Genomic DNA, 71344 nt, shown 5'->3' with positions numbered 1-71344 from the left:
GAACAGTGTTTTTTTTATTTACCAGGAGTTAGCAGTATAAAAGTTAGTAACTCAAGAAAGAGGGAAAAGATACCTGGGTAACAACTTAATTTGTATTTTGATGGAATTTATGAAGATAGAATATCAGGAAATCGTGTCAAGAAAGTATGTCCATCAGAATTACTCTTGGAAAGTTAAAGAAATTCAGATACTCGGGGCACCTTGGTGGCGCAGTCGTTAAGTGTCTGCCTTTGGCTCAGGGCATGATCCCAGCGTTATGGGATCGAGCCCCACATCAGGCTCCTCCGCTATGAGCCTGCTTCTTCCTCTCCCACTCCCCCTGCTTGTGTTCCCTCTCTCGCTGGCTATCTCTCTCTCCGTCAAATAAATAAATAAAATCTAAAAAAAAAAAAAAAAAAAAGAAATTCAGATACTCATTTCTCTGCTTCATCAGACTCTTCAGTGGTAGGTTCTGGGCAAGGTTGTTACCAACACGCAGCTGTACCCTATGCCAGTCAATCTTTATCTGGCTTAAATGAAGTCTTCATCTCATTTGTGCATGATACAACACTTGGGAGAATAGCTAATACAGCAATTGAAGGAATCAATTGGATAGATGAAATTAAATGGGGTACATGTAAAACTCTGAACTTAGAGTTTTTAAATGTGGGACGGGGAATATCTGGCCCAAGGGTAGTACATATATGTTTTTAAAATACTGATATTTTGCTTCCTGTAATCTATTAGCTAAGAAAAAGCTAAGAAAATCTTGTGCTATACAGAAATAATAGTGTCCAAGCCTTGAAAGGTAGTAATCCTACTTGAAATGATAGACTATGCAGTAGAGTTAGAGGAACTGAGAATAGTTTTCTTTGGTAAAGAGGAAAATTAGGAAATGTATGTTAACTGGCTTCGATTATTTTGAGAACTGTCATAACAGGTATTAGTCCTATTCTGTATTCCCAAAGGACAGAACTAGGGCTAATGGTTAGAAGTTACATGTGATCAGATTTCAGTTTAGTGTAAAGAAAATTTTGATCATTGGAGCCATTCAAAATGCAAAATAAATTGAACCAATCCTATAAGGATTTATTAAGAGGTTCTGTGTTAACAGTACAATGATAAAGACCATAGGGACCTACCCTCAGGAAACATAAAATCAAAGAGGAAAAGGGGGAGGTGGATATAAATATATAGACAGATAAAAAGTAATAACAAATTCCCAAAAGTGTAACACAAACAGATTGGAGCCCAGAAGAGGCAGCTACCGGCTCTCAGGCTGGTATTGAGTTGGGTGACACTGAAAGTAATCAAATAGGGAAATCATAGATGCCTGCTCTCCATGAAAGGTTAGATGACTTCCAGGGTTCCTTGTAATGCCTAGGTTTTGTGATTACACTACAGGACACAGCAAAACAAACATACTGTTTGAAATATATTTTCTGTTTGAATATACTTTCAAAGATTTTCTACACCCCTAGATCAAAATTCTAATGAAAAAAAATCTGAAATTTTGAAATAGTCCCTGCTTCCAATTGGAGCTACCACCACATGCTTCCCTGCATCATTTGGCGAATCACCTTGAAATGGACGATGCATTCCGACTACTCAGCCCATACCCCACCCCTGGTTCCAACCTGCCATCATACTGGTTCTCAGAAGTTAGGGAAGCAAAGCCCCTGTTCAGCCAGCACCTCGGACAGCGCCCAAGCCCAGGAAGACTTGGGGCCTCCGCAGCTCTGTCAGGGATCCTGCCTCCTGGGAGCCCACAGAAAGGCTATGAAAATATTCCATTTTTCCTGTTTCTGCTCCCTCCCCGCCCCTTTCCAACTGTCCCTCAATCTTCAGTCTTGGGTCTGTAAACTCAGTTTCACCATCTCTGTTCTCTCTTCAGAATTCTGGGAGTACAGATGGCTAAGACTTTGGGGTCCCCAACTCATATCCCTCACAGTTTTAGTGGCACATCTTTGGGACAGCCCTGAGTCAGGAATTGTTTCAAGAGTTCCACAAGGGGAAGTTGCCTCCTTTGGTAAAAGGCTGCAGCATCTAATTCTGTCCACCCTCTCTTAAATGTTACAGACAAATGGGAAGCCATTTCAAAAGGGTGGAAATGGGGTAGGTGAGGGGATTAAGTTTGATTCCCTCCAGAACCGCCCTGAAGGATCAAGGTCTGTCTCAGTCTTCCTTAGAGTTCATGCTAGCTGGGGTCTGATGAAGCGGTCCCCTTACCTGAAGAGGGAATCTGTAGCATGCAGAAGCAATAGATGACCAAGACGGAAGGGCATTGAGGAGCAAGGTGTTTCATCTTCAAAGTCCAGTTTGTCTTTGCTGACCACAGATGTAGTCTGCTAGCACAGGGGTTGAGCATTTCCTGAAGTTCCACAGGCAGAGGCAACACTCTGCCCTGCTTCTGATCAAGCCCAGTGGAGAAGGTACCTTTATTTGCAACACTCCGGAGCCCATTGGCTGAGCACCAATCAGTTCTGCGCAGAAGGACCCCAGCTTTCTCATAAATGTCACGCTGGGCCCTTATTTGTAGAATAATATCCTCCTGGTGTAGGCATTGTAGAGAGTCATCTTTTTCAATCCAGCAGTAAAAATAAAAAGTGGAGAGTCATAATTGTTATTCTATAGTGGTTTGAGAAACATTTCTGACTCCAGAAAGGCTTTTTCTCTTTTTTTAATCAAAGAACTGGACATAAATCTATATACTCTTGCATGACGAAGTCTTATTTCCTAAGAAGCTGTTTACTCTCCACCATTAACAAAGGATGTTTTATAGCCTTTGGTGCATGTGAGAACAAAATTTGGAGTCCTGGATATAAAATTACAAGAAACTCAAAAGTTCAAGTAGATTTTTTAAAATCATGGTTGGAAATTAGACTCCTTAAGGTTTTTCCAGACTCATTTCCATGAACAAGTTAAATATTTCAAGTTAAATCAGTATGAAAGAAAATATGACAGTGTTTAATAATAATAATATAATAATAATAATACTATTTCATCTACAGAGTTCCTATTTAGGATTTCACATGAGTTATTTCATGTACTTCTCACAGAAAATCCATGAGGAATATATTATTATCCTAATTTTATGAATTAGGAAAATTGAGGATGAGAGAGAATAAGGAACTTGCCAAGGTCACCAAGCCATAAAGGTTGCAGAGCAGGGATTTGAACTTAAGGGTATCTGAGTCTAGTTGTGCCTGTAAGTCTGAGATTTTAGTCAAGGTATTAATTTTTTTGTAAAAAGATCCTCTTTGATAGGGAATCCATTCAATTTGTAGATCGCTTTGCGTAGCATGGACATTTTAACAATACGGTATTATCCTTGGTGAAATAAGTCAGACAAAGACAAATACCATATAATTTCACTTATATGTGAAATCTATAAAACAAAACAAACAAACAAGTAAACAACAACAACAACAAAACCCAGAAACAGAGACTTATAAATAAAGAGAACAAACTGGTAGTTGCCAGAAGGAAGGAGGGTGAAGGAATGGGAGAAACAGGTAAAGGGAATTAAGAGGTATAAACTTCCTGGGGGCGCCTGGGTGGCACAGCGGTTAAGCGTCTGCCTTCGGCTCAGGGCGTGATCCTGGCGTTATGGGATCGAGCCCCACATCAGGCTCCTCCGCTATGAGCCTGCTTCTTCCTCTCCCACTCCCTCTGCTTGTGTTCCCTCTCTTGTTGGCTGTCTCTATCTCTGTCAAATAAATAAAATCTTTAAAAAAAAAAAAAAGAGGTACAAACTTCCAGTTACAAAATAAATAAGTCATAGGATGAAAAGAATAGCATAAGGAATATAGGGAACAATACTGTAGTAATGTCGTATGGTGATAGATGGTACCATGGTGAACATTATGTAAGGTATAAAGTTGTTAAATCACTATCTTATATGCCTGAAACTAATATAATATTGTGTGTCAACTCTACTTCAATAATAAACAATTTTTAAAGAGCCTCCTTGAGATTGGATATGGAGTAGAAAGGAGAAAGAATGGTTTTCTGTCTTGCAGAAAGGGTAAACTACATAAGGCATATATCAAACAAATACCCTTTTATCATCATGCATATCTTTAATTTTTGCTCTTTTATGGATTAGGAGGTAACTAACAATTGTTAAATGTGTACGATGTGCTTAAAACATGTTAATCCTTTACCTAAGCCATCTTATATCATTTTGTTCAATGAATGAAAGTTTTAAGAATAATTTTGGGTGGGAGTTGCTCAGAATGGACTGTTTATTTATGACTTAAAACGTGGTATTTTGCCAAAAATTTTCTAATTCATAAGAGAGTGGGAATTATAAATTACTCTATAGCCATAATATTTTGCCTACTTCCTTGAGATTGCAAGAAATAGAGATTTCTATTTATTACAGTATTTACCACTTTAGTTCAAGGAGAATAACCGAAGGTCTTCAAACACTAGGAAGAGATGATATCTTTGTATTGAAATGCACCCACTGTCCAACTGCAAGTGTTTATTAAATGAGTAGGAAAAAATGAATGATTGTTTTTTGAACATAAACCACCTAGATATGGTATTAAACACAATTACTTATGGACATTTTAAGACACAACACACGCATAATAGCAAAGGTTTGTGGCAGTTCTACTATCAATAAGTATTTTTTAAACATTCGGTCTGTCTCCACCATGAACTAGGTGCTCTATGCACAAATATACATTTTTCAAATAAACCTATGTGATAACTCTGATTTATATCAAATTGATTTTGTTTCTTTTGCACATTTTGCACACATGATTGCTCAGATATTCAGAATGGAAAATAAAAATATTATTTTTTAAATCATTTTTTTAAGATTTATTTCTAAGTAATCTCTATCTCCAAAGTGAGGCTTGAACTCACAACCCCAAGATCAAGAGCCACATGCCTCAGTGACTGAGCTGGCCAGTCACCCCTAAAAATATTATTTTTAATGCTAATTCAGAAATAGGTTATGTTGCTATCCCAGAAATGGAATTTGCTGAAGCCCTGCTCCCCAGTGTGACTGTATTTGGAGATTTGGCCTTTAAGGAGATAATTAAGGTTAAATGAAGCATAAGGACGGGGGCCCTAATCTGTGAAGACTGGTGTCTTTATAAGAAGAGGAAGAGAGACACCAGAGCTGTCTCTCTGAGCACACACAAAGAAAGGGCTAGTAGAGGACACAGCAAGAAGGCATTGTCTGCAAGCTGAGGGGTGAGGTCTCATCAGAAACAATCTTGTTGGCACCTTCATCTGGGACCTCCAGACTCCAAACTGTGAGAAAATAAATTTTTGTTTAAGCCACCCAGACTGTAGTCTTCAGTTATGACAGCCCGAGCTGACTAATACAAACACACAGGGGTTTGTAGCCAATTCAATACAAAAAAAAAAGTAAAATAATGAAATGAAAGGTAAAATAAAAGTTAGAAACTTTCATGGTTTTAAATAAGATTATCTACCCAGAAAATCCAAAGGAATCAAGTGGCAAATTCTTAGAATGAATGAGTTTATCAAAATTTACTATAAATTTAAATGAAAACTATTTTCAGGAATAATTGTCTCGAACATGAGCAAAAATAAATTTTAAAATGTATTAGAAAATGTAAATAACTTAAAAAACCATGTAATTCTGAGAACTAAACCAAAGAATAATCATGTAATATATTAAAAAAGACAACTATACTGGGCGCCTGGGTGGCTCAGTTGGTTAAGCATCTGCCTTCGGCTCAGGACTTGATCCTGGAGTCCCAGGACTGAGTCCCACATTGGGCTCCCTGCTCAGCAGGGAGTCTGCTTCTCCATCTGCCCTTCATCCTGCTTGTGCTCTCTTTCGCTCTCTCTTAAATAAATGGATAAAATCTTTCTAAAAATTTAAAAAATAAAAAAGACAACTATAAAATTTTACCGAAGGACACAGGAAATAAGTGAAAAGGCATATCATGATCATTGTCAAGAGTCAATGTTGTTAAAAGTTCAACTGATGGCAAATTAATGTATAAAGTTAATGTAAGCCTTATTAAAATTCCAAAATGACTTTTTCATGGTTTAAAACTGACTCTGAAATTATTTTGAGAGAGAAAATATTGAAGAATATTCAAGACATTTTTGAAAAAAAGAAAGATACTTTTGCCACTGTCAAAACTACTATAAGTAGTAGTAATTGTTACATTGTAGTGGTCATTTTGTTACTGATCTCGTAACAGGCAAATAAATAGATCAATGGAATGGAATAGAATCTTGAAGCAGATCGTCTAAATACAGAGTGGGGGTGGTATCTCCCAGATCAGTGCAAGATGATGAACTACTCTAAATGATGTTTAGAACATTTGGCTATCCAGTTGACAAAAATATTCACTATTTCACACCATAAATTCAAATAAATTTCAGAGAATTAATGAATTAAACCTACCACACCCACACATACACATAGATACTTACATAAAATTCTGTATTACAAAGAAATAGAGTATATGCATGGTTAGAAAATTGCTCTTGAGCAAAATTCAGAATAGGGAAGCTACTAAAGAAAAGATTGATACATTTTACCAAATTTAAAAAATGTCTATCAAAAAGATAACCCATATTAGCAGAGAAAAGACAGAGTAGGGGAAATATACAACTATAGAGATACTTATAATACAGTAAAGGAGGGGAGACAGAGAGAAGGAAGGATGCAGGCAGGCACAACCTAAATGTCTGGCATAGAGAAAATATTAAACTGTAGAATATCCATAATATGAAAATTCATGTAACTCTTAAAAAGAAGAAGATGGATCTTTATGCATTGACAAGTCAAACTCTTTATAACATAGTGAGTAAAGAAAAAAGTATATACTATACACTATACAGTCTAGTATCAGTTTGCTTCTGCTCATAATACAACCAGTCCCCACAATTAGTTGTTTAAAGCAACCATTTATTTAGCTCAAAATTATGCAGGTCAGTAATTTGGGCTGGACTCAACTGGGTAATTCTTACGGTTTGGGCGGGGCTCAGCTAATCTCAGGTGGGCTCACTTAGATATTTACATTCATCTGGTAAATAGACTGGGGTGTCTGCGACCTCTTTCTATGTGGTCTTCTGGTCTCCAGATGGCTAGTCCAGGTTTGTTTCCATGCTGGTTTCAGAGTTCCAAGGCAGTGAGAGTAGAAACTATGAGGCCTATAGGTTTGGAACTAACACAACATCACTTCTGCATTATATTGGTCAAAGCAAGTCACAAAGCTAGCTGGATTCAAGGGGTGGGGGAAAAAAAACTCCATCTCTTAATGAACGGGGCTGAAAAGTATACAGCCAATTTTGCAATCTACAGATCTCCACTTCCGTACAAGTTTTTTCAAAATATCCCATGCAATTCCATGAGTGCATATGTAGGTAGCACAGAGAAAAAGGGTTAGGATGTCACACAGATGCACAAATAGCAGCGGTTCTGGAGAAATGGGACTGTGAGGGGGTCATAAAAACCTTTTATATTGGGGTACCTGGGTGGTTCAGTAGGTTAAGCAATTGCCTTCAGCTCAGGTCATGATCCCAGGGTTCTGGGATCGAGCCCCACATTGAGCTCTGCATCAGGCTCCTTGCTCATCAGGGAAGCTGCTGCTTCCTCTCCTTCTGCCTGCTACTCCACCTGCTTGTGCTCTCTCTCTCTGTCAAATAAATAAATAAATAAATAATCTTTAAAAAAAGCCTTTTACATTATCTGTACTTTTGAATTATTGCATTGGCTATCTGTGAATTACCTGTATAAGTAAAACTAAATTTTAAAAATGTAATAAACTCCAAACACTATTATGAATATATGGGTTTATATTTAAATATTTGAACTTACATATATGAAAGAGCAACTTCTTTTTTTATTTCATTACATTTATTTCTCCAAAGTGTTTCCTTTGTTAGGCATTATTGAAAAGGCTGTGACCAGTGGATTTGTCAGTGCCAAGCCAATTTAATATCTTTTTTAAAAATACATGAGCTCACCATGTGAAGCTCCCACACCATTTGAAACAGAACTGAATGCTGAGAATTACACTGAGGATTCCTCTTCCTTCCCACATCAAATTAGCTCCTGATTTGTAAATGGTTATTACAAAAAAAACAGAAACAAAAAACTCAGCAGGCTTTTAAAGAACTGAACTTCAATCTATAGGATATTTTAAAAACATCATTTCAAAATTGATTATAAGTTTCTGTGTTCAAAGCATAACTTTCTGAGTTCTGCAGTGGCATCCAACGTCCTTCAAGAACCCTCTGATTCTAGAGCAAGCGAAGATGCATGTATGCGGATTAATGTCTGAGGGCTTCTATCCCTAGCAGGGTTTCACAGAGAGTGGTGACAGGTTCAAGAGGCTGGCTGTTAAATCCCCAAAAAGCTGTTTGGTGACAGAAAAAGCCAGCCTCCCACATCTGCTAGCACTGTCCCCACCAGCTTCTGAGCCTATATCCTGTGCTTTTCTCCTGGCCTTTGCATCTGCTCTTATGGTGGGCTACTTAGTGAGGGCAGCGGATGGGAGAGCCGAGTAACCCCAGGAGAACTGCGATATGCTAATAGACCAGCTCTGTGAAAGAAAGAACCGTGGCTCTTCTTACTGTATATTTTCCTCTGCCCAGAGTAATATATCAACAGTTGGGCTAGTTACTTGTCTGTTGGCCTTCAGCTCCATAAACACCTTTCCTTATTTCCCCTCTGATCATGAAGAATTAGAAACCTACAAAATAAACTCTCTTCCCAGCCTCTTTCCTTTAATTTCTGTCAATGGGAGAAGAGGATGGGAGGAGTTTGGAAGACGGAAGGGAGAGCCATTTTCTTTCTGGTTTGAGTGATGCCTCCAGCAGAGGCAGCTCTCCCGGGCTCCACAGTCGCTCCACAAGCAGCAGCACTTACACATGACTTCACACTCCCCAGGTCCTGCAGTGTAACGAGAGTGTGTGCTCCTGGCTTCCTGCAGAGAAGCAGAGGTGGTAATTGAAACAGCAGTTCTAGTAGAGATCCCATTTGTCCTAGTGGCCAAGAAACATGGGCTCTGTGAACACCATTTTCCCTTATATTCCTCCACCCCTAGGGATAGATGGGGCCTCTCTGCAGTTGCTAATCTCTGGGTAATGTCACCACTTTTCAATTCCAGCCTCCTTTTGAGATTATTTATTTACACTTTTTTGAGCTATATCACATGTATTAGAACTGTATAATCAGATAAACTTTAATGTAAGTATGTGATCCCATCATCACAATAAAAATAACACGTTATTTCTCATGCTCCAAAAATTCCTCATGCTCCTTTGTAATCTCTCCCTCTTCTTCCCCCAGATGACAGATCTGCTGTCATCATAGCTTGCCTTTTCTAGAATTTTATATAAATGGATTCATACAGTATGTACTTCTTTCTTTAATTTAATTTCTTTTAATCAGCATAATTAAACTGAGCCATGTTGCATATTTAATCGTTCATTCCTTTTTTATTGCTGTATAGTATTCTGTTGTGTATATGTATCACAATTTGTGTTTTCGTTCACCAATTTATTTTATTTTATTTTTTTTAGAGAGAGCAAGCATGTACCTGCAGAGGTGGGGACAGAGGGAGAGCGAGAGAGAAAATCTTAAGCAGGCTCCACACCCATCACGAGCCCCACATAAGGCTCGATCTCATGACCCTGAGATCATGACCTGAGCAAAAATCAAGAGTCAGACACTGAACAGACTGAGCCACCCAAATGCCCCTTCATTCACCTTTTGATGGACTTTTGTTTCCAGTTTTGAGCTATTACAAATAAAGCTGCTGTGATCATTTGTGTACAAGTCTGTGGATGAATACCTGATTTCATTTCTCTTAGGGAAATACCTAAGCTTGGAATGATTGGATTATAGGGTAGTTGTAAGTCTCGCTCTTTAAAAACAGTAAAGTTAGAAAGAAAGAAGGAAAAAACAAAAGAAAGAAAAAAGAAAGAGCAAAATAGTTTTCCATAGTTGTATTATTTTACATTCCTACCGGCAGCACATGAGCATTCCAGGTGCTCCACATCATTGTCAACACTTGCTATGGTTAATGTTTTTAACTTTAGCCATTCTACTCTTTCCAGCACTTTTGTAAGCAATTCTCTAAATTACAATACCTGGAGTGATTTCTTCTTTTTTCTAGTTAGATGCTGATTCAATACAAAAATTAAGTGACTCAACACTCAATATGTATTAGATGAATGAATGAATGAATGAATGAATGAATGAATAACTTATTGAAAGGAAAGCTCTCAGGGCTATGAAAGGATGAAAAATCAAGAATCATGTCTAAGCAGGCAGAGACTAGGATGAAATGGGAATATAAAGACTCTCTTTGAAGTGGAGGCACAGGAGGGAAGCAAGAAAGAATCTCTAGCAAACACAAAGGGGAAGGTTCAGGGGTATTGGATGGGAAACATTTAACAGAGAAGAGTAATTGCTAGTGTTTAGAAATAGAGACTAAATAAAGGAAGAGTATAGATGAGAATCAGTAATTTAGCAAGCAAGAAAGAGTAAATAGGAATGGCAATCAATAGAAAAGAGAATGGCTTATGTTGAGTGGAGTTCTATATAAGGACAAATTTGAATAAGAAGGAGGGGCTTCATGGGGGCCAATTAAAATGACTGAACACAAGAAAACATAAACAAGCAGCCCACATGCCCCAGGGCAGCCTCAGGAGATCGGAACAGTGGATCTGACCATGAGTGACTGGGGTGGGTGGGTGGGATAAATCAATTTGCTGTGGGCAGGCACAAGGGTCCATCTAGCCTGATGATTCAGGAGCTGGAGGAGAAGGGAGGATTACCAGAGTGGGAAAGAAGGGATGACTCTTGCTTAGAACGTTGAGCAACCTGAAACTGCCTCTTCCTCTCAAGCTCACCATTTATTAGTTGATTCCACTGCCTAGTCTGTCCACAGCACGTGGAACAATGATAGTCATTCACTCACTCACTCACTCATTTCTTTATACACTTACTGAGCTCCAACTATATGCCAGGCACCAGGGATAGGAAGATGAGTAAGAAAGAATCTCTGAGCCCAAGGTCATGCTGTAGTGGGAAAGGCAAACACATCAATAATTCCTTAAGAGCACGAGAGAAGTGCATCCACTGCAGTGGAAGCAGGGAAGACTACAGTGGAGCTGGCTTCGACAGGGGTTTTGAAGGCCAAGTGAGTCTGCCAAGCAGAGCAGGCAGAAGAGGGGGAGTAGCCATATGAAAGGTACATAGGTGGGAAAACATCAGACAAAAGTAAGGTTTGGTGTTTCCAGAGGCTGGGACAGAAGTATGGTTGATAGGTAGAGTAGGAGGAGAGATAGTTGTGGCATCTTTTGGAAGGTTCTTATGACAATGACAAAGATGTTAAGGGAAACAGAGGAAGGGTGAAATAGAAACAGGTTGTCAGGTTGCAGGCTTGTAAAGAGAGTAGGAAATGAATGGTGTCATTTTTATAAGCTTACTCTCCTCATCTGCAAATGGAGTACCTACTGCCAGCTGGGTACCGCTGATGTTAGAACTTGGCCTCACTTCTGCCATCAGAAGGGAAGGGAGAGGGAGAGAATCACACTGGTTAGAGACGTGGAATGCTGTACTGGAGAGCCGATATGCCATTTCAGGAGTGGGATGTATTGTGTATGTATCAGGAAATCATCACGGATTAAAGGTAGGGGGTGTTGGGATCTGACCCAGCTTTGGCTACAGAAAGAAGCTCACATGAGAAAGCTTACGTGGAAATCTACTAGGAAGCATCTGCAGGGGAAAAATAATGAGGACCAGACCCAAGGTAGTGTCGGCAGGAACAGAAAGGAAAGGGCGGACTCAGACATTTTAACCGGAGAATTGGCAAGAATTGGGGATGATTATCTGGAGGCTAAAGGAAAAGAAAGAAAAGAACTTCCAAAAGATGCCACAACTATCTCTCCTCCAAGGGGTCAGGCCTGTGACGCAAGAGCGGAGAGTGTCCGTCTTCCCAGAGACTGGGAATGGACAGAAAACAGTGGGTTGATGTGTGGGATATGTGCCTGTGGAGGACGCAAATGGAGGTGTCCAGGACGTAGCTGGAGATGAGTGGCTCATGCTTAAGAAGGAAACTGAAGTCACATGTGTAGATTTATCATCAGGAGCACGTGTGTGGTGGCTAATGTCACTAGAGAAAATGAGATCACTTCGGGAGAATGAAGAGAGTGAAGGAACATGAGACCCTGGTGAATATCAGTACTTGAGCAGAAGCCAAGAAGCAATTGTCAGGGAAAGCACCTTGCAGGAGAGAAGTGGATTTAGGGGTTAGGGTGTCACTGGTGAGCAGCACTGGTAGGGGCTGGGTTGAGGGTGTGCAGACGAGGCAGATACAGATCAGGCTTTCAGGAAGGACAGAAGGTGAAGGGCTTGGGAACGCGGGAGGCTTTATAATAAATTCAGGGTGAGAGAGATGTGAACATGTAGATAGGCAGAGGAGAGGAAGTGGGGGAGACAGGGAAGAGAAAGGAAACTGAGGAGCCATAGTCATGGAGTAATCGAGAGGGATATAATCACATGCCAAGAGGAGGGATGGGTCTTCTACCCATGAAACAGGAGGGAGGGAGGTAAAGACACACAGATCTGGAGGTGGTAGGAAGTAATTTAAGCAGGTCACATGATGAGGAACCTTTTCTTCTATGTAAAGAAAAGGCTAAGTTACTTAACTGGAGGCTGGCGGGAAGAAGCTGGGAGCTAGAAAGGGTAAGCCGCACACGCTTCGTATCTAATTTGTTAAATTCTCTTTCTACCTTTTCCTGCTCTATGTTTTAAGGTTTTTAAAAAGATTTTGTTTATTTATTTGAGAGAGAGACAGTGCCAGCATGAGTGGGGGGAGGAGCAGAAGGAGAAGCTGACACCCCCTGAGCAGGGAGCCCGATGGATGCCGGACTCTATCCCAGGAGCCTGGGATCATGACCGGATCCGAAGGCAGATGCTTAACTGACTGAACCACCCAGGCGCCCCTATATTTTAAGTTTTTAAATATATTAATAAAGGAGGTCTGCATTATTTCTCACAGTGCTAAGTAAAGGAAATCAAAGTCCTGAAATAACAGACCCTTCTAATTGCGGGTAAGAGAAATCTGTTAGTTAAGAAAATAGATCTTCTGACTGAAACAAACAAAACAAAACGAAAACACAAAGACATATTCTTTGATGTCTTTAACTACACTCGTCAACGTTATTTCTAACTCAGGAGTAATAAAACATCTGAATTTCGGGATTGTTGCTATGGCTTGTGGAGGTAACTGTAGCTTCCAGGAAGGTGGTAATCCTCATCGGTCTTATTTAAAAATGTGTGGCTTATTTAAAAACATGTTTTTCTGAAAGGCATACATATTTGTGAGTCTCCTAAGTCAGAAGAGGGTTATGGACACTTCTCTCATCTGTCATTGATGCAAAGGTAAGAAAATAATAATAATAACTCTAAGATTCTTTTATCTTGTTTAAACAGAGTTTGAAAGAATAATTCATGTAAATTAACAGTAAAAAATGCTTGAGAAGTCATGTGGTAAATGAAAAAAAAGCCTAAGGGCACACTTAAGGTTAGTATGGTCAATGGGGATGCCCTGTGTAACTGTGGGCTGTTCTTCGCAGTTTTACATAGCCTGAGGGACAGGAGAGGAAGGTTCTAGAAGCTCAAGGAGCCGTGGAGGGGGCTCTGGAACTGAAGCCAGAGGACAGGAAAGACCTCTTTCTAACCAGAACTTTGGCTCTGAGGGTCCTTTCCCAGACCCTGACTGAGGAGAACCAGCTCCTAGGGGAGCTCCATGCTCCTCTGGCTATCTTTGGAAGCCATTAGCAAGGCGGTCTGGTGCACAGAACTGCACTGCTATCTTTGTTTGCAGAGACAAGCTGCCTGTCCATCTCAGTAGGATGTCCCTTTGAATCACATTCCCAATAGTTACAACAGAGTCACAGAGACCTGGCCATTCTCTGACCAGAACCCTCTCAGGGCCAAATATGTTCATAATTCTGTGAGATGCTGGATGGGTTTGGGAAAGTCCTCTGAGGTTGAAGGTGGAGAGAAGTTAAATACCTTCTGTGGAAATAGAGATCCGATCATTAGCTTTGTGGAGACTGTGTGCTATCATGGTGGATAACTACTGAGGGGACATGGGTCCTTCCGAATATGTGAGGGAAGGTATGGATTTTCAACTCTGAAAAATGCACAGGCACATCTGGATGTCTAAGTTTTCATACTGTTTTGGGGGGTTCAGGTGCATGATTCTTTTCCACAATCCTTTTTCATGAACCCCCACCACAACCACCCATCCATGAGCAGTAGAGGGTTTCCTCTGAATATAGTCTCCAGACCACATGCTTCAGAAACGCCTGGGATACACAGGTTTCTGGGTCCCATTCTAGACTCTGAACCTGAATCCTTAGGTGTGGGGCCAGGAATCTGCATCGTAATCAAACTTTCCAAGGGATTTTGCACCAATCTGAGTTTGAGAACTCCTACCTATGGGTTCAGACTCTAGGTTGAGAATCTCAGTTCAGCAGAACGAGGCATTTTCTCGTTTGCTCAACAGCTCATTCTCAGCCCATTTTGGGCTCTTTCTGCATTCTCTCTAGCCAGCATGATCCTGGACTCTCCCCTCTCCATCACCTTAGAGATGCTCAGGACATGCAAAGGTATTTGTATATTGGTTCTTGAAAAACAAGATAAATCTTATTACAAAGATAAATCTTATGCCCCCAAATAAATGAGTAATAGAGAACTCCCCGGAAGCCACATGGACTGTCTTGGGTGATCCGTGCCACAGCCCGGCCCCGTCACAGCTGCTGCCATCCATATGATCTATGCACAGCCATCTGTACATGTAAAAATATCATTTGTGCACTTGCCTAAGCAGCCCTGGTGAATGGAAAGTTTCAAGAAGACTTTGATGACTACAATTTGTCATTTAGAGAAGCAGTATGCAAACAACACCCGAATATTGCTGGCTGCTCTGCTCGGTGGGCATTCTGGCCTTTCCATTTTATGACCCAGTATGAATAATTCTCACTATGCTTCATCTCCCTATTAGTCAGATGTCACAAGCTCATTTTTTTTTCATCCCAGAGCCATATATTAATACCGTGTAGCGATATTCTTCCTCAGGATTCTGTCTTTATTATCCATCCTGACACCATAGCAGCATGCTTCCCAGAGGGCATTGAGGCACATATTGACCTCTAACAAGGAGGCAATCGGTTCACAGGAAATTAAACTGAACTATAACCACATATTTATTCCTCCACTTCTCATGTTAATAATTTTCTTTGTGGAGAGTTTGCTGACCAATTCAGGGACTGACTTAGTTCCCTACTGTGGGAAGGCGACAGAATTATTGCAATTATAATTACCTGGCTATAATATCTGACACCACTGTATTTATCAGAAGGCACAAATCCAAGTCCTAAGCCCATGTCATACCATTAGGCATCTGTATAAAGAGGCTCTGGATGGTGTTATGAATCTTTAAAAACTGGAATGTGTCATCAAAAGGAAAATGAGGATTTAGTTTTCTTTCACTTCAGCTCTAAACCATTTGGACTTTGGACATTTAGAATCCACAAACCAAAATCAAGATGGTCAAAATTTGAAGTTGTCTGTTTTACATAAACATTAGCGATTGTATTATATTATACAATTATATTAGCTATTATATTAGCTATTATATTCACAGAGAGACATTGGATTTTAGGGGTATTTGGTGTGGGAAATGTTACCAGTCATGGGGAAGGACTGGTCAATGAATGGAGCTGGGTGTTGTCTCATGGCACCAAAATCTCAAGGAGGCCCAATTAGAAATGGAATAGAAGGTATGCATTGTACCAATATCTTTATGAGATCACACGGTCCTCCTTACGTGTTGATGTGACACCCACCACCAAAGCCCTCTCAAACTCCGAGATGATCTAAAAGGCAGGCTGCCATGATTCTGTAGCCTCTGGCACTTTTCTCTCCCCACAGTCTGCTGAGACACCCCCCCCCCCAATATTCAGATGCACTTCCACACTGACAAAGGAGATTTTGGAGAGCTGTTTCCTCAAAAGCATGCCCTTAACCTCCTGTGATCCTGTGTCCTAGTTGTTGACTGGCTCAGTAGTAAAGAAGAGAGAAAGTAACCCAAGCTAAGTGAGGTCACCATTCTCACCAGTCCTCTTACCTATACCAGCACTTGTGGTTTGGCCTTGCTCAGCTCTCTACATGGAAAAAAATTAGATGTATACTTCCTGACACCATATCAAAGTGAACTCCAGGGAAGCTAAATATCTAAATGTGAAATTCAAAATTTTAAAACAACTGGAAGGAAGTATGTCATAATATTATTTGAGAGAAAGATGATTTCTTTATAAAGACAGCAGATGAGGTGCCTCGCTGGTTTTGACTCTTGGTTTTGATTCAGGTCATGATCTCCTGGTCAGGAGATAGAGCCCGGAGTTGGGCTCCCTGCTCAGCGGGGAGCCTGATTCCCTTCTCCCTCTCCCTCTGCCCCTTCCTCCACTCATGCATTCTCTCTTTCTCTCTCTAAAATAAATAAATAAATCGGGCACCTGGGTGGCTCAGTCAGTTAAGCATCTGCCTTCAGCTTGGGTCATGACCTCAGGGTCCTGGGATCCAGCCCCACATCAGGCTCCCTGCTCAGCGGGGAGCCTGCTTCTCCCTCTGCCTGCCACTCCCCTGCTTGTGCTCTCTCTCTCTCTGTGTGTGTCAAATAAATAAATACAATTTTAAAAAAATAATAAATAAATAAATCTTTTTTAAAAAGACAGCATAAAGTATTTATATTATAAAAATGTTAAATTCCTATATGATAAAATATGTCATAAATTAAGTTTAAAGATAAGCCATGTCAGAGAGAACGTATTTATAACAGAACAGATGGGAATTTATATCCAAATACAAATTAATATATATGCTATGAATTAATATTAGTTAACACACTTGAAACAAATGGAAAAAACAGAGTCTCAAGAAAGAAATAGAAAGTCTCAAAAAAGAAATAGAAGATATATACAGGAGGCAAATAGAAATTTTAGAACTGAAAAATGTGATAACCAAAATTGAAAACTCAATGGATGGAGGGGAAAAAGGAAAGAATCAGTGAACTGAAAAACACAACAATAGAAATTACCCAATCAGAACAACAGAAAGAAAATAGACTGAAAAAAAAAATGAGCAGAGCCTCAGGAATCTGTGAGACTATAACAAAAGAACTAACATATATATAGAACACTTAAAACTCAACAATAAAAAAAAAAAATCCAGTTAGAAAATGGGCCAAGTATTTGAAGAGTCATTTCAATGAAGACGGTATACAGATGCTAATTAAGCACGTGACCGGTGTTAACGTCATCAGCCAGAAAGGAAGAAAGGAACTCTGTACTGAGGACTGAGGTGGCAGGTATTCTATGAGGCATTTGTGGGGAATGCTTAAAGACTAAGACAAGGATCCTTCTTTCAGGGTATTTACAGTCTACCAGGACAGGGAAAGTCTCAGATAAATATTATGTAAAGATATAAAGTGGTAAGTGTCCCACTAGAGAGAAAAGAAACCTTTTGGGGTTTAGAGTTTCTAGCCAACATGTACTAAGAAAGATGTTGTGTCATGGCTGACACTTGACATGAGGAATGAGTAGGTCTGGGGCAAGAGGAAACGTGGGAGAGAAGACATTTCAGGTGAAAAGAGAATCAGAAGCAAGCCTTGGAAATTAGTACAGTGTAGAGGGTTCATTTGGGCTGGTGCTGCCAGGATGAAAAGGAAAATGACAAGGAAATGCTGAACCAAGGAAGCGAGGCTGGAAAGGTGGGGTGCGCTAGAGCCTGGAGGACTGTACAGATATTAGTTAGAAATGTGCTCCTTGTACTAAAGTTGGCATGATCTGTGTTGGTTATGTAAAATAACTTGGTTGGTTATGAAAATAACTTCCTTTGGTAACTATTCCACAGTAGCAAACTAAATGGACCTTCTACTCTTAGGCTACTCTTAAACTTTGAGAAGAGAGGTGCCAATCACTGATCCTATTGCTCTAATGACAAATAAAATGTGGAGCCTGGAGCTAATGGAGGCAAGCAAAGGACACAAAGAATATGTATCCATCTTCTCAAAAAATATATGCTGCAGCAAATAATCAAAGTGTTATAGATCATTTGATTTCCAAGCTCCTCTTTTAAAATGCAAACACCCTCAGGACTTTGGGATTGGAGGGATGGTGGGTTAAATAATTTCTTGAGTTGGGCTTTATCTTCTTTGACCAATTTTTTTTCTAGTGACCAGTTCCATTTGCATGTTCTTAGATAATCCATCATATTAACAGGTAAGAAAAAGATCACAGACAGCTCTCTAAAAGGAAATTCAATCACCATGATGCTTATGTCCATGGAACCTTCAATCATGTAAGCCCAACATAAATTTGCGTAATAGGTATACTACTCTGAGCACACAGGGGAAATAGATGCTGTTCTGGAAGCTTTAGGTTAATCGCTGAAAACCAACAAAGCCACCTTCCTATCAAGCCTAGTAAATAATTCGTTTCAACACTGAATAGAAGAGTATTTGATCTCCCAACACCATTTTGTGGTGCAGAATAGTACTGTATGCATAACAGTGCTTCTCAAACTTTAAGGTGCATGCAGATTACCTGCTGATCTTGTTGGACTGTAGATTTTGATCCAGTAGGTCTGGGTAGGACCTAAGACTCCACATTTCCAACAGCTCTGAGATGCTGGTGCTGCTGGTGTGTGGACCACACTTGAGCCCCGAAGACAAATCCTAGGTTTGGGCACCAAGCAGAACTGTCCAAATTTCAACTACACAACTTAGGAGTTTTGTGGCCTTGGGGAAATCACTTAACTTTTCTGAGGCTCCATTATTTCATCTGTAAATAGAAATATGAATACTTATCTTGCAGAGTTAGTGAGAAAATTAAATATTATGTATTAAAGCCATTTGGCCAGAGCATGACACATAGCAGTGACTCAACACATGACAACAGGTAGCATTTAGGCTCAGTGGGCAGCATTACTATAAAATACAGTCTTCTTGCTATAAATTTGCAGCTTGGTGTAGGAGATAGTTGTGAGTTATTGTTTCAGTACACAGATAAGAGACATGTTATCATTGTTTTCCACTGGGGAGAAAACCTCAAGGTACTCATTTGCTTGTTAGGAATATTGACATACCCTTATGAGCTATTCTCAGCTTATATACATGTGCTTCTGTCTATAGAATCTTAATATTTTATGCATTTTAATAGTTGGCTTAACAGTAGGAAGGTCTATGTCAGAGAACAGTGAACATAAACTTAAAATGATGATCTAACATTAATCCTAACATTCACCCAATAATTTTATGTCAAGTCTTTCTTATCTTTACACACACACACACACACACACACACACACACACGTACAAAGCAAAAAGGGGTTAGTGTTGGGTTTTTTGTTTGTTTTTAATTATATTGGAGAGGTTTGGAGATCCATACAGGATAGACAACTTGTTTATGGTCCTCCAGTGGGTTAGTAGCAAACACAGGCCATGGTAGCTTGTACTCTATCAACTTAGTTCAGCTATGTGGCTAGACTTCCCTTTCCTGTGTGGCACAGGACAGTCTTCTGTGGGGCTCGAAGTGAAGCAGAAGCCATGTTTATACTCAGAAGTGTACTTCTGCTCCATTTGGGTGTACCAGTTGACCCTTGAACACATCAGGGACATTGACACTCCCCCACCTCCCATGTGGTCAAAAATCCACATATAATTTTTGACTCCCCCAAAACGTTACTAATAGCCTACTATTGATCAGAAGCAATACTGATAACATAAACCATTGGTTAACACATATTTTGTATGCCATGTGTATTATATACTGTATTCTTGCAATAAAGGAAACTAGATAAAAGAAAATGTTATTAAGAAACTCGTAAGGAAGAGAAAATACATTTACAGTTCTGTACTGTAAAAAAATTCCATGTGTAGGTGGACCCATGCACTTCAAACTCATGTTGTTCCAGGGTCAACTGTGTGTCTCTACCTGGTTTGTGGAGAGTCCGGTGTGGTTGCAGACCATGACTGAGACTGCACATCTGCCCCCCACCTTGGTGTGAGGCAGCAGCCAGATCCACAGCTCTTCCAGCTCCAGCTACATTCCTGCTCAGGTCTACATCCTGCCAGGTGCACATCAGCTTTGTGACAACGGGCACAAGTATCTTCTCCAGGTCATCACTGAAGTCAGAAGAATGAAGGCAGTGAGAGGCTGATATGGGTTTTATTTTTTTCATTTTTTAATTTTTTTTTTAAGATTTTATTTATTTATTTGACAGAGAGAGACAGCCAGCAAGAGAGGGAACACAAGCAGGGGGAGTGGAAGAGGAAGAAGTAAGCTCCCAGCGGAGAAGCCTGATGTGGGGCTCGATCCCATAACGCTGGGATCATGCCCTGAGCCGAAGGCAGACGCCTAACGACTGTGCCACCCAGGCGCCCCTGATATGGGTTTTAGTTCATCCTTGCAGGTTCAAGTTTGTCTCTGTTCTCTCTCATTTCATGCCCTTTCTTTCCTGACTGGCTTCCCTACTGACATCAGGCCCAGCTCCGGATACGGAGGCAACCTCTGTATATAAGCTCTTTAATTAGCTCCCACAATTGTGTAAGACCAAATCCCTATAATAAATCCCATATGCTCTATCACTCCTACTGGTGTGCTGCTCTGATTGAACTCTGATGGAAATATCCAGATTTTTCCACCTTCCATAACTGTAATCATGGTTAACATTCTGTCAAATACCTTCCTATTTAGGCCTACAGACAAGGTAATCCAAAAAGAATTAAACGCTTGGTTTGCCTGGGTGGCTCAGTCAATTATGCGTCCACTCTTGGTTTCGGCTCAGGTCATAATCTCAGGGTAATGAGACTGAGCCCCACACTGGGCTCTGTGCTCAGCACAGTCTGTTTGTCCCTCTCTCTCTGCTCCTCCCCCCGATCGTGGGTGTGCTCTCTCTCTCTCTAAAAGAAAAAAAAAAAAGGAATTAAACATTTTTAAAATGTCACTCAATGTCAGATATCTGGAAATTCTCACAGCATGGGTCCATATTCATTCATCTCTCAATTGCTCTAAAGCAATTTATAAAGGAATAGCTTCTGTTTTCCAATATCACAAACAGAAGGCAGGTACTTTTTTTTTAGAAGTTATTTTAAGCTGCAGAGAAGCCAAAAGAAAATATAATCACCTACAATCCCCATTCTAAGAGATAACCACTGTCAACATCAGGTATCTATCCCTTCTGGTATTTTATCAATGCATATACTGTATAATATACCATGTGCCCTTTTAAAAAAAATAAAAATTGAATTACATCTATATAATATTTTTTCTTTAAAATATAGTATGAATGTTTTCTATATCATGAAATATTCATTGGAAGCATCATTTTTGGCTTTATCATATTCCAATATAATAAACTTCTATTACCTAATTGAGAATACCTAGGCTTTTTGCAGTTTTTATAGAATTCTAAGCCACATTATTATGGACATCCTTATAGTTAAATCTTTACACACATAAATAGTTATTTCCTTAGGCCAAATCCCTAGATATGGAATTGCTGAATCAAGGGACTGAAAAATGTTGTCTTCTGAAGCAAATTCTCTTACTTCCAACAACCAAGACCATGTCCTGCTCCTTCCTAAAAATTGTGTATTGCAATTAACTGGGCCAGTTTTTATGCTACTGGTGCCTTGAGTAAGTGATGTCTATGTTTCAGGATTTCCTTTAGTGCCCGAGCTTCGAAGAATGAAGAGGAAGACCAGATGAAGAGTGGTGGGCAGCAGTGCAAAGTGTACTGAGTGATAGTAGAAGGTTCCTGAGAGGGAGGGGACCCAAGAGGGCTGCCGTTAGAGTTTCTAACTCTAGGGTTTTTATGAGATTGTTGGCGGGCTGTTTTAATCTGATTAACCCTCCATCGTCTGTCACCCAATCAGGTTTTTGTCCACATACTCCTCTACCTGTGTGGTAGCTGTCGCGTGGGAAAGGGTGGCGAGCTTCTTTCAGGGTGGTGCAGACTAACAGGACGGGGTCTTTTTCCTTTTAAGGGTGATTTCCTCTTAGGATGGGGCACCCCTTGTCCCTGCCTGCCTTTCTTCTGACTATTCTCCTTTATCTTTATCAGGAGGTAAAATTATTCTTTACAGGGCATTCCAAACGTGAAATAATGACTCAGAATTATGGAGGCAAAACAGACCAGCTCCACATTCCATTTGCTAATAATCCTATTCTGCACTCTTTTCATATTATAAATTTTGAGTCTCCAGGGCTTGCCTTTTTCTCTCAGCGCTAATGTAATTCTAGTGCTTAGCCCTGAGAACGCAGGCCCTTCTAGCAGTGGGTAAGAGACATCACAAGAAGAAAAGAAGAAAGCATCTTGTTTGTCTCCCACCCCTCTGGGTAAACGGATTGTTTTGCATAATAAAACTGTTCTTACAGGGGTGCTTGGGTGGCTCAGTTGGTTAAGCACCTGACTCTTGATTTTGGCTCAGATCACAATCTCAGGGCTCTAGGATCCAGGCCCATGGCAGGCTCCGCACTCAGCAGGGAGTCTGCTTAAGGATTCTCTCTCCCTCTGCCCCTCCCCCTACTCATGAGTGCACATTCCCTCTCTCAAATAAATAAATCTAAAAAAAAAATAAAAAGCTGTTCTTACGGATGTGACTGGACTTCAGAAACTGTTACTGTGAAAGTAAACTTTTATATAAAAATGTATGTAATTCCAATGGGTTATCTTAATAATGTTTTGCCCTGATTATAATATTTAGCATTCCATTTTCTGGAAAGTTTAAATACATTGAGTTTTATTAATTAAGACAAAAGAGGATCATTGTCATGTCCTTATTTGCTCTAAGAGGTTAAAAAGAAGCAAAACTTAATAGTTCATATTTTAAAAAGTGTTTGAGAATAGATTTTATAGAAGCAGGGAAGAATCAAAATGTGCTCTTTGTAGAGGCTACTTTTAAGCAGCAGGCTTGAGCAGTGGAAACCTGGGTAGGGTAACAGGGCCCGCAGTGACCACTAAGCTGAATGCAAACAGGTTCATTCCGTGACCCACCTCAAAATAGCCATAGGCCCTAGCTGTCCAATGGGTTACTTACAACTGGGCATAGTTACCAAAAAAGTAAAATTCCATACGTTTCCATATCTCCTCACTCCCTCCCATAACTACAGCCCCCCCCCCTTTCTGGCAGATAGTCTCTTCTTTGCTGTCCTGCCCACTGCTCCCTTACAGTGTATTCAATATACTTCTACCTACTTGGTTCTGCCTTGGATGAATTCTTTCACTAACCATGCTACTGGCCTCCACCTGATTGGGTCACCCCACACTCCCCTGATCAAAGCCATTTCATAAGATTCAATGCCAAAACATGTTTTGTTAGATATTTTTTAAGTAAAAATGATTTGGGAAATTGTGTGAATATTGTTCGGATGGTCACAAAATTATGCTGCCATACTCAAGATCAAACAGAACAAGCATCCTGCAGGACCGGACAAGAGGGTCCTTGGCTTCACTGAGGGTGGAAATCCAACTCGAGTCAACAGGAAGTGAGAGCAGAGTTTACTGAACATACAGAGACAGCAGATATAGATGGAACTCCAAGAGACTTGGAAAAGAAAGGAGCATGAGTCTGATCTTGGTTCGGGGTATGGGGCTTTTTACTGAGGATTGTAGCCTGGTTTATGTGTCCTCTAAGGCATCTAGAAGCTGGTTAGAATAAAAACAGGGGCCCGAGTGTTACTCCTTAGGGACAGGGGGCCTTGGCATTGAGATGTCTAGCACCCGGTGGTCTTGAATACACGTATGATGGCTTTTGTCCAGGCATTCCCACCTGGCCCTTCCTTAGATGTTATCTATTCTATAGAAATCATTAACTCCTTGTCCCTTACAAAGAGGACATACACTGTTTGCATGATGAGGCATGTGTAAAGTGAAGGTGCAGGTCCTAGCAAGAATAGAAGCAGGAAAAGGAGCAAAGAGCAGGTTTTTATGGAGTCTTTCTGTTTCCTGGTCTCATTATGACCTGGAATACTTACATGTCCAAAACTTATAGAATGTAGGGGCGCCTGGGTGGCACAGCGGTTAAGCATCTGCCTTCGGCTCAGGGCGTGATCCGGGCGTTATGGGATCGAGCCCCACATCAGGCTCCTCCGCTATGAGCCTGCTTCCTCTCCCACTCCCCCTGCTGTGTTCCCTCTCTCGCTGGCTGTCTCTATCTCTGTCAAATAAATAAATAAAATATTAAAAAAAAAACTTATAGAATGTAAACAAAGTTGTACTTAGAGGGATATTTACAGCTTTAAATGTAAATATTAGAAAAGAGAAAGGTTGAAAATAAATGATCTAAGCTTCTATCTTAAAAAGAACAGCAAATAGATAAAAAGATAAGAAAAAATATAAAAGTGGAAATCAAAATAGAAAGCAGGCATGCAACAGAGATCAGTAAATTGATATCAATAAAATCAACACATTTTTAGAAATTAATAATAAATTATAAACATTAGCAAAACTGGGCAAGAAAAAAAGAAAGAAAACACAAATGATCAATATCAGGAATGAAAAGAGAGACATTAACGTAGATTCCACAGATATTAAAACAAGATAAGATACTATGTATAACTTCATGCAAATAAATTTGAAAACTTAGATGAAATGGAAAACCCCCCCAAAAAACCCAACCAACCAAAAGACAACTAACCAACTTACATAAAAGAAAATTAAAATTCTGAGTAGCCTTATGTATGTTTGAAAATTGAATCCATAAGTAATACATATTAATGCTTCTAGTAATAATGTTCTAGATCAGTGGCTTTAAAACTGTTTTGACCAAAAAAAATAGGAAATACATTTTATATTGTGACCCACTGGGCATAGATGCGTGAGTGTATATGTATATGAAATAAAAGTTTTATGAAAATTCTTACTGTTGTTGAGGAGGAAGAATTTCCTCTGCCCTTCAAGACCCTTCTACCTGGACTAAGAATCAAGTTGACTTGACACAGATTAACAGGAAAAAGTCAAATTTAATAGTGCACACACCAGGAATCCACACAGACATGGAAATTCCAAAGACAATGAGGCAACATGACACTTACATGAGCTGAGGAGAGGGGTAGGGGTCTGAGGATACAAAGGGAGAAAGACCATTAGCAGGAAGGAGATGTTTGGAAAACACAGGGGCCCTGTTATGCAGATAAGTTTCTTAGGTAAAGAAGAATCTCTATTGATAGCCTCTTCCTTGTACTAGCAGGCAGTAAATGGGGAGATAAAGAGCTTTTCCTGAATCTGCTGGGTTTTGATTGCTTTTAACTCAAAATAATGTTCATGCCAAAGTGACCCATCTTGGGGAAGCTGGCCCTAAGCCCTACAATCTTAATATGAGGGAACCACTCTGTTATTTCAATTCTCTTCTGTTCTTTTAAATGATGGTTCTGAAGCACTAAATTGATTTTGTGGCCCACTAATAGGTTGCTATGTGCAGTTTGAAGAACAGTGCTTGCATATAGTAGTCACTATACAAATGTTTGCTATGATTACTATTATTATTCATCTATGGATCTCCAGCACTTGTGCAATACCTGGCACATAGTAAGCATCTGATAAATGTCTGTAAATGAGTTAATTTGGTTATTAGCGGTCTTTGAGAGAGTGGTCTCAATAGAGAGTTAGGAGTAGTACACCCTCTTTAGACATTCTTCTTCACTTTTACTAGGAGCTAGGGTATCACCGACATCCGTGTCTGCCTCTTATAAGTAACAGCAAAAGAAATTTGCCAGGCACCAGAAAGAAGAGCTAGGTTATCACCGACATCCGTGTCTGCCTCTTATAACTAACAGCAAAAGAAATTTGCCAGGCACCAGAAAGAAGAGGAGGTTGTCATGTAGTCGTCATTGGCTGTGCTTGTACAAACTCACTCATGCAGGCAAGGCATCTGTTCACCCCATTGTCATCGCAGGTAAATTACTTTGGTGGCCCCAAATGTGGCTGATTTTAACTTGAATTTGGATTACCAATTTTCATTAACAAAGAAAAGACTTACCACCATGATGCAATATTGAAACTGGGTCTTTGGGTATACAAAGCAAGTCAATTCAAGGCAGAGGGAATTATCAAACCTCTCAAATCACAGAATTCCCAAAGCTAGGTAAGGTAATTGTAACCAACGCATACATTGCAATAGTCTATTCCAATGCCTTGAACTACTCTCTGCCAAAAACTTTGAACGATGGTAACAAAAATAAAGCATTTGTGTGGTGAATCTCCAACTTTCCACCTGATGTAGAATTTTTCTGATAACAATCCTAAAACAATTTTTAGTCATAAGACAGGAGTTTGTTACTTCTTGATACTTACGGTCTGTTCATGCTTTATTATTAACACATCTTAATCTGAGAAGGATACATTTTTCCATGCTTTGTGAACTCAGTATTAGAAGTGAGGGCGAATTTTTCAAAGGGCCACCCTAGCACTATCTTACTTACCACACTGCCTTCTGAGCAGCATTGCCTGTTATGAAAAAAGATAATAGTAACTTTATTTTAACTGGCAGTTTCCTTATCATAAGTAAGAGACGTAAAAGTAGGTCCCATCTTGCCATGATTGAGAAGAAAATAGTAACTATATTTTCAACCAGCTGGATGGATAGCTAATTATGTAACTGGATGCCACATACACAAAAAATTTACTGACTTGTTTTTTTCTTCTCCTTATTTCTCCATATTATTTTCTTCTTAGATGAATGTTTCTGACATTTTTCCTTCCACACTTTGCTATTTTCGTTAAAGGACTTAAACCCAGATATAAATGTACATCCCCCATAACAACTCTGCACAGATTCAGATCTAGCTTTCACAGAATAACTGGCTATTAGAGCTGGAGGGGAACAGAGCAGTCACTCAAAATAACATATTGATTTCATATTAGAAAATTGGGGCTCACAAGTTAAGTGATTTACCAGACTCTACACAGAAGCGTGATTAGAAATCACATCTCCTAACTATTAGCTGAGCATTTTTCCACCTACCATTCTGTTCAACAGATAGATACAACGAAGCAACCACTATATGTGAGAGTATTTTTCTAAATCACTACACATTCACATTTTTAATTAACATTTTTATTGAGATATAATTCACATATCCTAAAATTCACCCATTTAAAATTCAATGGCTTTTTTTTTAAGATTTTATTTATTTATTTGAGAGATAGGGGGAGAGAGCACAAGCAGGGGGAGCAGCAGAAGCAGAGGGAGAAGCAGACTCCCCACTGAGCAGGGAGCCAGACACGGGACTTGATCCCAGGATCCTGGGATCATGACCTCAGCTGAAGACAGACACTTAACCGACTGAGCCACCCAGGCGCCCCATAAAATTCAATGGCTTTTAGTATGTTCACAGAGTTGTGCAGCAATCACCACAATCTAATTTCAGAAAATTTTCATCACCTGTATCTATTAATAGTCACTCCCAGTTCCTGACCTCTACTCCAGCCCCAGGAAACTACTATTTTACTTTTTGTCACCATAGACTTGCCTATTTTGGATATTTCATATAAATGGAGTCGTAGGATATGTGGTCCTTTGTATCTGGCTTCTTTCAATTAGCATGATGTTTTCAAGGTTCATCCATGTCACTCCTTTTTTTTTTCTAAGTCATATTCCACTGTATGGGTGTACCACATTTTGTTTATTCATTCATCATTTGATGGACCTTTGTTTCCACTCTTAGGCCATTATAAATAGTGATATGAACATTTACATACAAGTTTTTGTGTACACTTAAGTCTTCATTTCTCTCAGGTATACACTTTGGAATGAAATTGCCAGATTATATGATAACCCTATGTCTAACATTTGAGGAACTGCCAAGTTTTCTGAAGCGACAGCACCATTTTATATTCTTATCAGCGATATATGAGTGTTGCATTTCTCCACAACTCTTTGTTTTCATCTTTTTTGATTTTAGCCATTCTAGTTGGTATAATGTGGTATCTCCTTGTGACTTTGATTTTCATTTCCCTACTGATTAATGATGTGGAGAACCTTTCATGTGCTTATTGGCCATTTGTTTATCTTCCTTGGATAGATGTCTAGTCAGATCCTTTGCCCATTTTTATTGAGTTTTTTGTCTTTTTGTTACGGAATTGTAGAAGTTCTGTATATATTCTAAATACTAGTCCCTTATCAGATACATGATTTGCAAAATTTTTCTCCCATTCTATGTATTGTCTTTTCACTTTCTTGATAGTGTTCATTAAAGCACAACATTTTCCAATTTTGATGAAATACAACTTAGCTCTTCTTTTTTTGACCTTGTGCTCTTGGTGTCACATCTAAGAAACCATTGTCTAACTCAAGGTTACAAAGATTTATGCCTATTTTTCTGCTTGTTTTTTGGTTTTAGCTCTTGCAGTTAGGTCTATGGTCCATTTTGAGTTATTTTTGAATGTTATGATGGAGGTGTTTAAATCCATTCTTTTGCATATGGATACCCAGTCATCCTGACAGCATTGGTAGAAAAGAAAATTCTGTGTTCAGGGGCACCTGGGTGGCGCAGTCGTTAAGCGTCTGCCTTCGGCTCAGGGCATGATCCCAGCGTTCTGGGATCGAGCCCCACATCAGGCTCTTCCGCTGGGAGCCTGCTTCTTCCTCTCCCACTCCCCCTGCTTGTGTTCCCTCTCTTGCTGGCTGTCTCTGTCAGATAAATAAATAAAATCTTTAAAAAGAAAAAAAAAAGAAAGAAAATTCTGTGTTCATTAATTGTCTTAACAACTTTGTCATAAATCTATTGACCATAAATATGAGGGTTTATTTCTGGACTCTCAATTCTACTCCACTGATCTTTATGTCTCTTCTTACGCTGGTACCACACACTCTTTATCACTGTAGCTTTGTAGTTAAGTTTTAAGATTGGGAAGTGATTCCTCTGACTTTGATCTTATTTTGCAAGATTTTTTGGCTACTCCGATTTTCTTGAATTTCCATGAGAATTTTAGGGTCACACTGGCAATTTTTGCAAAGAAGCCAGCTGGAATTTTGACGAAGATTGCAATGAATCTGTAGGTCAATTTGGAGAGTACTGCCATCTTAACAGTATTAAATCTTCTGATACATGAACATGGGATATCGCTACGCTTATTTAGGTCTCCTTTAACTCCTTTCAGAAACGTTCACAGTTTTCAGAGCTTAAGTTTTGTACCACTTTTGTTAAGTTTATCCCTAGGAATTATATTACGTTAGATGCTATTATAAATGGAATTGTTTTCTTAATTTAATTTTTGGATTGTTCATTGCTAGTCTATAAAAATACAATTGATTTGTGTAGGTTAGTCTTATATACTGTAACTCTGTTCAACTCATTTATTACTTCTAATAGTTTAGTGAAATCCTTAGGATTTTCTGTATGCAAGATCGGTCATCTAAAATAGAAACAGCTTTGCATATCCCTTTTCAATACAGATCCTTCTATGTCTTTTTCTTGCCTAACTGTCCTACCTAAAAGCTCCGGTAAAATGTTGAGTAGAAATAATAAAAGCAGACATCTTGTCTTGTTCCTGATCTCGGGGGGAAAACTTTCAGTCTTTCACCATCAAGTATGATGCTATCTGTGGGATTTTGTAGATGCCATTTATCAGGCTTAAGATGTTACCTTCTCTCCCTAATTTATTGCATGCATTTCTCAAACAGGAGTTGACTTTTGTCAAATGCTTTTTCTGCTTCTAGTTAGTCATGTGATTTGTCTTTATTCTATTGACATGGTGTATTACATTAACTCACTTTCAGATGTTAAAGTGATCTTGCATCCTTGATGTATATCCCACTTGGTCATGGTGTATAATCCTTTATATATGTTGCTGGATTCAGTTTGCTTGTATTTTGTTCAGGATTTGTGTGTCCATAGTTATAAGAGATATTTATCTGTAGTTTTCTTGTGATGCCTGTCTAGTTTTAGTATCAGGGTAATACTGGCTTCAGAGAAGGAGTTGAGATGTATTCCATCCTCTTCTATTTTTTGGAAGAAGTTATGAAGGATTGGCATTAATTCTTTAAATGTAGAATTCAACAGTAAAATCACCTGGGCTTGGATTTTTCTTTGTAGGAAGTTTTAAAACTACTAATTCAATCTTTTACTTGTCATAGGTCCATTCAGATTTTTTTCTTGAGTCAACTTTAGGTAGTTTGTGTCTCTTCAGGAATCTGTCCGTTAAGTTATCTAATTTGTTGATCTATAATTGTTCAAGTATTCACTTATAATCCTTTATATTTCTGTAAGTTTGGTAGGTATGTTCCCCCTCTCATTCCTGATTTTAGTAATTTTATTCCTGTCTCTTTTTTTTTTTTTTTTTTTGGTCAGTCTAGAAAAAGGTGTATCAATTTTGTTGATCTTTTCAAAGAAACCAATTTCTTGTTTTGTTATTCTCTCCATTGTTTTTCTATTTTCTCTTTCATTTATTTTCACTTAAATATTTATTATTTCCTTCCTTATTCTTGCTTTGGGTTTAGTTTGCTGTTCTTTTGCTAGTTTCATAAGGTGAAATGTTAAATTTGAGATTTTTTCTTTTTTAATGTTCTCATTTAAAGTTATAAATTTCTGAGTACTGCTTTCAGTGTCTTCCATAAGTTTGGGTATGCTGTGCTTTTGTTTTCATCCATTTGAAAGTATTTTCTGATTTCTTCTTTGACCCATTGGTTATTGTGTTAATTTAATTTTGTGTATTTCTCAAATTTCCTCCTATTATTGACTTCTAATTTAATTCCACTGTGGTTAGAGAGCTTTCTTTGTATAAATTCAACCCTTTTAAATGTATTGAGGATTATTTTATAGCTTAGCATACAGCATATGTATCCTGGACTATGTTCTGTGTATCCTTGAGACAAATGTGTATTCTGCTGTTATTGGGTGGAGTGTTTCATAGATGTCTATGAGGTCTGATGTTTGATGAGAAAAATGAGATACAGAAGGGATTAGTGGATTACTCAATGTCACAAACGTACCTGGTCACAGAGGTGGAAATACTAGGGTGAATCATGTGAAACTGCCATTCTTGAACATCAAAAACTAACAATTATCAGCAATTTCTTATTGTTCAACCTCACACAACTTAAGTCTCCTAACTTTCAGTCCAGTGTTCTTGTCACTTAGCTAGAATATTATATTGGGATAGGCTGTGCTACATAAGGCATATACCCTGAGCTATTCTTGGCTTATCACAATGAATACTGATTTTGTGCTCAACTTAGTCTATTCAGGTACTGCAAGTCTCCACCAAATGGTGACTCAGGGATCACAGCTGCTTCTATTTTGTGTGCCTGCCTTCCAGGGCACATGTTAGGGGAAGAAAACTTCAGGATCACCTGGTATGTTCTGAATGGTGAGCCCTACGGGTGGCTTAGATCACGTCTATGTACATCCCATTGGCCTAGTCACAAGGCCCAAACCTACTCTGTGCGGTCACCTTACTTCCAATATAATTTTCTATCCTTTAGCCAATTACATGCAGAATGTAGTCTAACCTGACAGTGGGGTGTGCCTTCCCATCTCAAGAGTCCGGCACCTCTCTGGCTTTCCTCATTTTAATTATATTTAAAATATATTTTCAACAATTCAAAATCTCGGTCTTAAAAATGCCTCAGAATTAAAATATGAAATAAATCTTCTTGGCGAACTTTTCCTAATGTGAAGCCCTATCACATTTAGAAGTTATTAACAAGCCAAAACAACCCCCCATAAAGACCATAATAAACTCATTGGAGGCTTTCTGAGGGCCAGAGCATGGACTCCAGCCTACTTCATTCCACTGTCTTCTGGTAAACAAACAAACGAACTAAAAGCATTTGAATTACAGGGCCATCTATAAATTGGATAGGGACACCAACTTGTGTGGGTCTGTATAATCCCTACCTCTCTACATGTCTACTGAGAAGAACCCTCCAAGTAACTGAACATCTCTAGAACTACATAGAGATGCCTGGTTGTGGCCACTACAGCTCTTCTAAAGCCTCAACCTGGGGGGAAAAAAATATCTCACTTCGACTCTGTTTAAAAAATCTCATTTCAACTCTCCTCATATATCCACCAAGGGACCCAAGTGCAATTTTTCAGTGGGCTCAGGAAAAGGAACTTGGATGTGTGCTCTCTGTATGCAATTTCCCATTGCTTTTCCAGTCCACGGTCGCTGAGAAATAATATCCAAACACATTCTTTTAAAGAAAACCCAAGGAAGTCTGTGAATGGCTGGTGTCAGTTGTGAACACTGAGATGAGAGCACAGGAAGGTGACAGCCAGTATTGTGGGAACTGTCTCCTGTCTGGGCTGACATAGAGAATGCATGTGGCATAGTGAGGAGATGGGGAAGTGGCAAGAAGGAAAATAATGTCAATTTCTAGTACCTGACACTTGGACCCCAAGTCCACTTGTGCTTAAGCCAAAACGAAGTACTGGAGAGAAATTTATAAAATCTTATTACCATAGGATGCTCCGAGGAACTGGCAAATTCTTACTCTCATAGGATGGTTCTTCATATAAAACCCATATTCCCACAAGGGCATCTAGGTTTCTCTAGATGATCTGTTTGCTTATTCCATTGGTTTGGTTCAAACAGATGGAAATATTTTGGGTCAGTGGTTAACTTCCATTATTTCATATCATCTCCAGCCTTGACTTTAAAGATATACACTTGGCAGCTGTGGAAGGTGAAAGAATCTGGTACATTTTTCTTTTACCATTAAGAATTTGGGTTTCTTATATAACAGCAGTTCTCAAACATTTTGGTCTAAGAATTCATTTACACTCTTAAAAATTATCAAAGAATGCAAAGAGCTTTTGTTAATCTGGATATCTATCAAACTTATAATTAAAACTGAGAAATTTAAAACATTTATTTATTCATTCACTCAAAAATAATAACATTCCCATTATATGGTACCATAAATAACATATTTTAAGGAAACATAGCTATATTTTCTAAAGCAAACATTTAGTATTGTTTATCTTTCTGCAAACGTCTTTAACGTCTCGCTTAATAGAAGATACTTGTTTCTGCATCAATCTGTTGCAATGTTATTTTGGTCAAAGAATATGAAGAAAATCCTTCTTCATGCAGGTAAGTAGAAAAGGAAGAAGTATTTTAATAATCTTTTCATATAATTTTGGGTGTTTTTCTTTAATACTAAACCCAAACTCAGTAAGTGGTAGTTTCTTAAAGTTTAGTACAATGTGGAATCTAAAACCCTGTCAACGAACTTTCATACTCTGTGACATTAACACTCGTCAGCCTAGGTGTTTTCCAACACCAAAAACCAATTCTCTGATTCTCCAGACACTAACTGAATATCCTACAATTCAATTTTATTCTGACACTCCCTGGAGTTAGCGTCAAACTCCATAGAATTAAGGGCTCAGTCCCCCAAGGATGTTCCCACTTCAGATGTCAGTCACATATATTCAGTCCCCAAGCTACCCACACTCTGTCTGACATGGCTACAAATCAGAGGTTCCCCCAATGCCCTCTCCTCGGTTTTGATTATACTGGAACGGCTCGCAAAACACAGGGAAACAGTTTACCTATTATTACCTAGTTATTATAAAGGACACAACTCAGGAACAGCCAAATGGAAGAGATTCCTAGGCCAAGTTTATGGGGGGCTGTGCACACAGCTCCCATGCCCTTTCTACATGGCCACCCTTCCAGTACCTTGATGAACTTACTAGTGTGGAAGTTCTCCAAACCCTGTCATTTAAGTGTTTTTATGGAGGTTTCATCACATATGCAGGATCGATTATTAACTCATTCTCCAGCCCCTCACCTCTTCTCAGAGGTTGGGGCGGGGGCGGGAGGTGGTGGAGCTGAAAGTCCTAGGCTTCTAATCAAGGCTTGGTCTTTGCATTGATCAGTCCCCATCTGAAGCTAGCTAGAGTTGCCTCATTAGAACAAAAGATGCTCCTATCGCCCAGGAAATTCCAAAGGTTTTAGGAGCTTTGTGTCAGGAACCCGGGAAAAGGCCAAATATATAATATATGTATTTCTTATTGAGCCACAATCTATCAGCATACAATATACCAAGAAAGAAAGAAAAAAGAATGAAAGAAATGGTTGTTAGCATCACCACTGATTTCATCGGAAAAATCTTTAAATATTGGGATGCTCTCAAATTCCTAGTATTTGGCAGACACATGTTTTCCAAAAGCTTGAATTTTCACTTGAAACCCTGAATTTTATCACTGGCAACAGACACCATCAGTTGTTTTGCTGAAGTGACAGGCTCATTTCATTCATTTTGGAGAAAATGTCTGCCAAATACCCAAGTCTGTGTAACCACAGTTTGTCTGTCAGTTCTTTAAAGTAAAAATGGTGTTCCATGAAAAAAAAAAAATCCCGGGTGGGTGGACCCGGCGCGGAGGCAGGGCGGGCCTCCCGCGCTCCGGATGCCTGACCCCGCGCTTCGACCCCAGGCCCCCATCACCCAAGAGCTTTGCCTCCAGACAACCGCCATACTTTCGGTATGCAACAGGAGGCCTTGTGTGCACTTCTCACCCCATTCCAAAGGGTATGACTGCTTCATGGAGGACATTCTTCAGTGACATTTTTTGTTTGTTTTTACTGCATTACTTGGTGTGGACAAATGCAATGCCAACCAATCCCATTTTATTCCACCGCCTAGATTCATGCTAAGTGTCATCAATTTTACCCACCATTCCTTTTGTGCCATCAGGACAAATGTCTAAATGGTGAAGACAACCAATGTCCTGGCATTACTGGGAAAACAGTCTTGACATTACAGACCCAGGGGTCCAAGGACCACATTTTGAGAACCACTACATAACAAACTATCCTCCCGTTATAAAGACTAAATATTAATACTTTTCCTTAAGTTCACTTAGAGAAACAAAAAGAAGAACTAGAATAATTTGGGAAATACTGTAAGAAAAATACTCACCAATGTGTAAGCCCCTAGAAAGAACTATATTTTTAATATTTAAACAGCATCTTAGGAATGCAATAAATATATAATAACAATGAAAGTAGTTTATGTTTATTGTAATATTTACCACTGGGAGAGAACTGTGCTATGCATTTTAAATGCATTGTCTCCAATATTCTCTAGTACCATATCCTCATTTTACAGATGAAGAAAATGGGGCACAGAACAATAAAAGAATTTGACAGGGTCACAAGCTGTACGTGGTAAAGATTTGAACCGGCAAGGCCTAAATTCCCAGAACTTGGACTCTTAAACCCTACATTATGTTTTATGTCTCATCTGAACTCCAAATTTACTAATTGTGTTTCTCGTGTCTGGGTGTCCATTCAAATCCTTAACAAGAAAGGAAACGGTCTTATGTCAACCATAGTGCCCAAAGAAAGGGCTTAATGAATATTGGGACGAGTGGCCAAAAGACCAAGTAAACCACCTTGCCATCTCTAAGCCACAAGGGTTAGTAATCATGTTAAAAGTGAAATTCTGAAATGGCGAGCCCCATCCATATTATGTTTAACTCCTTAAGAAGGGAACCAACAGGGTAGGCAAAAAAACAAAACAAAACGAAACAAAAATACCTGGTTTCTTGAAAGCTTGACAAGTTTTATGTGTGCATGTGGATGCGTGTCTGAGCACACATATCTTTATTACTTCGTTTGCTAAATAGATACAGATACAGCTAGGTAGTTAACAACCATGTAGGTTAGACAAAACAAAACTAGTTTACCTTTCCCAGGGCAATAACCCCCCTCCCCAACAGCTTTGTGACTGGCTTCTCTACCAAACTCTAAAACCCCAACGTCTTACTTCTGCAGGTTAAGCAGACACAGCACTATAGGGCAGCAAACTGTTCCTGCCTCTATCAGTTGTACATTAATCCACTACACCTGGACAACAAAGTTACATCCCCCAGACTGTCATCGAGGGGGTCTGAGAGGGTCCTGCTTTTACTAGGAAGGGTGATCAGAAAATGCTGAGTGGTACCCCAAACTCAAGCGGTTTTGCCTTTTTCCAAGTTTGGATTTTTTTTTTTTCTTCATTTTTCCAAGTTTGGGCTTTTTTTTCTTCTCAAACATCATACCTGTTTTCTGAATGGAGACCTGGAGGGGTCTGGTTCGGCCGCACGTCTCTCTGTAATTTCCTGGGATGGAGTTTCTTTCCGGGGCGGGGGTGGGGGGAGACAGGAGGCTTAAGGACTGGGCGCAGGATCAGACCGGCGCGACGCACCAGAGTAGCCCCAGTACTAGGGCCCCTCGGCCGCGCCTCGCTGCGCCGCCCCGCGCCGCCCCGCGCAGTCCCGGGCGGCGCGCGCGCGGTGGGGGGACGGCGGCGGGAGCGCACACAGCTGGCCAGGCGGCGCGCGCGCGCGGGCGGGCGAGGGCTGCGTGGGGCGGCGGCGGGCTCGCCCCCCGGAGAGGGCCTCGCGCGCCCGGCTTTCTCCTTCCGGCGCGCCGCTGCCACATCCCGGGCCGGGCCGGCCGCGGTGCGGCGCCAAGGCCGCCGGTGGCGGCGCCGAGGCCTCCAGGCGGGGCGGGCCTCCCGCGCTCCCGGGACTCCGGGACCCCGCGCGCTTCGCCCCCAGGCCCGGGAGGCCCGGGTTGCGCTTCGCCGCCAGCGGCACGGAAGGGCCCAAGGACCCCGGCGAGCTCCGGCTCCACAGTGGGTGAGCTCTGGCACGGGCCGGTGCGGGTTTCGTAGACCCCTGGGCCCCGACCCCACCCCCCATCCCGGGTGAATGGGAAAACGGGGCGAACCGGCGTTTCTTTGTGAGCACCATCCCAGTGTTTTTTGGTGACTTGAGGACCTCTCTAGTTGGTGGGATTAATGAGAAGAACCTCCATCACGTTAATTATGCAAAAAGGCGGTGTCCTTGCTGCGGGATGGTGTGACGAGGGGAATGATTGATACTTGGTAATCTATAATTTACTTCTTTCATCTTTGGCTGAGAATTTGCATTTGTGATTCGGTGCAAAGAAAAAGAAAATGTTCTACTTGGGTGCAAGGAACATGCAGAGAGAGAGGGCAGGGAAGAAGGAACACGTGCACCCTTTCCTAAGTGCACAGTTAAGTGTGTCTTGGGTGGGTGAGAAGGGAAAGGATGGTTGGAAATGCGTATTTCCTGCCAGACAGGCTGCAGAGTGCTTTCAGCCCTGATTTTGACAGTCAAGAGGCCGGTCAGAAGTTGGAGGTTGAAGTATAAATTTCTGCGCTCTGGCTGGGAAGATGAACCAGGTTTTCCAAAAGCTGTCGTTTTTGTTTTCCAAGTCTCTAAAGGCAGGAAAGGGCTGGGCAGTGAAGAGAAAGCAATGCAGCCAGGTTCTGTCTGGTTAGCTAAGGGGGAGGACTGCCATAAAGGGCTTTTTTGTCTGAAACACCCAGAGTCTGGGGCTTTGGGCCATAAAGAGTTGGGTATTGGTCAGTTTTAACTGCCAGGGTGAGAAATGTCTCAGACATTCTTAAAATTAGGCAGCTCAGTTTAGGTCCAGCTTGCTGATCTCCAGTACCTATTCACTCTGAAATTTTCAGTGACAGGGTGAAAAAGAAAAGATAGAAAATAGTCTTCTCCCTTTTCTACCATTGTAATGATGAGTCCATCTTGGCTCAAAATTGGAACTGGAAAAATCTTTCCATCTTTGCTTTTGACCCTGAAGAACAGAATCTCAAGGAAATACCTGAGAGAAAAATTCTTTCCGTTCCCGAAATGAAAACTGGAGTGTTTGCAAAACTGAACAAAGGAGGGAAAGAATCAGGAAATATCCCAGGCAATATGCAGGTATATTCAGATCAGTGTTCAAATGCTTGAGGTTAGACAATAAAAAGGTGGGAGAGAGCCAGAAATAGAAACAGGAGAGAGGTGAATTCAGGACCTTCAAGATTGCAGAAACAAAGAGTCTGTTTTTTTCTGATACAGGTCTGGAAGAATCGGGATGTGAGTACATCAAGCTTAATCTTTCCATCTGCATAACATGAAATTGCTTTTAGTTTTAACGTTGAGCTCTTCAGAGTAAAAGGAAACACAGCTAGACTGTACTACATGCATCCCAGGCAGTTTGGGCTATATTATGTGTTAAATGAGTTGTATGTTTATTTTGCCAGCCAACTCTGTTAAATATGTAATCTCTCTAATTCCACGAGTTCAGCTTGTTTCCAATTATTCATTCATGATGTGTCGTTTGGCTAGAATTTGCCAGGGTGTTAAAACCTAAAGAAATGCAAAATCCAGAGAACATCTTGGCACTGGAAGATTTCATCATCCCATCCTCCTCCACAGGAATCCTTTACCCAATGTCAAACATACAAAATAGATATAGTAGGCTTTGATTCTTTTTGCTACAAACTTATTTCATTTTTCCTTTGAAGTTACAGGGAACAATCTTTTAAACAGCTACCTCTTTGGCACTGTTAGAATATTTATTCATTTGCCAGGAATCCCAAATATAACCCACCTCTGTAAGAGACCTGTTGTGCAAAACGTACTTGAATAATCAAAGTGGTTAACTGTTTCCCAAGTATAAACCAAGTTGTACTAAGTAAGTCGATCTTATCACTTCTAATGGTGCTTATTGTTTTTTTAATAACCCTGTACAGTGACAGGAGAAACCAAGAATCTCAGGCAAAGCAAATACTGCAAGCAAATGTGGACCCCAGGCCTCAGAAGGTATGTGAGCTCACTAGTTATTTGAGATTCATGTCATTTACTAATCTCACTGCCTCTTCTTGCTTGTATGGAGGTTTTAGGAAATTTAAAACTCTTAAATAGGAGTGTGTACACTTATACTCAGAAATGTTTTCTTAAATGTAATAGTAGAAGCACCCTCCCAGGCTGGGGATTAGGTGAGTTTGCTTTGCTAAGAGCAGTGCCTGATGTGTAGGTAACCCCAGGCAGGTGTTTGCTGTTCTTTATTGTTACTCTTGACAATCTGTCCTTTTTTTTTTTTAATTTATTTGACAGAGAGAGCAGAAAGAGAGAGAGCGAGCAAGATTGGGGGGGAGGAGCAGAAGCAGAGGGACAAGCAGACTCCCCACTAAGCAGGGAGCCTGACATGGGGCGCCACCTCAGGACCCTGGAATCATGACCTGAGCCGAAGGCAGTGCTCAACCAACAGAACCAGCCAGGCGCCCCCATAAAAATCTGTCTTAAGCTCAGGTATGTTCTTCAGCCAGACAGAGTAAGGAGTGTGTTTTCATGCTGGTACCTAAGGATGATCAATCATTCTAAGACAGTAAATTGTAATGATTATGACCAAGTAGACAAAGGACATTTTTGAACTTGGATTGAGAGAAACCCTAAGAATTTAAAAATCGCCAGAACTGTTGTGGCACTTTATATATATTATAAATTCATATGCATTGTTTTATTACATTGTTATGTAATTTTATTGATGAGGTGATAACACTTTAGTTCAAAATCCAAAGATACAGAAGGTTTGGTTATAGAATGTCTCTAGTTGCTCCAGCCCTTAGCTACTGAGTTTCCCTTCTTCCTGTTAACCCGCACCCCCTGCCCCCCCGCCAGGGCTACCAGCTCCTTGTGCATCACCAGGCTTTTTTTTTTTTTTTTAAAGATTTTATTTATTTATTTGACAGAGATAGAGACAGCCAGCGAGAGAGGGAACACAAGCAGGGGGAGTGGGAGAGGAAGAAGCAGGCTCATAGCAGTGGAGCCTGATGTGGGGCTCGATCCCATAACGCCGGGATCACGCCCTGAGCCGAAGGCAGACGCTTAACCGCTGTGCCACCCAGGCGCCCCATCACCAGGCTTTTTTTTGTGAAGTTTCCTTTAGTTCCTGGCTGTGTTTTGAATGAATGTTAAAAACTGAACACTGGACACGTGATTCTTTCCCTGGAGTATGTATGTGATGGGGGTGGGGCATCCAGGAGTTTCCAGCTCAGTAAAGGACCCTTGACAGGTTATCTGGGCCAGTTCCTAGACCTCTAGGTCACTCAGCACGAGGGACACTGTCTCCTTGCTGCTTTTGGGACACTGGGACACTGACCAAGCTGTTGGCTTAGGTGCGGCATGATTTCCCTCACTCTGTTTCGTCTCTTTTCAAGATTCCCCTTACCCTTCTTTATTATTAACTGTGGCCCTTCACACTTCGTGTGATCATGTATGTTAATAGCTCTATTTGTTTATCGGCCTGTCCACCTCTATAGAAGCATCATGAGAGCAGGGAGTATATGTTGCCATATCCGCAGGGCGTGGAACAACTCCTGGCTCACTGTGGGCCCTCCGTCAGTATTGCTGAATGAATGAAAGACATTTGGAAAAAAGCTATTTAAACAGAGTTAAATGGGCTTATTTACCACAGGACTTTTCAGAACCTTTAATAAGTGAGTATGCATAGCAAAAGAAGAACAAGGCAGGTGGAAGTCAAGCTCTTCAGCACAAACCCAGAAAGGTTTTGTGCTTTTGGAGGACAGCTCAAACACAGGGAAAAGCCACTGGCCGGAATATTATTGGCAGCTGACCAAAATGGATTTACAAGCATCTTTTTGAAAATGCAGGGGACAGAGAATTTGTACCAAAAGATGGTGATAATACCAAACCCATTGTTAGTCATTACAAACATGTAAAATGTGTGCTGTCTTTCTTTTAGTTTAGAGGAGAAAAAAAAAAAAAAAAGACTGAGATTTCTGGTAGGTTCAGCTATGTTCTTGCTTCCCTAACCCTGCTTTCCCCATAAGAAGGGAAACCACTTTAAGCACCAGCTCTGACTCGTGGGTTTTCTAAGACTCCAGCCCTCTGGCTTGGTTTCAGAACCCAACATGTCCAGGTGAAAATTTCATTTAATGACTGGAAATGGGAAAGCTCTGAAGACAGGTATGCTGACTCCTGGGGGCCCAGGGGCTCAGTTCAGGGCAGCACACTGTGACCATGCGGGGCCTGGGGCACACTCACGTTTGCCACCATTAGCTGCAAGAGGCAACTTGGGAGTTGTCTTGGCTCCTCGAACAAAGGAGAGTTAATTACAGAAAATGTCAGGATTTTTAAAGGCCATTTGTCACCGGGCTACAGGGAGAGCAGTGGCCCTTGGCAGAGCCATGGAGGAAGGACTTCATTTCAGGCCCCAGTGTCTCTGCACACAGAAATTGTGAGCCTTGAGGGTGTCATCCTTGTACAGGAGGCAAACCCCATGGAGAATTGGTATATTCAGGGAAACAATGCAGATAGTGGGGTGGGCTTAGAGGAGCTGGGCCCAGGGGAATTTGGAATGCCTTTCATTTTGTTTCACAAATAGGGCAAATCATTGTAGTTTTTCTGAGGTCAGACCAAATCCTACTTCTACAGAGTCTAGTTACCGACAAGTAGGAAGGCTGGAAAGAAGAGTAAGTGGGAATAGGGATGGAGGTCTTTGATTCTATTTAAACCTCTTTAAGCTGTTTTTTCAGAGCATCAGTGGACACTCGTTGACAGATATTCTTTTGAGACTAGTTTTCATTCTTATAATGGAAGGAAGTGGGAGGAGAATGGCTATTATGTCAGAATGTCTAGAATCTGTATTTTAAAGGACTGGGGGCTGGGACCAGCAGTTCTCAGCCCTGGCTGCTCATTAGAATGTGCAGAGGTTTTAAAACAAGCTCTGGATCCAGTGATATTTGTTGTCTTGGGTTCAGTGTTCTTGGGGCCCAGGGCATTGCTATATTTTTTAAAAGCTTCCCGGGTGATTCTAATGTGCACCCAGGGCTGGAACCACTGCCCTAAACATAAAGTCAGCTATCATTAGGGAGATACTTAGATTCAGAATGCATGAACTTCCAAAGCAGAAGCATGCAATGGCTAACTGGAACCCGTAGTCTTTAGGATTCGTGAAAACCCAACCTGTCAGATATTGTGGATCTTACTAGTTTATGTGCTAGTTTTTAGAGGCCTTGATGGTGATGCTGATGATTATGGCGGTGGTGATGGTGATGACGGTGGTGGAGGGGGTTGTCGTCATCGTCTAGGATGGTAGGTCTAGGTGGTGAACCCTTAGCTGTGTTAGAACACTCCTGCTGCCCTTATGGAAATGATGTTGGGGCTGGGGAATGGCCACGTGGATAGTGCTTTACATTTTTGACTGTGCTCTTGGAAGAATAGCTTCAAAATTTAAATCAGATCATGACACTGCTACCCCTCTTCTCATGGAAAACTGTCTTCAGTGGTTTTCCACTGCTCACAAGGTGAAACTAAATTCCATAAATGCTCTGTAAGATGCAGTGTTCTCTGACCATAGCTGCTTTTGCTCATCTCTAACATTGATCTGGAAACTCCAGCCACTGGGGCTTTCCTTTGGTTACTCAAGGGCCCCTGGCTTCTCCTGCCTAACCCCCAGGCCTCCATTCCCTACTGGTCCCCTGGCCTGGGGACCTCCTTTCGTAACTGCTGTCCCTGATCTCTCCACCCAGGTTTTGTCCTTTTGTATTTTCCTCTCACAGAGCCATGTCTCCACCTCACGCCACTTCTAGGATAGACTCTTTCATGCATGTAGGTCTCTCTGTTAGACTGCAGGCTCTATAAAGACATAAACTGCATATGTGTTTGGTTTGGGACTTAAAGTGTTGTATCACATCCCTGGCACCTATCTTGTTGGATGGATGAATATACCTTTTCATGATGAATTTGGCAAGTAATTATTTTTAAGTTATTGTGTCCTTAAAAGTATATGCAGATAGACATCTATTCATGTTTGTGTGTGTCATATGTTTTAAACTGTAGAGATATTGGGCCTGAGGGGAGGGGTACTTGAGAGGGACCAGGCTTTAGTCTTACTGGTTCTGGTTGGCGCTCATAGCACATGACTCAGAGAATAAGTCCTGGTTTATCTAAATTTTCTCCTCAAATTCTTTTTTCTCTAAAGTCTGTGTGTAATTTGTGAATTTCTTCACTATAGACCATGAGGAAAAAAAGGTAGGCGCTTAAAAATAGTGCATCTCTCCACCCCAGGCTTTCCCCGCCCGGCAGGAGCCTCCCTGGAAAGCACCCATATGTGATGTACTGTTTCCTTTCAGGCCCTGGGTGAACACACTTTCCCACCGTCTGCAGCCAGCCCCGCCTTTCTCTGTGCAGGGAAGACCACCTTCCAAAACACTGCTGCTGCTTCTGTCAGAGGACTTGAGGCTGACAAAGTGTAACGCCCTGATGGAGGAGTAGTCTGGGGTGCAGGGCGATTAGAGCCAGGTGGGGGCACCGAGGGGCTCCAACCTTATTTTTCTAACACTTTCTTTCCTTTAAAAACATTCATATAAGTACAGCAAAAGTATTAAAGCCAAGAATCTGTTTTTGTTATATTCGTCTCTGCACTTTATGCTTTAAGTATTAAATCATTTTAAAAAGCTAAATGAAAACTAATGAAGACAGGGGCACCTGGGTGGCTCAGTTGGTTAAGTGTCTGCCTTTGGCTCAGATCATGATGCCGGGGATCAAGCCCCACATCAGGCTTCCTGCTCGGCGGGGAGTCTGCTTCTCCCTCTGCCCCTCACCTCACTCGTGTTCTCCCTCTTCCTCTCTCTCAAATAAATAAAATCTTAAAAAAAAAAAAAAAGTAATGAAGACAGAGATGTATTTACTAAATATTCAGATACATGTTGATTTTGTCACTTAACCACATTTTCTCCCAGCTAGAAAAGTATTTACCATCCTTTCCACACCTTACCAAGTGGTAAGGAAACTGCAGTCAGTAGTGGTCAGGTAGAAAAAATAAACAGCAGAAATAAAAACACCAGGGGGCATGTATATGAGTGGCATCTTTTATATTTTATTAGTTTTTACTATAAAATGGAATCATGTTTGTTGCAGAAGTTTTTTTAATATGTAAGTGTACAAAGCAAAAAATAACTGCTTTCATTGTCTCAAGATTTTATTTTGTGTATTACATGCATGTATCTGTTTGGATATGTGTATAATCACATACATTCACCTATATAACTTTTTTGCAGAGAGGATCATACATTCAGTTTTGCAACTTGTCCTTTTTGTTTACGGATTTAAATTGACATTTTGGATCTCTGTAATTGGCCTGCCCTTCAGCACAGAGTTTTATTTAAAATTAAAAAAAAAAAAATGGTTGGACTCCAATGAGATTTCTTAACCACCACCCCCCCAGTCAGTATATTTAAGTTGTATATCTGTTCAAATGCATGTTAATCGCTGTGACTTATAAAATGTAATTTTATTTTCAAGTAATACTGAAGTCCTTGTAGCTTTTAATTGTTTTCTAGTCTCAGGCAATAGGTATTAAATATATAACTACTCTCATGTGGATACTGGAGAAATAAGATTGAAATTGGGGGCCTCATCCTTTAAGGAGTTTGGGAACTCTTGGGTAAAAGGTTGGGAAAGGTGCTTTCAGAAGTACCTTTCAGCTCTCCTGAGTTTTCCTAATTAGTTTCTAGGTAGATGTAGGCATTCAGCAAATAGTGTTTGTTGTCTTACTGAGTGCTGGGCACTATTCTAGTCCTTGGTGTACTTGGGGGCACTTATATTCTACTGGGGGGGCAGATGGCGAATGAGTAAAAACGTTCAGGCGGTGGTAGGTGCAGTGCAGGAAATGAAACTAGGTGGGGTGAGTGGGTGTCAGGGAGAGCTGACTCTTCTTCTGTTGTGCACAGGAGGGGAGCAGGCCCTGCTTACCTCCTATTTACAGAAGCCCGCTGGCCAGCAGAGAGCATTCCCTCCCGAGCTGCCTTTCACAGTGACCACTGCCAACAGGGCACAGGGTCATTGTCAGACCTCAGTCTAGTCTGGGCGGCTCTACCCAAGACGCCGGTGAAGGCCTGTGATTTTATATTCCTTTTCCCAAGAGAACATTTTTTGGTAGGGGCTAGGGTTTATGCACATGAAACTTTCCACATCTGCAGCCCTCATCAGGGTCCCCAGGTGTCTTGGGCTGACCCTGCCCAGTCCAGGTGGGCTGTGATGGGGATGAGAGGGAGTGGGGGCCTTGCAGACCTCCCTTCTCTTGACCTAGTGCAGCGGCCAGGCTCAGAGCAGGAAAGGGACTCTAGATGTCCTAGGTAAGTAGGGGTTTAATTAGAGTCACTTTCGAAGTTGAACATGTTTGAAGTAAAATTCTCCATCAGAAAGAAGACATTGGCTGATGGATTGTAGGTTGTTGAGGCAGGCCATGTCTCATGGGGCCCTCACAACACACTGGTAGGTATGCAGTGGTGGTTTTATCCTTACAACTGAGAAAATTGGGAAGATTTTCTGGGAGAAGAGAATAGACCACCCCCCCACTCCCACCCCCAGCCTCAGGCCTGGGTAAAAGAGTAAAGCATTTCTGGCTTGAAATTAAAATCTAAGCCTTCGGAAGACAGGCATGGCCTCAGGATAATGCAGGTCTCACATCTCACCTAGCCCAGATGTAGAAATCCTATCCCTGAGCCACTGGGCTTCCTGAAGAGCAGATGAGATGACCCTTCATTTTCATGTACGTCTGTCTATTCATCACCTTCCTACTATTATGTAGAGGTCAGTGGACAGACTCAAATTAGATCCCTTCAGAAGACTAGCTCCCACTGGAAAGATTAGATTCTTCAGCTGTAAGAACCTCCCAGCTGCCAGCTTGATGCCCAGGAGGGTGCTCAGGGGCCAGAAGCCTAGGTCTGAGCAGAGCAGGGCACCATGAGTGAGCAGTGCTGGGAGGTTCTCTTGCTGTGCAGAGTAAGCATGTGTGAGGGAGGCAGCCCCAGGTGGCTCCCCTCATCTGTATTCGCTTGTCCACAGCACTTCTCTTAGCAAAGCATGAGTTGCAAGCCCCAGGCCACTCAGCGCCCAGAGTGTTCCTCAGCCTCTAAGGCTTCCTGAAAACTGGTACAAAGGAACAAATGCCCCTCTGCTCTGGGTGCGTATCTCCTGTCTGGTACTTGTCTCCTTTCTCTTTACTCCTTCCCCAGCCCACACTGGTTCCTCTGCCCCTCTGCCCTTCTGTTAGAAAAGGCTGCAGTTGGGGTTTCTCAGTGGAGTGCTCCCACTGTAAAATCTGAGAATCACTGCCTTGTAGGGACAGGACTGCAGTGCCCTAGGCTCCCGGGCACAGTGTGTGCCTCACCTGTCTCTGGAAGAGAAGAATTAGGAACTTGAGTCCCCTGGGATGAGTCTGGATTTCACTTCCCCTCTTCTTGGGGCAGACCACATTGTCACATCCCTTTCTGGCCACTACACTTAGAAGGTTGTTTGCAGATCAAACTGGAAAGTCAGAGAGGGCCAGTTTATGTTTATAGGGGCACGGCTGCAGGCCATTTAGTCCTCACGACCACCCTGGAAGGAGGAGGGCCTTGTCTCAGAGGTGGGAAATCAAGGCTTAGGGAGGTTAAGTGACGTGCTGAGTCACAGAGCTGGTGAGTGGCGGAGCCATCTAGGCGCTCTCTGTTGTGCTGTGCTGCCTCAGACGAACAGGACTGAGGGAGAAAGGGAGACCCAACTCAGGCAGGCCAGCTTCAGGCAGCTGGAGAGGGGTGGGCATGCGCCATGTTGGCAGTGCAGCCGGATAAAATACAGGACTCCCAGTGAAATTTGAAACTCAGAGAGACAACAAATCACTCTTTAAAGTGTAAGTATGTCCCATATAACATTTGGAACATACTTCTACTAAAACATTATTCACAGTAGGCCCCCTCATCTGCGACTTCACTTTCCATAGTTTCAGTTACCCGCGGTCAACCGTGGTCAGGAAGCAGATGATCCTCCTTCTGACGAGTGGTCAGAAGGCCAATAGTAGCCTTAACACTACGTCACTGTGCCTGCATCATTCCCCTCACTGCGTCTCCTCTCATAAGGAGTTCACCGTCTCACAGCATCACAGAAAGTGTAAGTACAGAGCAATAAGATTATTTAGAGAGAGAGTCCACATTCGCATAACTTTTGTGATGGTATATTGTTGTAATTGTTCTATTTTATTATTAGTTATCATTGTTAATCTCTTACTGTGCCTAATTTATAAATTAAACTTTTCCATAAGTATGTATGTGTAGGAAAAAACAGAATATTCAGGGTTCGGTACTATTCCGTAGTTTCAGGCATCCACTGGGGGTCTTGGAAAGTATCCCTGCTGGATGAAGGGAGACTATTGTTTATCTGAAATTCAAATATAACTGGGTGTCCTACATTTTTATTTAGTTAATCTGACAACCCTCTTTGAAGGCCCCAGGAAACACTGGGTCTAATGTGTGAGCACATGAGGGTGACAGAGGGTGGCTCCCAAACCACATTTAATCCTGCATCTCAGGTGGCTGCATCTTTTACCCAGCCTCAGGCCTGGGTAAAAGAGTAAAGCATTTCTGGCTTGAAATTAAAATCCAAGCCTTCGGAAGACAGACATGGCATCTCAGGTGGTAAGCTCCCCATTGCAGGATGTATTCAAGTATAGGCTGGATAACCACTTGGTGGAGGGAATTCAGGTTTCAGATGCCTGGTTCCAGTGAGATTCCAGGAGGTAAATGTTGAGACAAGGAAGAGAGTTGATTACCTAGGTCCCTCCTGAGCTCTGTCCCATCCAGCGTTCAGAAGCTGTCTGAAATCATATGTCATCAGCACTTTGTTGAGAGGACCAGTTCCCCCTGCTGCCCAGGAGTGATGGATGGCCTCAGCCAGCTAGTAGAAACCAACCCAGCCCAGCATGGTGTCTTTAAGTGGTTTGGTTTGGCTTGAAGAAGCACTGTGTTAAAGGTGAAATGAAACACGCTTTTTCTGGTCTCTCTTGCCAAGAATTGACTGTGACTTCCTGGCTCTTTATGTGTCCCCTGCAGCATGACCTGCTGAGGATTGACATGCCCTGCATCACTCCCGGGCAGTGACAGCATGAAAAACACCCACCCCCAAGCTTCTGCGCAGACGCTTGCAGGCAAGTGAATGGAGACCAGGAAACCCGGTGTTCGTTCTCACTGTTCTAGCAATTCTGTAGGTGTGGCTGCATCTGTCTTGTCAGCATGTCAGGGTTTTACACAAGTCCTGCTTATAATTGCCTCAATATGGCAGAAGCCATTCTGCCCTCCGCAAATTACCACAGCCAAGGTCTGACCCTTGGTGGACTTCCTCCTGCCCACCCGCTTCCAGGCGCTGGCTACTGCTGGGGACCAGGAACATGTGTGGATGATGGCTTGGGCCAGTTTAAAGAAGTTACGAGGCAAATCTGCAAAAATCTAATCATGTATTCCAAAAACAAACAGAAGTGGCCCCTCTCCATTAGAGCTTTTTAAAATTTGTTTGAATTATCAGATGGATAAATTCATATTATTAATTAAGAATAAAATTTAAATACTCAGTCAAAATACCACTGTATCAATAGAAACATTTTTTTCAAGTATTTGTATTGATGCTATTAACTAAAATCACCTGTTCTTTTTATTACCTTCCGTTTAATTGATTTATTTATAAGCGCCAGGGGCATCTCACTTTTGTTTTCCAGGAAGAATTACTGAATGGCTGACATTTGACAACATGCACCACCAGTGGCTTCTGTTGGCCGCATGCTTTTGGGTGATTTTCATGTTCATGGTGGCTAGCAAATTTATCACGTTGACCTTTAAAGACCCCGATGGTAGGTATGCTTTCTCGTGGAATGGATTTCTGCTAATCCAGACAATGCTGTGGTATTGTTCCTGGGTATATGCACAGATGACCTTTGTCACAGAGTCGAAGGAACATTAATGCCAGAAGTGACCTCGAAGGTCATGGCATCCAGTTCCTTCGTGTTAGGTGCAGAAGACGAGGTGGAAAAGGACAAAAGTGTCTTCCCTGCATCTCCCATGGGGGTGGGTGGAGCACGCTTTCTCCGTGGGACCATTTGCCAGGTCGTCTCCTGGGCCCCAGGCTTGGGAGTTCACCCTGCTTGGTGTCACCATGAGACACTGCCATGATTGACCAGCGTCCCTGTGTCCTAGCTGGTGCTGCATACTGGTAGCCACGCGTTTGAAAGTCACCCGCAGTTCCCTGGGAGGAAGGTGGTTTAAATATTGTGTCTGGTACTCTTTGAGGGAACTCCCCTTGACTTGATGTAGGTGTTCAGATGAAGACATATAAAGAGCACCAAACTCAGAGTCAGAACTTATTTTAGTTTATGCCGTTGACCTTTGCTTACCTAGGCATTAGTGGGTTTTTTTCTACAGAATGGACATGCTCTGACAGCTCCAAGATTGACCTGAGTACAGTGAGGCTCTCTGATCTGTGAGGTTGCTGGGTGTATGTAAGGAGGTGCACCTGGAACCCCAAGGCGACTCCTTCCATGGCAAAGTGAGGCAAGGCAAACGGGAGATGTTGAAAAGGCTCGTGAGCAGCTTCAGATTGGCCTGACGACGTCTGCCTGATAGGGAGTGTGCTTGCAAACGTGGGTGTGCACGGCATCTTCACTCTGTACAACCCTGCACACATTCTCCTGCAGGTGGTGGCCCTTAGGAAGGAGAGATCAGGAGAGGATCCATCCAACCCACTTTCTCCCAGCAGCTGCATGAACGGTGCCCTCTGAGTGGCCAGTAGGCTCGGGCTCCACTCCAGCCCAGAGAGCTCCCTGCTGTGCCGAGGGCTGCCCAGCGCCCCACTCCTCCTGCCCTCATTCATTCTCTCTCCCTCTCCCTCTCTGATGCTGTCCGTAGAGGAACAACAAGGCTGGGAGGCAGATGTGCAGGCCAAAGAGGCAGGCCCTGAAATTAGCCCCAAGAGGTGGTTCTCAGCGCCAGGGTTTAACATTCAGTAACAGCTCCTTCTGCTCAGGCCTGACAGGCCGTCATTACAGGTATCACCCCCACCTTACAGGAGCTCTTGTGAGAACCTGAGAGGTCTTCACCGCCTCGGGGTGGCTGCATTAACTGCAGGTATAGGGGTGGCCAGGAGCATCACAGAGCATTGTGGATAATCGCAGGTAATCATGGCTCCCACCAGGGACCAGGGCCTCTCAGAACAGCAGGCACTGAATCTTAGGGGGTCGTTGGAATCTGAGACAGTGGTCTCAGCTTGACCATTTAGCTGTTTCTCCGGCTGCTCCAGTCCAGGTGCACTTACCTCTGATGGAGATCCCTCATTAAGAGTTACAGCAGGGGTTCTCATCTCCGTGGCACTTTAGAACTATCTGCAGGACTTTGTAAACCTTTCTCTGCTGGCCCAACCAGAGACTGAATGAGTTAGAATCTCTGGGAGTGCAACTCTAGAGAACCGCAAATGTAGAAAGAGCTGCAGCTGCAGAGAATATGGATTTATTGTTACAGTGAGTCTATACCTTTTACTCATGCTTCCCTTAAATGTCACCTCCTGGTAAGGAAGACACTTCAGAGACAAGTCATGAGGTTAAATTGTTTATGGTTTACTTTGTTCCAAAAACTAGGAGTATAGGTAATGTATTTTATGAGACTTCCACCAAAAATAATTAAGTGAGATGTGTGCCTTTGAGTTGTAATATTCTCTGGCAGAATAGCCTCTGAAGAGCATGTCAGTCCTCAGTGGTGTCTGATAAGCGACATTTCATTCTGCTAGTCATTCTGCTAGCATGCGGCAAGTTTTATGCTGCACACTTTCAGGAAAGTGTAGAAGCTCTACAGGGTTTCGTAAAGTGTGGAGCAAACAGTTAAAGAGATAGAAGGTGAAACCTACAGGGAAAGATGAAAGACTTTAGGATTTTAAACCTGGAGGAAAGATCTGCGGTTGTCTTAGGTGCTGCTCGTCAAATAGTTCTTGCACCCTTGGCTGTCTGGTGTGTTTGCTGTGGTTAGTGAATGGGAGTGCCGTGGTGCGGACGACTTCTGGTGGGAACCTTAGAGCCAGTGCACACCTGGCCCCACTGCCCCTCTCCCACCTCCGGGAAGCAGGGGGGGCCACCGGTGAGGACAGTGTCAGCCCCACACTGTGCAGGAAACTTAGAGTGAGAACCTTTTGTTGTCAGGCCCAAAACATAACCCAGCCTTTCTTGATCACACAGAAACTGATCTAATTGTCCCTAAGTACCGGGTTGGGATCACAAAGATGGATGTTCGCTGGCTGAGTTCTGAGTGAAAGAAGTGAGCTCACTTGCAGGGTATTGTGCCAGTCTGGGTGACCGAGCAGGGGTGGAGCACCCATGAGAAGTTAAACACACAGCCTCCGAGGACGTCGTCCGAGAGGGCATCCCCTGCCCCTCTAGGGCTGTGGTCTGGTGGGTACAGTCACTTAGCCTTAGGGTGTCCCCTTTGTCTAGGGAGACATTGAAACCCCCCTGGTGGATCTCCGAGCTGTACAGGAAACTGAAAGAGGTTTGTAAACATGTGGCTGGGAGAGATTTTTCTTAGGTGCTGGGGTTTATTTCGCTCATGTTCACAGTGTTTTAGTTTTTGAACCAAAAGCCCAATGTGAAGTGTCATCACAAAGAAGTAGCTGACAACACAGTGGTCTCCTACGTGATGAAGTTCCATTTCCCGTGAAGCAGATGGCAGATCGTTGGTCCCAGCATCTCATCTCCCAACATGACACACACCAGCAGTCATCCACCAATTTTTATCATTTTTATGATTTTAAACTTCTTGATATTTGCTTCCCTTCTTCCCTGGGCCCTGATTCCAGTAGCTTCAAGTAAAACTGGTAACACGGTTTACGTTTGGTTTTGTTTTTTCTGTTGCTCTGCTGACAACCATTTATTTTCAGCATTTTAGATGCCAAAGCCCGTTCTCCGTGCTTCTGAGCATGGGAAACAGGTTGCTTCAGAAATTCATTGATAAGTTAGCTGTTTAGAATTCAGGATACATCTAAAATGTTATTAAGGAAGCTTAGGATTCTGCAAAACCCATTCAACCTGGGGCAGAGCTAAGCATTGCAATGCTAGCCTTAGTAGACACTGTCAGAACACGCAGTGACCAGACAAGCGTAGAATGTGAATTTTCTGGTTAGCGTGTGAGTGCTCAAAGATGACAAGGTTGCAGAGGAGGAGGATGGATAGAGGGTGGTCTCTTGGAGTCCTCAGAGTGCATTGAGGAGCTCTGGGGGCTGAGAGCACTGATGCTTTGTCTGTTTCATACCATACATAGGGCTCTCCGACCTTGTTCCAAGTACAGAACAGCTCCTGCGCACAGCTTTGGTTAGGATGGCATTTTAAATCACACATAGACTAGAAAAAAAGATTGTAGTGGCCTTCCTAAAGGTGCGTGGCAAAGAGGGGGAGTCCAATAACTCGAAAGTGTGTAACAGCTGAGGAGATGGGATTATTATTGTTGTCAGGTCCTTGGAAGACGTTTTTACCCACCCCAAGCAGGGAAGGCACCAGGCCATGGTGCGCACAAGCAGCGTGCAGGCTGGGGCCTGGGGGCGGTGTAGCAGCCTGACCCGTGTGGGTGGAGGGCTGCAGTCCAATGTGTGTAGTGTTGCTATTCATATCCCAAGAGGAGTAGGTTTTGATTGTTTTTTAAATGAAATAAATGTGCCTTTGTTTATGCTTCATTATGCTGATTTTTATGCTTTTTTTGCTATCTGCTTTTTCTAATTATGTTTTTAGACTAAACAGAATTTTGAAAGTAAATGTTTCTTTGATTGTAGAGATCTGAAAATTATCTTCAAATTCTACTCAAGGGTTTCTCCCAAAGCAGGTTTTTTGTAAATTATTACTCCGGACTAGCATTTTGTGAGATTGGTCTGGTCTCATCTCACTTCCCATGAATTTTTAAACTAATATGCAAATATGAACTTGATTGCTAACTTGGGTTTTTGTTTTTGTTTTTTTAGATTTTATTTTTTTATTTTTTAATGATGTTATTTATTTATTTAACAGGGAGAGAGAGAGAGCGAGAGAAGGAACACAAGCAGTGGGAGGGGAAGAGGGAGAAGCAGGCTCCCCACTGAGCAGGGAACCAATCTGGGGCTCAATCCCAGGACACTGGGATCGTGACGTGAGCTTAAGGCAGACGCTTAACTGACTCAGCCACCCACGCACCCCAGATTTTATTTGAGAGAGAGTGTGAGTGATTGAGAGAGAGTGAGAGACAGAGAGAGAGGAGTGGGGGAGAGGCAGAGGAAGAGAATCTCAAGCAGACTCTGCACTGAGCACAGAGCCCAGCTCGGGGCTCCATCTCACAACTCTGAGATCATGACCTCAGCTGAAACCAGGAGTCAGATGCTTAATCAACTGAGCCACCCAAGCGCCCCTAACTTGGTTTTTTAAAATTACACCTTTAATTTTGAGATCACTGTAGAGTCATATGCAGTTGTGAGAATGCAGAGTTCTATATACTCTTTACTCAGTTTACCCCAACAGTAACATGTTCCAGAACTAGAGTGCAGAGTTGGAATCACAGTATTGACATTGATACAGTCAAGATGCAGAACATCTTCATCACCACAAGGAGCCCTGGGTTGCTCTTTTTTTTAAAAAAAAATTTATTTGTTTATTTATTTATTTATTTATTTGAGAAAGAGAGAGCATGAGGGGGGAGGCAGAGGGAGAGGCAGGAGCAGACTCCCACTGAGCAAGGAGCCCGATGCGGGACTCAATCCCAGGACTCTGGGACCATGACCCGAGCTGAAGGGGGACACCCAACTGACTGAGCCACCCAGGCGTCCCATGGCCGCACCTACCTCCCTCTCCTGCCCCCAACCCCCATTGGAAACCACTAGTTTATTTTCTCCATAATTTGTTTTTATGAATGTTATATATAGTATATGACCTTTTGGCCTTGGCTTTGTTTATTCAACATAATTTCCTGGAGATTCATACAGCTATTACTGTGTGTATCAATACATTGATCCTTTTTTATTGCTGAGTAGTATTCCATCCTGTGGATGTCCCACTGTTGTTTATCCATTCACCTGTTGAAGGACATCTGGCTTTTTTCCAGTTTGGGGCTATTACAAATGAAGTTGCTATAAACATTTGTGTATAGGTTTTTGTGTGGATACAGATTTTCTTTTCTCTGGGATAAATGCCCAGGAATGCAATTACTAGGTCATGGGGTAGTTAAATGCTTAGTTTTTAAGGAAACTACCAAACTGTTTTCTAGAGCGGCTATTCCATATTACATTCCCACCAGCCATGTAAGTTCTTCAGTTTCTCTGCATCCTCATTAGCATTTGGAGTTTGTGCTATATTTTGTTTTAGCCATTTTGTTAGGTGTGTAGGGGTATCTCATTATGGTTTTCGTTTGTATTTGTCTCATGGCTAATGACATTGAATATCTTTTCGTGTGTTTATTAGCCATCTATAGAGTCTCTTTGGTAAGATGTCAGTCCTTGTCTTACCTGTTTTCTGATTGGATTGGTTTTTTATTTTTTTTCTGTAGAGTTTTGAGAATTCTTTACATATCTAGATATTTGATTTGCAAATATTTTCCCCCAGCATGTAGCTTGTCTTCCCAGCCTCTTCATAGGGTCTTTTGCAGAGTATAAGTTTTAAATTTTGATAAGAGTCAGGAAAAGATGGAAATCTTTTCCAGAGATTTTTTTCCTCTCTTCTTAAAAAAGTTTTACTACATTGAAGTACTGTTCCATTTTGAGTTTGTTCTTGAGTAAAGTGTGAGGTCAGGTAAAGCTTCTTTTTTTCTGTTTTTCTATAGATGTCTAGTTGCTGGAGCACCATTTGTTGAAAGGACTCTCCTGCACTGAACTGTTTTTGCACCTTGGTCAAATGTCAGTCGGGCATATTTGTGTGGGCCTCTTTCTGGGGCCTCTGTTCTGTCCCGCTGGTCTGTGTGTCTGTTCTTCCATGAGAAGACGCTTTAACCTCTCTGTCTCCTAGCATACAGCGCCAAACAGGAATTCCTGTTCCTGACAGCCATGCCAGATGCGGGGAAGTTGCCCAGACAGAAGCACTTTCCTGAGGAACTGAAGGTGGGCACAGCAAGGCAGAGGGCACCATCCCCTCTGACTCGGTCAGCCGGGGAGGGCAGGGCTGCTGCTTCCCGATTGAGTTGTGGTGTCCCCTTCTCACCCCCTCTGGCCCCAGTGGGTACCCCCATCCCATGGAACTAGCCTCCCCTCTGTCCAATGGTCACATCAGCTGGTATCCTCTGACCACCACATTCTGCTGTGGAGTTGTGGCTTGTGTCACTTCGGCACATTTCCGCTCATCTTTTTAGCTTCTCTTTGGAGGTGGCATGGTCGCATCTATTTTTATGTTCCTCACAGCACTTTGTACACCATGGATCCTCTCTAAATGTTGATTGTGTTGAATTCCTGAGCAGTGGAGAAGGAGCCTTGCCAGGGGAATGGAGGATGTTGGGCTAGGTCAGGAGAAAACCAAGGGAGTGGGGAAAGGTCTGTGGCCCAGAATCATGGACTTTTAAAGGTAGAAGGGTTCTTGGAGAGAAGAGCAGCTAATCTCACCTCCGAATGGCATGGTTGAGAGGACAGAGTTTAGGGAAAAGGCTAATCGTCCCAAATCACAGGGGAGTTAGTGGCAGGGCCTGAGGCTGCTGACTTTTACCCAGCGCTCACCTTCATTGATATTCTGACTCTTTCTCCTCAGGCTCCTTTTACACAAAAATTCCCTAATCGTTCTCCAGCCGTGATGGGGAGCACACTCTTGAGATTCCCCTCTCACTTGCTAACCGCTGTTCTGGGTCTGGAGTTTGGGTTGCAGGTACACCACAAGGAATGAAATGGTGGACCAAGCAGTAAGACATTAATGAGCCCAGCATTAAGCCATAGTGAAAGAGACAGTTCCTGTCCTTGATTTGCAAGGTAAAGACAACAGATTAGATCCCAACAAAGTCTAGAAAGTGTGCACCTGGTCAGAGTGAAGTGCTATTGGAGTTTACAGGCTGCAAGACAATGATTGATGGGTCAAGTCTGCAGAATTCTCTGAAATGCTTTTAGGTTGAGGCTTTCCAGGGCAAGGAAAGAGAGTGGATGGACACCAGAGACAGGAAACCAGAAAAACCTGTAGGAAGTACGAGGGTGGCCTTAATAGAAGGAGGTAAGAAAATAAATGTTTAGCTACTGGGATCAGTAATGACACGGAGGTGGGGCGAGAGTTTCGCAAGAGGAATGCAGTTGCTCTGAGACCGGGTCCTGTGAGGATGCCTGGCTTGTGAAGAACAATAGTGACCATCCGAGGGGGCACTGTTGAGGGATGGAGGAGTGCTCTTCCCACAACGACCGTGGGCCTGCGGGAATTAACCATGGTTGGAAATGCTGCAGCAGAACATGCCTTGCAGTCCACAGAAGACTTTACTGGGTTTTATAATCTTACTGGTCCTCAAAAACAGCCCTCTGAGCCGTAAGTATTTTTGCTCTCACTGCGCATGTGGAAAGTGAGGCTCACAGAACAGAGCCAGTATGTCAGGGACAGCAAGTAGTGGGCTCGGACTTTCAACTGCATGTCCTCTGCCCCCTGCTCTTGCTACCCTGTCCCCTTGATGCTCAGGAAACTCGGATGCAAGGTAAAGGGAGTGGGAAGCATCGGTCAGACGTGATTCTCTGAAACCTGGAGTCATTAGATGTTTAAACTCAGCATCTGTCTTCCCAAAAGAAGGGTGACTTATAAATGCGATCAGGTTGTGTAGCTCACCTTTCAAAGTTTATTTCGTGCAGCTGTTGAATCAACATGTTGTACGCCTTAAGCTGATACAATGTGTTTCACTTATACTTCAGTTTTTAAAAACTGCAAAAGAAAGTTTATTTTGTGCGAAATAGAGCTGAATTTTTTAATGGAAAATAATGGAAGATAGTATCAGTCATTAAAATTGGTTTAGTGTATTTGCAAAGGAGGAAAACAGAAAACTGTGCCAGTCCATAAGCACAATTGAATGAGAAATGGTTTTTCTTTATATACAGTGCTTACGCTTGAAGACAAATGGATTTGAAAATGAGGGAGATTTTTCTGCAGTTTCTCAAGAGAACTTGTGCCCTGTGATGTACGGCTCTTGAGTGTCATCCGCAGTCCAGGTTAGACCTGAGGTTTAAAGCAGTTGGAATAGAGTGAGGAGAGGAGAGAGAGACCATGTCGATAAGTGAGCAAGAGCTGGGGTCGGGGAGGGAATGAGGTTAAATTAGACTCCACTTATGAAAACAGGAAGGCAAGGGCCAGGGTAGCAGTCTCATGCTCGTGCTTGTGCTCCCTGGGGAGGAAGGGAGGTCTCTGTGAAGGATCAGAGCTGGGTAAGTCTGCAGGTGCCCACTCTCACTTCCAGAATGTGTTGACCTCAGGGAGCAGCCCTTAGGAATTCCCAAGACACTTCCCTTCACCAGGGAAACCCAGGAAATTCAGTCAAACACGTGAGGAGGTATGTCAGGGAGTTTGGTTACGGCAGATCCATGAGGAAAGAGCAGGGAGCTGGGGTGCTGGGGTGGAAACCTCTGTTGTCCCAATATTTCCAGTGTCCTTGTTCTCATATGTTCTGGAAGGGCATGTCCTCCTCCCCATTTTGTAACTGACCCAGTCCCTGGGGGAGGACTGGTTTTACAACTGCCCCGTAAATGGATTGCCTGAAAACCCTAGTGCATTTTAAGAGATAGAAGGGCATTTTGGTCCATTCAATAAAGTTAAGTTAGGAGACCGTCTGGTTTGAACTCTTGGGAAGAAGTTCTGTGTAACTTAAAGGGAATGAATAGACAATAAACAGCAGCAGAAACATTTCAAAATGCTGTGGAAAAGGGCCACAACTAGAGGTGGCCAAAGGAGTGGGGTTGGAGGAACAGACTCTTTATTTAGAACTGCCTTTGGGGATGCTTCTTGAAAAGCCGGGCGATGTCTGTGGGCAGACATTCCACCATGATGCGAACAGGGAGGGGTTAACAAGCCACTGAGGACAGGGTATCACCGAGCTGCTGGCGTGCCTCCCTCTGCCGGCTCTGTCTCCCTCACCTCCTGCCCCCCACCTCTGCGTGTGCACACACACGTACGCGGCAGTGCCACACACGTTCTTCCTCAGCTGAGGCTTTCCCAGTGTCTCCACAGAACACTTGCAACTGCATCCAAGCACAGAGTAAAGACTCGATAAATATTTGTGAAACAGTTCATTCTGCCGAGTGACAGAGCAGTAGAATTTTGAAACGGTTTTTTAACAAAAGCCCTTTTCTGTTACAGATACTGTGTTAGGTTCTAAAACAGCCCAGAGGGTATGTGTCATGATTTGGAACTTGAGCTTTTTCATCTTTTTTGGTTTTTTAAGTCAACTTTCTCTTAAGAAGGAAAGTCAAATGAACCCATTTTGCGTCCACTTTCCTTGCCAACCATACTGACTCAACTCAGATTTATTGGGTAGTGGAAAGGCCCTGAGGCCACTTCAGGAAGTGGCTGGAAATGGTGGCTGTCACTTTGTAGAAAAGGAGAGGAAGGAAAGATGAGAAAGGACCCATGCTGGTAAGAAAGGGACAGGTGAGCCCTGGAAGGAAATTCAGAGGGGGTTCTGGCAGAGTTGTGACTTTTGGTTAGTGAAGATCGTGCTGAAGGAAGAGAGACAAAAATGTGCTGTATTTGCAGAGCCAACTTTGGATACAGATAGTACCCAGATGTGGTAGAAATCATCCACAGAGGATTTGGAACAGTTTTCTAGAACTTTCTAGAAGTCTATATAGGTGCTTCCCCACCAGCCAATATTTTTAAATGATGTATTTTATGAAGAAGGAAGATAAACTCATGTATTTTAAAGAAATATCCAACATTAAAAGGAAAAAAACAACTACGGCCCATCACAATCCATAACTCCCTTCAACCACTGTCAGAACTTTTGTATGTTTCCTTTCTTAAGACATTCATTGAGGTATAACAAATATATGGTATAAGACTCCCATCTCATGAGTGTTAAGCACACGATATTTGTAAGCAGAGGGGACGGGTTCTACTTAGTGGTGTCAGTCGTACCTAAGTGTAGCCACTGTGAGCAAATGCTGGGGCACGTCAGCGCTGGTTTCTGCTCTAAGGAGTCCTCCCACCAGATGGGAAAAACCCATGTGAGCTGTGGGGTGAAGACTCTGATCCAGAAACCCCTGCCCACCTTCTAACCTCAAATGACTTTCACCCACTGTCGCACATGAGCTCCACCCCTACCTAAGTGTCCTGAGGAAAAAGGACATTTTCTGAGCCGAGGATGCAGGTAGGAAGGGCTCCCGGCCTTCCAGGCAAATCAGCAGAGAAACTCAGACTGACCTAACCTAGAAAAATTTGTAACGTGCTGGAACGTTATGGAAAAAATCTGACCAGCACCCAGGTATTAAAAATGGGTTGTCTACAAAGAGTGGCAGTTGAGGTAGGGGTGGGTAGGGTGGGCCACGGGCTTCTCCACAGCGTTCGGTGCCAGCTCGAGCTGATGTAGGGAGAGCGATGACTCAGTATTCACACTCGAGTCGTATTCTGTGTGTGAAGGCTACAGAGGAACCATCCTCGCTACACACAGGCTAGAAAGTACACTGGTTTTGAGAGGAAAAACTGAGAGACCTGTTCCAGATAACTCTGAGGTGATCAAAACAAACCCTTCAGAACTGAGACGTCACAGAGTAAAAGCAGCCGCAGCAGTGCCCCTGTGCAGCTTGCACCCCAACCTTAGAAACGCAGCCGGAGGCCATGTCCCCCATGGTCCCCGTGGTCTGTGTCCGCTCGCTTCCAGGCCTGCTTTCCTGGCAGGCAGGGGTGTCTGGATCAGAGCCTTTGCCCAGTGCTCACATGGATTTTCCCGCCTGGTGGGAGGACTCAGCAGAAATCAGCACCAACGTGCTCCAGCGCTTGCCCACAGCCACGCTTCCAGTACAACGGATGCCACTACCACGCAGTACCCGTTCCCCTCTCCTTAAGCCTCATGACAGAGAAGCATAGCCACGTGCCTGTCACTGAGGAGATGGAGTAATGGCTTTGGCATTTTTAAAACCCATACTGACTGACCTAAGGTATGTTTTGCTAGTTAATAAACAATTCTCCCGTATACCAGAGTATCTCTGGACCACTCACCACGTGTGTAGATGACAGGTCCCTAGGTACTGTCCACATAAGTACACTCAGAATTATGTGGAGGGAAATGCTAGGGAGAAGGAAGGGGGCAGAAACTGGCCTGCACTAAAATCCCGGAACGCAGGGTATCCTGCTGTGTCCAAGACACGTGGGCCCTAATGCCTGCCATCGCAAAGTGACAGGCAGGCCTCTCTCCCGTGCCTCCTCCTTGGTCAGAGTGGCTGAGGCTGAACAAACATCCTCACATCTCTGACTGAGCTTTGGTCCAGCCCATCCATGTCACCTGAATCCCAGGCCCCTGAAGGTGAATGGTGCCTGCAGAGTCCTGCCCTTCCTGTGAGGCAGCTCTGGTTCTCGCCCTCAGCGTGTCAGCACACAGCATGAGGTCAGGGGAAAGGGCGTCCCAGGTGGCTCCTGCGGGGTTCACTCCTGTTTTCTATTGACAAAGCCCTTGTTCCCATTCTGCCTCCTTGTTGCTTGCAGCCAACTGGGAAAGTGCTTTCAGACGGCCGGCTTGTTCAGCCCCTGGTCTATATGGAGCGCCTGGAACTCATCAGAAACGTCTGCAGGGATGAAGCCCTGAAGAACCTCTCACACACCGCAGTCTCCAAGTTTGTCCTGGACCGGATATTCGTCTGTGACAAGCACAAGATTCTTTTCTGCCAGACCCCCAAAGTGGGCAACACCCAGTGGAAGAAAGTGCTGATTGTGTTAAATGGTGCGTGCAGTGCCCCGTGGATGTCTGTGGTTGGTGGACAGCAGGGTTTGCCTGGGGGTGGGGGGAGAGGGCTGTGGCCTGGGCAGGGGAGGTGGAGGGGGGCAGCAGAGAGGAGCCAAGGCAGGGACAGTTGTCCTGGAAGGGCTTATAGACAGTTCTCTGTTGGGTTTCCCGTGTTGGTGGTGTACTTTAAAAGCCGGTGGCTTAAAAGTTTTAGATACTAAAGTTTTCAAAGGGCCCCACCTGTGGTCAGAATCTCCTGTCCTCACTTTCCAGAGTAGAATCCCTGTCTCAAGCAGCCTACTCACCACCCCCATCCCCACCCCCAGGCTGATCCGTTTTCTTCTCTTCAGATGCACTGCCTTGCCTTTTACGGGCCACTAGCTCTGTCCTGGTAAGTCGAGGCTCCACACACACTGGCCTCCTGGCTGCCCCTCTGTAGTGGAAGGGCCTGCACCCATGCCTAGGAGGAGAGCCCTGCCAGGTGGGCCTGGGGGCCCCTTCACCCACAGATGAAGTATTCTGTGCCACTTGGCTAGAAAGAAGGCGTCCCCATTTTACACTGAGCTTCCATATTCAGAGGATTGAATCGACTTGCTTCAGGAAATCGGATGTTTATTTGGGAACAAATTAGGTCACTGAAAAGTGACCTCATACTCTACAGGTTTTGATTAGTCACTGCTCTTTTCGGATACCATGTTTGTTTGTTTAAACTCCAATTACCCTGAATTGGTCCAAGATAATTATGGGCTCTGTCTGTTAACTTCAGCTTCAAAAGAAACATAATTCCAGTCGACAGCAGTGTGGCTCCAGGACCGGGAATCAGTCCCCAGAGCTCCGTGGCAGGTGGCCCTGCTGTCTCTGCCCTCCAGCCCACCACTCCTGCTGCTGTTCTCAGAGTTGGTGGTCAATGGGCCTTTTCATGCTTGCTTCATTTGGCCTTTTCGTGGTTGGTTGGAGGAAACAAGGGAGACACTTGCCTCATCTTACGCTGTATAATTAATGGCTTCTTGAGTAATCTGATAGTAAGTTGGATTTTTGACATCAAAGAGTGAGGTCACAAATCAAATTTAAGACAATAAATACACAAAAGTCTTAGAAATATGCCACCACAGTACAAAGTATCAGACCTTAAAGAAGTAAACACCAACTTACAAGTGCAGGATAAAAATGGCGGCCCGTTTGCCAGGCCATAAAATAGAGGATGGTCCTTGTGGCTATCTTCAGTCGTCCCTAGAGACACCTGCACAGGGACAGTTACTTGGGCAGGTCCTGGTACAAATCTTCAGAGCTGGTTCTTTCATTATCCCCTCGAGAGCAGACGTTCATCTTTCTCATTTCATGGCCATCCATAGCACTTAGCACAGAGTTCCAGACTGGTGCTTACATACTTGGGGAAGGGATAAATCAGACAGTCAAGCCAGTGGCCACTGTGTAGATGGCCCAACAGAGATCCTTTCCTGCCAGACTCTAACATGACAGGATTAACCCAGTGATGGATGGGAAGGTTTGCTGAGGCTTGGCTAGAACCTTCATAGATGATGACGCTTTGTTTCTATTTGTCTGAAGTTGAGAAGAGAATGAAAAACCTGCCCAGTCCACCAACCTGAGAATGGGGTGCATCCAAGGTTCCATTTGGCAGCCCTGACCTGGGCACTGTGGCTTTGAGTCTGTCCTGCCTTAGATTCTTTTTGTCCTCCTTGTCCCCTGCTTCAGCTGTATCACACTGCTCCCACAGCATTGGCCAGGTTTTCCCAGAACCAGTCGGCTTTGCCACTTGCCAGTCTGGCATGTGGCGAGGCTGCCTAGGAACCACCTTAAGCTTAGGGATGTGGAGCTGGGAGAGCCAAGCCCGTTGGGGATAATGGGCCCCAACGGGCATCAGCCAGCAGTTTATTTCATGGTCCTACTCCTTTGGTATTTCCCCCAATTTCAAAGTAGAATGAATATTGCTCATTTTAGGAATCTTTTCTACACGCAGGGATCTTTTTTAAATGTCAGATTTCACCTAATTTAGGTGTGTTGCCAGGGGTAGGTTTTGACAGTGTTTCTCCCCCATGTTCCCCCCCACCCACCCCAACTCGTCTGTTTCTTCTAGTTGGCTTATGGATTACCAGAAGCTTTTCTTCACTCTCTCATCCTGCTGGCAGAAGCAGTTGGAATTCAAAGACCTAAACTGGGATTTAAGGGATGGGCTTGTGGGGATCATGGGGCCCGAGTTAAGAGAACCAGGCATCTTCCTTCAAGCGTCGCACTGAGGCAGCCAACCTGTCCTCCCTTGTTTCCTTCCCAGGGGCTTTTCCTTCCATTGAAGAGATCCCCGAAAATGTGGTTCATGACCATGAGAAGAACGGCCTCCCTCGTCTCTCTTCCTTCAGCGATGCAGAAATTCAGAAGCGGTAGGAGTAGGTTCCTAAGGGGAGGGGGATTTTGGCAAAGCCTGAGGCTCAGTTCTGTCTTTGCCATGCGTCTCAAATTGCTCCAGGGACTGCTGGGCGCTTTGGTTTACATTGGCAAGAGGCAGCCGAGCATAAGCCCAGTGTTCAGTGCATTTAAATTCACAAACCTTGATGAGAATTTCAGAATGTCTTCTCCACCCTTACCTTCATGCAGTCCTTTCAAACAAAGATTACATAATTTTCTTAATAGAAATGAGTAGTTCATTTTTGTTCTGCTTTGGTTCTGTTAAGTTTTATGGATTCCTTACTGAATATGACCTTTAGGTCACAGGAAAGGGATTTGGATTACAGGGGAGCCCCACTTAATTTTTTAATTTTCTTTCAGAGGCCTTACACCTGCTTCCATATTAGCTGCCTGGAGGGGAGGTGGTGGGGATGGGGCCTTACACAGGCAGAGAGAGTCAGACCTCACTGATCACAGCAAGGGTGGAGACTGGGCATGTTAAAAATGACTTAGCTAGTAAATTGAAAATTCCTTTCTATTAGCTGTGAAATGACCCCGCAGAACAAGACTCAGAAGGAATCTGAACACATGAGCAGCAAGTAGATGTCAGGGCACCAAATGAACTTTGACCTCCCTTGCTTTTCGGCCATTTGATTCTCGTTACTTCTGGTGCTGGTTAGTCTTCCCAGTTTGTGCCAGACCTGTAGAAGGCAGGTGTTAGATGCGGGATCAGAGAGCCTCCCAGGTAAGTGCGGTCCTGTTGTCCGCCTGAGCACGGATCTCATGGGGGCTTTTGTGAGGGAAGACGAGTTCAGGTGTGCAGGGCCCTGAGCCGGTTTCTGGCACAGAGTAGGCACCATAATTACAGCGGTGACCGATGTCATCATTGTTCTGTCAGCACCGTTACAGGCCCGTCACGCGGCTGCCCCTGCGCCATCCCTGCCACTGCTGGCAGCCCCCCTGGGCCGCCTTCCTGGAGCTGGAGCCGCAGCCTCGCGCCCCCCCCCCTTCTCTTACCTGCCCCCTGCTCTGGCTTGGCCTTCCCCTGGAGACTGTGAATTGAATTTATACAGAGGTCCCCTAAAGGAACTTCCTCTGGCCTCTGCTGTTCTCCCTCACTCAGGGTTCCTGCCCAAGAATAAGACTTTCAAACGCCCTTGAAGTTTTGAAATATTCACATATCTGTTGAGCTAAGTAGATGTCCCCACAGTGGCCCTCTGGGATGATGAGTCCTGTGGCCTGGGATGGTTATGGTTTCTGAGCCTCTCTTTCCTCACCATAAGATGGGTCAGTAACAGGCTGTGCTTCCAAAGGCGGCTGGGTGGCTTCAGAGATGCGTGTAACTCACTCCTCACAGGAGGCCGCGTTCTAGCTGCCATGGCCACTGCCGTTACAACAGGCACTCTGCCCTCGTCCTACCTCACCCTGGTTCCCACCAGTGGGCCTCAGCCTAAATGCTTGTTGCTCTTCATTTTTCTCCTTAGCTTGAAAACATACTTCAAGTTTTTTATTGTAAGAGATCCCTTCGAAAGACTGATTTCTGCATTTAAAGATAAGTTCGTTCACAATCCCCGCTTTGAGCCGTGGTACAGGCACGAGATTGCCCCTGGCATCATTAGGAAATACAGGAGGAACCGCACAGAGACCAGGGGCATCCAGTTCGAAGATTTTGTACGGTACCTGGGCGATCCAAACCACAGGTGGCTGGACCTTCAGTTTGGGGACCACATCATCCACTGGGTGACATACGTTGAACTGTGCGCACCCTGCGAGATAACGTACAGTGTGATCGGTCACCATGAGACCCTGGAGGACGATGCCCCATACATCTTACAGGAGGCCGGCATAGCCCACCTGGTGTCTTACCCTACCATCCCTCCGGGAATTACCGTGTATAATAAAACCAAGGTGGAGCGCTACTTTCTGGGCATCAGCAAACGAGACATCCGGCGCCTGTATGCACGTTTTGAAGGGGACTTTAAGCTCTTTGGATATCAGAAGCCAGATTTTTTGCTCAACTAATGTGTAGAACTGTGAATTCAAATATCTGTTAGACCAGAGGCTAACCAGGTGGGAGATGTGAGCACAGAAATGACCTGTCCTCCGTTCCATTCTTTCCGGAGACACCGCAGCCTCCCATGGACCTGGGCATGCCTCGGCCGATGAAGCTGGACCCTGACCGTTACAACTTAGTTTGGACGTAAGGTGCACTGAGGGCCCTGGCAGATCCCCGTCGGTCCCCTCCCCTATCAGTGCCATTAGGCCTTTACTCTCCTCAGGAGGGGAAAGGGGCGAAACATTTGCAGTCTGACAGTCCGGGAAGAAAAATGACATGGTGTGGAGTCATTTCCCTCAGCTGTCAAAAAGGCAGACACACTGGCAGCTCCCCTGGAGGGTGGGGTGGTCCCGCCTGTCACTGAAGGATTGCAAGAATGGCACCCAGCACTTTGAGGAGAGATGGAGAAGCTAATGGTCTGCAGAAATCGCATGGGGCTAATACAGGATCAAATCTGAGTAATAAAATGACACCTCTGGCTTTCATCTTGGCGCTGCTATAATCACAGAGGCAAACCATTCTTTCCATGAGTCTTGTTCCTATGAAACTCAGAGGTGACCCGAGGGTACTTTTCGGCAGTCCATCTTTCCAGGGTCTGTGCCTAGGTACTTCTAGTCCGTATTTCTGTGCTGCCTGCCAGACAGTTGTCTCACTCAGCCCAAGAGATACAGCTTTGAAAAGAGAGGAGTGTACATTCTTTCCCCCCGGGAGAGGGAGCATCTTGGGGGGCCTTAAGGGACACGTTGCATGGGAAGAGGGAGAGCTGGTTGGGCTCTGGCGCTCCGGCTGCTGTGGTTTGAGCACATCCGCCCGGATTACTGTTCGCCTCTTTGTCCCGTCCGGATGGACAGCGCCCACCTCCAGGGCCCTCCCCTGCGGCCAGAGGCAAGCCCGGGCCACAGGAGGGCTCAGCAGGACCCGTGCGGGGTACACATGGCAGTTTCCTTTCACCCCTGCAGAATGCTCACCACTGAACCCATTTCTGATAATGCCATCATCCTGGACTCTAAGTTGGATAATCAAGTTCACCAGCAATAAAATCCTGGGCCGAGGCGTCTTCCAGGCACGGAGGAGCAGGCCACAGCTACTATTTCAGATGTCACCCGACAGTGAGGGCCCTTGAGATACAAGCCAGGTTTCCTTGTGAGAAGTCCTAAGTGCCCGACTCTGCACGGTGCCCACGAGCCCAGCTTTTCTTCCAGGCAGCCTCAACCTCCCCTTTCTCCAAATGGCTTCCTGAGTTTGTAAATGTGAAAGTAAAAGAAAATAAAAAATATGTGCCAAACCTAACATGTGCTGCAGTTCCAGGAAAGGTGCTCCGTGACCACGTGTGGTCCTTGAGGCCTGGCGACAGTGAGGGGCGGCTCGGGCCTGCTTAGACGGTGGCCTGTGACAGGACTGTGGAGGGGAAGCCAGGCTCAAGTGTGACCGTTGGCAGCGTTGACGAGGGGCGGCCAGTGTGGTAGCCTTTCCTCCTCAGCTGACACACAAAGGATGTGGCACGAGTTATTCTTCTATAAAGTTTTAGCAGTCTTGTTAAAATCAGTTCATACCTAATGAGCTGATTACCTCTTTTCTATTTGAAACGTTAATAGTCTGAATAACATATGTGAATTTAAGGCCTTAAAGTTAGTCCTAATTTAAAAAGATAGCATTTTCTTTCAGAAACAAAAGTTTGGACCCTGGGGTGCCCGCCCTCAGCCTCCCCACCCCCCACTTCTGGCATTTAGATCTAGGTCATTTTTCTCTAGCCTTTGGTTCATTTCCCTAACATTTTGACAAATGAGTGGAGACTGCCACCACATCATCTGGGCATCCCACAGTGTGTCCAAAACTTGCGTTCCCATAACTATCCCGACCCACGGCCCCTGACCCTGCGTGGTGGCCCCCTGGAATTGTGCAGCCCCTTACCCCCCACCGAGGTCATCTGACTTGCTTCCATCTCCAGAACCCACCGCCTCCCTTCCGGGCCTGAGCAGGAGGCCATGCCTCTGTCTCCTGAAGCAGTTTTTCCCCACACTGCTGCTCAGAGGGAGCTTTACGGAAGCAACCTGGGGCAAACCTGTACTTCCTGCCAGCACCCAGGACCTCCCTCTCCCAACAATCCCAATCAGCAGGGGCCTTCTACACTGCTCTCAACAGCCCCCCACCCCACCAATGCTGTGGGGTGGGGCAGGGCCGGGCCAGAGAGGTGTCACCACCCACCCAGGAGCACAGCCTTTTCCCTCGGGGAAGGAAGAGCCGGGCTGCTGGAACGCAACTCCTGGGAAATGTCTAGGTGAGAACTCAGAGGTAACATTAAGCCAGGATTTAAAAGAAACAAGAAGCCACTCTGCCTCCCAGGAGTGGTCTGAAGACGGGGAGGGCAATCCCTAAATTTAAAAGTTTAATGATCATAGGTTGACTTAATAGGCTTGGATCTTAAATTGCTTTCTCTTATTGGATTTCTCTCCTCACACATTTTAGTTTGATTGGTCTTAGCCCTGAAAACCATTACAGCCAAGATGAAATTTGATTAGTGGCTAACTGTACACAGAGATGCGGCAGATCAGCACACGCAGGCACTCAGCCTCCAACTCGGGTTCGTGGGAGGAAGAGCCGCTGACCGGGGAGGGGTCCCAGAAAGTTCTCAGGGATGTTGGTTTCCCATCCCCGACACTCGACCCTTCACCCTACCCCCCACCCCGCTCCCCCTCTAAGCCCCAGCATGGCCTGTTGCAGTTGGAATCTCCAGAAGCAGGAAATAGCAGAAACCTGGATTAGGAGAGGGGAATAATCAAGATGGCAGCTGTGTGAAAGGAAGCAAACCTCACCACCCATTGGATGAAATTTAAGTTACTCAAGGTACGTTTTTCAAGCCTTGCCACCAGGGTTGCTGCGTTCCAGACCTAAACCTGGAACAGCAAGCTCACTAGAGAGGAGAGGCGTGGGAAGTGCTGGAACAGGGCTGCACAAGCCCCCTGGTAAGTGGGGAGGATCGGGGAAGGTGTAGGGAGCAGGAACTGCAGCTGTGTTTCCTTGCCCCCAAGCCAGTCTCCCTGTCAATAGTAGTTACCCTAAAGCCATCTTGAACAGGGCTTGGATGAGAATACCACAACCATTATCTTTCTTTTCCTCAGGCTGAGTCACTTTACCTGACAAATCTTAATGGGCTTAATTTGCTTCAGGTCTTTTTCGATCTTATTTCCTATTGTCTGGAATCTTTAAACACTCAATTTTTGGAACAAAACAGTCTCTGTTTTCTCTTTGTCATCCTTATCCCAGGTGACAGTTACACTCAATATTGTACCACAGCAAGACCCGAGTCTCAATCCCTCTAGTCTACAATATCTTTTTTTTTTTTCCGGCTCAGCACCCAACTAGTAGGTCATGTATGTAAGTAACTAGCTCCAATATCAAGGTATCAATTTCTTTGTTAGATGGGGTAACAGTAGCTGTTGTAACAAATGGACACCAAGATTTCAGTGGCTTAAGACAGTAAAATGATTTTCTTGCGCATATAACAACCCAATAGTCTATTCGTTGTAGGCAGGGATTTTTCCATCATATAGTTCCATCATTTCCAGGGTCTTATCCTCTGCTTCTAAGAGAACGGTAAAGAGCATGGAGGAGCACTGGGGACGTTATTATGGACCAGTTGTGGACATGTCTCCTACTTCATTCTTTGGGCACAGAGCAATTTCAGGGGAGCTAGGAAATTTATTCCTGGCTTAATAGGTATTTCCCGGTGACACCTCCAGAAATTTGTGAGGGATGTTGACAAATTGGTAATAACCCCTAAGTAACGATAGTGCTTTACCGTTTCTAAAGCATTTTAATGTAAATGATGACATGAAGTAGGCCTGGAAGTTTTATTATCTCCATGTCACAAAGGGAGAAGTGGATTCCGAGAAGTGGTTTCAGAGAAGTTAACTTGTGCAAGATTATCAACTAGACTTCTGTTTTCAGATCCAATGTGTAAAGAGCTTGGAAGTTATCCTTATCCTATACTCCTATCCTTACAACAACAAAACAAAAAAATTGAAAGAAAAAACAAACCCTGAAAACCAATACCTTTTCTCGTACCCCTCAGAGAACTGAGGTTGCGAGACAAACTGCTGTTCTGAAATGCGTAGAGAAGGGTGAATACAGAGATTCACAGCTGATCCATCCTTACCTAGGGTAGAAGCTACTGGAGGCAGAAACTGGTGGCATCACTCAGATGGCAGTTTTGACAAATTACTGGGTACTGAGCATGGGCTAGCCTGAAAGTGAGAGACTCCTGGAGGCCACAGTCATAGGGGATTTTCCAGAGTTTCAAGGGTTTTTACCTCCAGGAACCCCATCAGTTTCTTATGGTAAAGAGTCAAGAGATATCTCCTGCTGGCTCTGGCAGGTGGAGGAGAAAGATAACCATTTTGAGATATGCTCTAAACATTCTCCATAAGAAAGGCCTACTTTCTAGGGGAAGAGACTTTAGCAGAGCCTTATCTCAGGGGAGAAGGGCTTTTACCCAAATCTGCCCACCCCCCAAGCCTTCCTATCTCACCCTGGGGGTAAAAAATAATAATAATGCCAAGAATCTCTTGTGAAGGTCACAGCCCAGAGACACAGGTCCAGTAAAAGACTGAGATTTAATAATTAAAATTCTATAACGCTTCCCCTCCCCTACACTTTGCCTCCCCTACACATGCCCCTATCAACAGGAATCAAATATAATTGAGTTACAGTTGAAAGAGCAGAAAGAGCAAGGTGCAGACTCGGAGGAGGAGTTCTTAGGGAAGCCCTAAAACAGCAGAGGACACAGAAGCAGGGACCCTGGAGGAAGCAAGCCTCTGGCACCTACAGTTACAACAAACAGCCCAACTCCTAGCCAGATTAACATAAATCCTCACGCTAAAGGCCTTTTACCTCAGTTCCTGATACCTTAAGGCTGGAATTTGACCAAAAAAAAAAATTGCAAGGCATGCTAAAAGACAAGGAAAAAAATCTGAAGAGCATTGCCACCAGACTCAGATACAACACAAATGATGGAATTATCAAACAAGGAATTTAAAATAACTGGTTAATACATTGAGGGCTCTAATGAAAAAAGTAGACACCATGAACAAAAAGATGGGTAATGTAAGCCGAGAGATGGAAGCTCTAGAAAAAATCTGAAGAAAATTCTAGAAATCTGCAACAATGTAACAGATTAAGAATGACTTTGAAGGGCTCATCAGTAGACCAGGCACTGCTCTGCAGCAGTATGGTGCTGTTTGAAGGGGGACTTAGGTCATTTATTCATGTATATGCAAACCCAAGAGCAACTGCTAAACGGTATAAGGACTGTAATCGATATTCTAAGAGATAAAATGGAGAGAATAACACTAAAGAATTAGCCATAAGCATATTGCTCTGACAAATTATCTGGAAACTAGAAGGATAATAAAAATAGTGGTGATGTATTCTCTAGTCTCCAGTGAGTCAGTAGATGTTAGACAGTTGTGACCAAAAGCTGTGGACTTCCAGGACAAGGACCACCCCATAGGAGGGCATGGTCACCCCTATCTAGGTCAGGAAGTCGGGGGAAACGCCAGGACCTCCAATCCGCTACAGCAGAAAGAAATGACAACCCGTTTCCTCCCTCCCCCAATATATATGCATGAAACCTCATGATTCATTAACTTCCTGATGTTTCACAATTTTGGCATTCCCATCGATGGTATCTCTTACTGATCTTAAAAATACTCAAATTTGGGAACACATAAAATTTTGGATAAATTGAATGTGGTTCCTTGAAAGTGTCAAGGGCCTCTGACGGGCATGGTAATATTACACTATCAAGTATCAGAAGATGAACAGGAAGACGGATGTGAGAGTACCTATTTTACAGTTGGGGACATTAAGGAACAGCAGCTACACAAGTTAAGGGGGCTTCAGGGCCATCCCTCATTCACGGGCAGTTTCTCTACCAGCTTTGTTTCACCATCTTCCTCCAGGGGGCGCTATTTTCTATTCTTGCCCCTGTTAAACCTAGGTACCCTTTATGTAAGCAGGGAAGTTCACGAAGATATTCTTCATAGCAACAGTGATGACAGCACAAAACGCTACTGTACAGAAATTAGGCCCAGGATGTACATGGAAAGATTTTTCTCTGCTAAAGAGCAGGTAAAGAATAGGAGATCAAGTCTACAGAGGGATTGCTGAAAATCTCTGAGCCAAGGAAATAGAAATCTTGTCTGTTTCATTAAATGGTAAGCTCTAGAAACAAACACTGGAAAGCTTCCCTTCTCAGGAGGTAATTATTAGTAAAAGCTGCTAAAGCTTGCAGTTTTTGGTATTGCTGTTGAGGGTGGGGAGGTGATGGTAGTGGTTTGTTTTAAATCTGGAACCCCTTGCTTTGGTCTTTA

At 43.2% G+C, this 71344-nt stretch overlaps 2 protein-coding genes and 1 long non-coding RNA gene across 14 annotated transcripts in view; 1 reads left to right on the top strand and 2 right to left on the bottom strand.

Moving 5' to 3' along the window:
- The window catches only part of NMS (neuromedin S), a 15457-nt gene extending 7941 nt beyond the window's left edge, over positions 1-7516 (bottom strand). For all 6 annotated transcript variants that reach the window (XM_008699753.2, XM_008699758.2, XM_008699756.2 and 3 more), the window contains exons 1-2: positions 7458-7516; positions 2209-2556 (exon numbers count right to left, since the gene is read on the bottom strand). In XM_008699753.2, the coding sequence (XP_008697975.1) occupies positions 2209-2347 (139 nt within the window). In that variant the 5' untranslated portion in view covers positions 2348-2556; positions 7458-7516. The remainder of the gene's footprint in view (positions 1-2208; positions 2557-7457) is intronic.
- Positions 7517-7567: 51 nt separating this feature from the next.
- Positions 7568-20128, bottom strand: LOC103671164. Its single transcript, XR_570749.2, has 4 exons — positions 20004-20128; positions 18616-18852; positions 8858-8915; positions 7568-7622 (listed from the first exon to the last, which is right to left on the bottom strand). It is a non-coding gene; the product is annotated as an uncharacterized LOC103671164 (long non-coding RNA).
- A 16371-nt stretch (positions 20129-36499) lies between these two features.
- Positions 36500-66263, top strand: CHST10 (carbohydrate sulfotransferase 10). Of its 7 annotated transcripts, none has more exons than XM_008699763.2 (9): positions 36501-36650; positions 38576-38645; positions 42980-43148; positions 47717-47811; positions 48376-48507; positions 54649-54740; positions 60280-60514; positions 62808-62913; positions 64402-66263. In XM_008699763.2, exons 4-9 carry the CDS (start codon positions 47769-47771, stop codon positions 64937-64939), a joined length of 1146 nt encoding a protein of 381 aa, XP_008697985.1. In that variant the 5' UTR covers positions 36501-36650; positions 38576-38645; positions 42980-43148; positions 47717-47768; the 3' UTR covers positions 64940-66263. The 7 variants fall into 7 exon arrangements, with proteins under 7 accessions (XP_008697987.1, XP_008697985.1, XP_008697982.1 ...); XM_008699764.2 differs by lacking the exon at positions 36501-36650 and adding an exon at positions 36713-36898; XM_008699760.2 differs by lacking the exon at positions 42980-43148.
- The last annotated feature ends 5081 nt before the right edge of the window (positions 66264-71344 follow it).

Source organism: Ursus maritimus, unplaced genomic scaffold (genome assembly GCF_017311325.1).
Source record: "Ursus maritimus isolate PB19 unplaced genomic scaffold, ASM1731132v1 scaffold_6, whole genome shotgun sequence".
NCBI classification, from domain to species: Eukaryota; Metazoa; Chordata; class Mammalia; order Carnivora; family Ursidae; genus Ursus; species Ursus maritimus.
This window is presented reverse-complemented; position numbering and strand designations above follow the sequence as displayed.

Bases quoted from the DNA above. Each gene is read 5' to 3' on its own strand.
- CHST10 (XM_008699760.2), top strand. From the start codon at position 47,769: ATGAAAAACACCCACCCCCAAGCTTCTGCGCAGACGCTTGCAG. The intron at 48,508-54,648 runs GTAGGTATGCTT...TCTGTCTCCTAG, and splicing joins GACCTTTAAAGACCCCGATG to CATACAGCGCCAAACAGGAA. The intron at 54,741-60,279 runs GTGGGCACAGCA...TGTTGCTTGCAG, and splicing joins ACTTTCCTGAGGAACTGAAG to CCAACTGGGAAAGTGCTTTC.